Genomic DNA, 72089 nt, shown 5'->3' on the forward strand with positions numbered 1-72089 from the left:
TTCATTACTTGAAGCCACGGCTAGAGCCTCAACTAATACCTCCTTAGGATGCATCAGACACCAGCCTTGACAAATCGCCTGAAGGTTCTCCACTGAGAGATGAGGTGGAGGACCAGCAGAAGAAGCTACTGGGGCAACTGTCCCAAGGTATTGAGGAGTAAACCCTGCAGCACTCCCTCATCGTGGAAGCCATTGAGGGATAGATTGTATAGTTCTTTTATGTAGCTTGATATATCAAACCTACGTGATTTGGTCATTTCTTTTATAACCCTTGTTTTCTCCTCGTTATTTTTCTCCTTAATCTTAGGGGATCGGTCCTCAACTTCACGACCAACTTAGGCTGGGAAATTTGTTGCGGATCAATGAATCTGACCGGTAACTTTAACATTTTCACGTTGCTAAATTGCATTCTACAGAACAAGTCACTAGTCATTAGCTTCTATAGCATACAATGGTAGATATATGAACATATGGGTAGATTACAAGCACTTACAAGCACCACACGCTTATGAGATTGATGTTGAGTTTGTCGCAGTGAAACAAAGCATGCATGTCCTTAACATCCACTATGAGATAGGAGTCTCCGCTTAGAAAAATGTTAGCGGAATAGTAGCAATGATTATCGAGAACCCCGCGCGACATGCCCTCATGTACCATTCGTGTAATCTGTTCATATCCCATGGACCTTCTTGGAGTTGAAACAATGGTAGAAATGGCTTGCCATTCTCATATTTCTCAGGAACATCCGATGTAGACAAGAAATCGAACTGAGGGGTACTTAATTTTTGCCGGTCTCTTTCACAAGATCGCCCTTTGCTAGAGATTTCTAAGCGGATGATGCCTTTACTTTGGAGGATAGAAGCCACCACTTCACCGGAGATGTTAGAGTCTTTTCGTATGGGGGTAACCATGATAGGGACTCTCCAATGCTCAGGTGAAGGTGCCGGAGGCGCAGACGCTAGAGGCAGAGAGGCCGGAGTCATAGACACTAGAGGCAGAGGTGCCAGAGTTGCAGACGGTGAAGCACGATGTGAAGATGCCTAAGGCGGAGATACTGGGTGCGGAGGCAGAGAGGCTTGGTACGGGGGTGAAGGTGCATGAGACAGAGATGCTAGACGCGGGGATGGACGTGATGCTGGCGATTGTGACTGCTGATGGTTGAAGATGATATCTCGTCTAGACCATAGAATGAAGTTGCAAACATCCTCATCAAGAAATCTCAATACCCTCAAGTGTGCTGATGTCTAGCTTGTACTTCATAAAAAATTGTTGTACTTAGTCCACTTGTACCTTGACGTAACCGGCCTTGAATGTCTTGATTATGAAACACACGGCCTAGAATGGCATGGCTTGTGGCAGCCTCGACAGCGAAGTCTCCCTTGCCTACCGGAACATTTAGCATGCAAGGGGTAGCCTCTGTGATATCATCCACAGGATATCTCTGGTTATCGGCATGCATGGACCCGACGCTGCTCTGAAAGCTTGGCCTGGTTGGTTGCTCTATCATCGTTAATGTCGCCCTTTCCTTCTCCTTTTCATTCCACATCTTCATGAACTGGACCTTAACATGTTCTTATATATCTTCCACCAGGGTCTTCTTATATCTATGATGGGTCTTGTATTGGCCCACGACGTCTGAGAACCCATGCTTCTAGCCCACTTTTGATTCGATGCCTCGAGTGCCACCCGGGTGCTCCTTGTTCCTCGGGGCCTTGGTAAGCAGGTCATTCTCCCTGTAGGGCTCTAGAGACCCTTCGTTAGCAATCTCTTGAATGGTCTAGGTCACTTTCATAGTCTCGGGGCTTTTGAATGCTTAGTCCCCAGACTCGGTTCCCAATTTCTGCTTCGCTCACACTACTAAAGAACTAGCTATAAGTGTCAACTCATCAGTATCGGTTCAGCCAAAATTGACACTGATAGGGTAACAGTGCCAATTCGTACCAAAACTAGACTTCCACGTGTCCATTCAGATAAAAACTGGCACTGATAAGTAGCATTAGTACCAGTTAGTATTAAGAATCAGCGCTGATACTATTAATCGGATTTTGGCTCATCGCATCCGCCGTCTGCGGCTCTCTCCATCCTTATCTCTTCACGTCACGTCGTTTCTCTCCCCATTCTCTATCTCGCTCCTCCCCTCCCCATCTCCTTCTCCCTCCCACCGTTGGCCTCCCCCCTCCCCATCTCCTTCTCCATCACACCGCTGACCTCCTCCTCTCGCCCCTCCCCATCGGCCTCCTCCCCTCGTGACTCCTCCCTCTCTCTCTTGTCTCCTCTCTCTCTCTCTCTCTCTCTCTCTCTCTCTCTCTCTCTCTCTCTTGTTGGATCCAGGGCAAGTGGCAATCGAGCAGGATCGGCGGTTGAGCGGTGTCCGAGCTCGAGCGGCGGCCGAGCATGAGCAGCGACCGAGCGGTGGTAGAGTGGCCGCTGTAGAGGAGGAGCAGAGCAAGTGTGTTGTGATTCTTGTTCTTTATTGGGTTTTGTAATCTATACTCGTGTGATGGTGTGTGTTAGGCTCGGCGATGCAATGGAATGGATGTTGAGGATGATGGTCCGAAGAGATTTTTTTGTCATCGAATTGGGACTCGAATTGGTTGTCGTGGGCTTTTTTTTGTGGCGGCGGCCTTTGAGCCATCGCATTTGCAGGTGTGCCCGGTAGTGCCGGTGACAGTGATGAAGGGAGCGGCATCCGAGCCAGCTTGATTTCGATCCGGCTTGGATGCCGCTCCCGTTGCCACCAATTTCCTCTTATTTTATTGTCTGAAAATATTAATAGTGCTGGGTGGGTAACCCGCACTGATAATTGCCAACTATCAGTGCCGAGTATTTTGTGCCGTTGAAAAACCAGTAGTGAAACCGATTTTCAACCGACACTGTTAGGCCTTTTTATAGTAGTGTCATCATAATTTTCCAATGTGTTGGGTTTCCCAGCCCAAACAGCCTCTTCTTCTTGCCTCCTCCATTCAGAAATTTAAGGGGCATACCTAGACGAGCCCAAGTGAAGGTGGTACTTGTTCTTCTTCATAAGGTGCTTGAACGATTCACCTAATTTGATGGCCTTAGGTGTGGTCTTCTACTGAACAAACTCCGCCCATTGGTCTAGCATAATCTTTTCGTATATCTTAAAGGGCACCAAGTTCTTCTTCACGAAGTCCTTGTTCAGCTCACTCTTCCAGCCCTGGAAGCTATTTGTCATAGTTTTCAATGCATTCTATTTGGCGGCTTCCTCTATTCCCGAGGGACTCCTTCGTCTCATCCGGTAGGAACCGCCAATCAGTTATTGTGATTGGGATGTACTCCTTGACAAAAAATCCACAACTATTGTAGAATTTGGCGTTGGCCTCACGAGGTGCAACAGGCTCCCCTTCAACACCGACTTGCGTTATTGTATAAGTGCCGGATGACAACTTGTTTCTTCTTCGCTCACCCCATCTTCGTTTCAGTGTACCCCAAAGGGACCCGAAGTTTCGGGCACAGAGGGAGCAGAAGGTTGTGGCGCAGATGATCGATGCGAAGATCTTTGCACCCTCACCCTCTAAAGAGAGAAAAAGGAGAGTTGACATAAACAAAAAATATTCCTCCATTTAAGAAGTATAAAATGCATTGACTCATCTCAATACCTCTTCGGTGGGATCATAGTCGTTGTCATTTTCCCGACATCGGCTCTCCCGGTCGCACGGAATAGGGCTCGGGCTGTGATACTCACCCGAGCTTTCACTGTTGTCGAAGTAGGACGACAGATGTGGGCTTGGGCTCCTATCCGACCTCCTGCTTGCATCTGCCCCATCTTGTGCTGGGGCGCCCTCTATTGCGAGCATCCTCTATGCTGGGGTGCCCTCTATTGCAAGCATCCTCTGTGCATCTGGTTTCTTAGGGGGGTTTGGGCTACTATCTGACCTCCTACTTGCATCTGCCACATCTAATTTCTTAGGGGTTACTGTCCTTTTCTGCCCCATGGTACTAGAGGAAAGAAAAGAAATCAAGGTCTGTTCAGTCTCTAATGATGTGGCTCTCTCATGAGAGTTGTTTTGTATTCAGCTTTAATTGAGATTAAAGATTTGAACGATCCTATAAAGTATCTCCCAATAACCGGTGGATACCAAGGATTCCACCCTGAACTTTAAAAGTAATTCTTCAAACTTTCAAGAAAATGCAAAAAGATTGCAGCAATTGCTTGGAATAGATAGCACATGTATGGGCCTATGCCTGCTCATACTTCATACCACAAGTAAGAATGTTCCTCTTTATGTTTCAGATCGAAACAAAATTATATGTATGCTCCGGAGCAGCCATGCAAACTTTGAACTAAAAAAATATTCATTCTCAACACACAACTTGGTTAGTTTTCCACTCTATTTATCAGAAGCAAGTGAATATTAGTATTCTTGGAATTAATACATAACACAACAACGTCAATTGATTTGCTCAGCCAGAGGTTCAAGTGACATCAACAAAAAAGAGTTCAAGTTTCAAAAGGAATCAAATGACCGTTAAGCTCGCATTGCCATGGCATAACCTCCTGCAGCCTATTGCAATTCACCACTTTTAAACAAACCTATTCCATCAGACCTAAACAACACCCATAAAACAAAATAAAAACAAGATGAAAGAAAATCCGACCAGCATGTACTCATGTCCCATATGATATGATGTAACATGCAAGTGCCTCCAACAGCGGGCACTACAAGCCACACAAAAACAAGAACTATATGTATTCAGATTTTACAATTTAGAAATAAAGTGGATCCTTGCTACTCTATCTATCAAAGATTTTACAATTCAGAAATAAAGTGGATGGTGAAACCGTGAAAGAAAGGATTATAAAAAAAAAACTCCCTTGTGATACAAATGGAAATAAATTTGGAACGAGGCTAATAATAATAACTGGACATGCATGCACCAACAGTGGATGGAAAACAATGGACGTTCAAAGACACTAATGCACATGCATGTCAACTGGGAAAAGAAGTTTAATTTACAGTAGATCAAATAACAATATCTTACATAAACTTCATTTGTTACATGTTTCCCACACGTAAGATAATCATAAAGCAGAGACATGCTATGCTATGGTTCAACACAAAAATGTGAACCGATTGAGGCAGTTTTGGCATACTGTTTTTTTCTCCCAATACATTATGACTTTTCAAAGTGTTGATGTCTGGATAATTTACTAGAAGCTTGAAAGATGAACAACATTCTTTCAAACAGATAAAACTGTTAACACTACATTCTTTCTAAAAATGTCAAATGTACACATGTATAGATCAAAATAAAGTATTAGGAGCTGCGGGACATCCTAATGGAAAAATCCCTCAGCGGCACGATGGCCAGGCAACACACAAAGAATGGTGGCACGATGGCCGGGCAACACACAGAGAATGGTGGTACAATGGCCTAGCATCACACAGAGAAATAAAGGTCCACGGGCTCAGCTAGAGCACCAGCTAAATTCGGCTCGTCCGGGAGGGGATGGCTACTCACCACGGCGAACGAAGGAGGGCACCAGGAGGAGGGCCTCAGGCGTCGGTGGCACGTGGAGGAGGGAGATGGGAGGGGGGCACCGAGCACCGGGTCCTTGATGAAGAAGTTGAAGATGACGCTTGGGGACGAGGAGGAGGCCAGGCTCATGGATGAGGAGGAGGCCGAGCTCATGGTGGCGTCGAAGAGGTGGCGTGTCGGCTTGGAGGTGACACATCGGAGAGGTAGCCTAACAGTACAGAGGGGAGGCAGTCAATGGGGTCTAGGGTTCCGAGGGGCTCGTGTGTGACTATATATAAAACTTCATTTTCACAGGTCAGTTGATGTAACAAATCACCTGCCAAAATGCATTTTCACAGGTGGTTCACTTAACAAACCGCCTGTGAAAATGCATTTTCACAGGTGGTTCACTTAACAAACCGCCTGTGAAAATGCAATTTTCATAGACAGTTTACTTTATAAACTACATATGCAAATGCATTTACTTTTTATTTTGTATTTTTATTATTTCGCTGGAAATATTCTTCTATTACAAATTCTATATGCATATATTTAAAGCAATCTCATATATTATATCATATTGTTGTATTACATATTTTTGTTACATAAGGCAATGCATATACAATTGTTTTAAATATGTTTTTGACAAGTCTATTGTACATTATCATTTTTTTGTCACTTTTGGGAATCAATAATCATATTGGAAATTAAGTTATATGGCATGAATGTCACATTAGAAAATAAGTTGTATAACATGAAAATCACATTGTAAACTAAGTTACATAACATGACACTATTTGCCTTGAACTATTTTTCCTACACCATCAAGGCGTATGTAGGGCATGATATGTCTATCGAGGGTTGCTTCTATAAGTTTGATCTTTTCTGGATCTTCGAAATGCGGCACATTATATAATTGATTGTATTCTTCCTCATCCTCCACATTCTCAACTCAGATAATTCTTTATTTTCTAGCAACAACTATGTACTTCTTTTCATTCTTGAGTTCGTTTATATAGAAAACCTATACGATATGACCAACGGGTACCCACGTGTCATCTTTATGGCCTATAATGCTGAGGTCGACGGTTGTGAACCTGTAGTTTTCCACCGCCATGCCATTTGGGTGTTTGACCCATTTGCACCAAAAGACGTGGATTTGTAGATTCACTCCATAGTAGAGTTCCCAGATTTCATCTATGAACCTATAGTAGGTGATCTTTTCCCCTGTTGTGTCATAGGCTTCTATCCGAACTCCATTATTTTGGGTTGTGCTCTTCTTATCCTTTGCTTTAGTATAAAACGTGTACCCATTAATGTCATACACTTTCCATGACGTAACTAAACTTGATGGGTCATAAGCTAACATTTTCACATTTTTTTATCTACAGATTCACCATCTGTAAGGTTTTGGTTCTTGAACCATGTGGTGAAGTGACGCTTGCGCTCTTTTAAGATCCAAACATTTGAGCGGCCTTGATTTTCTGTGTAAAGCTCATTCAGGTGTTGCTGGACGTACGACTCCACTATCTTGAGCTGCTGCAAGATGGTAAAATATGCTTCTTCCACTGCTTTGTAATCATGATTGATGAATCTTTTCTTTCCTTTGGTCCCTCTCCCAGACAACCTCCTCTCATGTCAAGATACAAGTACACCAATCAGTTTTGCATCTTTTATGTAATCTATGCAACACTCAATGACTTCCTCGGTACTGTAGCCCTTGATCATGGAACCCTCTGGGTGAGCATGATTCCATACATAACCCTTGAGAATGCACATGTACTGCTCAAACGTATACATCTGATGTAACAATACAGGACACAGTGCAATTATCTCATTTACGATATGAACCAAGAGGTATACCATGACATCAAAAAAGGAGGGAGAGAGGCACATCTCAAGTTGGCACAGAGTCTCTACCAAGTAACTATGTAGAGCATTCAGTTTTTTAGCATCGAGCACCTTCTGTGCAATTGCGTTGAAGAAGTGACCCAACCGTGTGATGACCACCTTTATGCATCCTAGCTTGATACCCCTGATTGCAGTATCGAGCATTTGCGTCATTATCACATGACAATCGTGAGAATTCATGCCGATTAGCTTCGGATCTTTCATCGAGACTAGTTTCTTAATGTTGTATAAGTAACTCGTCGGGACTCTCACCCCACGTAAGCACTTGCACAGTGCCTTTTTCTCATCATGTGTTAGAGAGTAGCTAGCCGGGGGAAGGTAATGTTTCCTATTTGGTCTGTCTTTAGGGTGTAGCTCTGGCCTAATTTTAAAATGTACCAAGTCCTTACGTGACTTGATTCCATCCTTTGTCTTGCTTGATATGTCCAGTAAGAGGTCAATGATGCTATCACACACATTCTTCTCAACGTGCATGATATCGATGCCGTGAAGAACGTCCAAGTCCTTCCAGTAGGGCAAATACTTAAAGAAAATTGACATCTTCTTCCACAGCATGACGGTCGGTGTCTCACTTTTCTTCCCCTTTTTACCCTTCGGCGGCTTCCCCAAAACAACCTTGATGCTCTTGACCATTTCAAACACTAGTGCCCCGCTGCGGTTTTGGGCCATTACCTTGCTCAATCGTATTGTCAAAATATTTCTCCATCTTGCAATATTTGTGAGTTTTGAGTAAGAATCGTCGTTGTCACGTGTACACTACCTTCTATGAGTACGAAAGGTACATAGACACGGTTTCATCCAAGTATAGTACGCATCCTTGCTTCCCTTTAACCTGTCCCGATAGGGGAAAAATGGCAGAATAATCATTGATGGTAACGAAAATCATGGCCTTCAGTGTGAAGTAATGTAGTCAGAACTCATCCCACACTTGGACCCCATCATTCCATAGTTTTCCATATCTTCCATCTATGGTTGTAGAAACACATCTATATCGTTGTCAGATTGTTTCGTTTCTTGGATAAGAATGACCAGCATAAGGTACTTCCGTTTCATACATAGCCATGGAGGAAGGTTGTAGATGGCTAGGACCACTGGCCAAGTGCTATATGAGGCGCTCATGTCACCAAAAGGATTCATTCCATCGGTACTCATCGCGAACCTTACATTCCTTGGTTCTTTAGCGAAATCGGGATATATGGCATCGAACTTTCTCCATTGGCTAGCATCAGTGGGGTGTCGAAGCTTAGTTCCATCCTTCTTACTCTTATCGAAATGCCAATGCATCAGTTCAGAGTCCCTAAGATTCGAGTACAAACACTGCAAGCGGGAGATCACTTGCAGGTACCACATCACCTTGGTAGGACTTCTTCTCTTCTCCATATTGGAAGAAGTGTCTTCTTCATCACGATCAACGTTACTCTTCTTCTTCTTCATGTTGGCAGAAGCATTTTCGTCCTCACAATCATAATTTCTCTTTTACCGACTCGTATTGCACACTGGGAATCTATCCAAGGGTTCGTACTCTTTATGATAGAAGATACAGTGGTTTAGACACACGTGTAATTTTTTCACATCCAATGACAACAGGAGGATAAGCTTCTTCGCCTGATAAGTGGTGGTGGGCAAGGAGTTAGGCTTCGGAAGCATGTTTACCAAGAGACTCAACAGATCCGAGAAACTCTTATCGGACCATCTATTGTTGGCCTTCAACCTTAGAAGTTCAAGCACCGAGTGAAACACCGTAAATTCCTTATCACACCCCTTCGATTCCTCATACAAAAGTTCTTTCGATGCTTCTGTAATGCCTCAAAATTATCTAAACCCCTCATGTCCCTTAAAACATGTGGTTCTGCGTGGCGCAACATTTCCTCCAGATTGAAATCAATATCATCATCCATCATAACATCAGTGTCACCTTCGACTCCCTCATTATCACCATCCACTTGATCAGCAGCGACGTCATCGTTTGGTTCACATGTACTTTGTTCGTCGTGTTTGAACCAACATGTGTAATCCTCGACAAAACCTCTCAAGATCAAGTGTGATTTGATTATGGTTCATTTGTCTCACAATTTCTTGTTCTTACAGTCAGAACATAGATAATGTACTTCCTTTGTCTTCTTAATCAAAGCCTCCTTCTCGGTGGCTTCAATAAAAGTAGAAAGTCCTTCGATGTATATTTGTCTATGTCTTGGCGCATCGTACATCCATGCTCTGTCCATCATTAACTTCAACCACAAAATTAGATACATAAATTAATTAATAAGGAAATCATAATAAAAAAGAGTTTTTTTAAAAAAAAAAGGGAGGGGGGGGGGGGAAATTGAGCTTGTTATGATTATAACATGTCTATGCAATTGAATCTACAATGGGAAAAATTGGCTCAAAACAATATGGAGTCATCACTCTCTCTCCCTCTACATCTAGATCTAGATCTAATCTAGATATATGCAAAATTCCCCATTCATAATAAAACCTCCTAGAGACTAAAAACATCAAATTCCAGCTACATTTTTGAAATATAATGTTAGAATCATGTGAATCTACACAATTGAATCAATATTGGTCACAAATTTTAGCTAATTTGAGGATCTAAATGGCTAAAACCATGATGATCTCTAGATCACATCTAAACCCTAATTAAGCCTTAAATCTAAATCTAAACTTGAAAAGATACTACCTAGGGGTGAGATACCCTTACCTTAGATGGCTCCTCCAAGAAATTCAAAAATAAAATATTCCCCCTTTGTTTTCAAAATCTGTGGCCGCCTTTGAGCTCTACTGTTCATACACAGTGAGCTTTATCTGAATGGAGCTTCCCATTGGGAGGGACTGTTTATAGAGATATTATTACAGGCAGTTCACATAAGGGCTGTTTCGGGCTGCCTGTGGAAATTAATTTCCACATGTGGTTCCTTATGTTAACCGCATGTGAAAATAGCTTCATTTCTACGAGCGAATCACACAAGGATCTGTCTGTTGAAATTAATCATTTCTACATGTGGGTTTTTATGTGAACCGCCTGTGGAAATAGACTCTATTATCACAGGTGGTTTACATAAAAAACCGCATGTAGAAATGAAATTATTTCTACAGGCAGTTAACATAAGGAACCGTCTATAGAAACTAATTTCCACAGGCAGCCCGAAACTGCACAGGGGCCCAACCTACTACTCAGGCGGTTTGTCACATGAATTGCATGTATAAATGAACCCTGGGTGTCTCGAAAAATAGCTTTTGTAGTATCTATACACTGGATGGTCTGGTGATGGAGGATGTAAATGTCGGATGCCTCACCGGAGTATTTGTTCCAGAAAGGTTGCAAAATGACTTGTCTAGCGGGTTGCACTCACCAGATGGTCTGGCGATGGAGGAGTGTACACTGGATACTTCACCGGAGGATTTTCCAGGAAGTTTTTAGTGGAGTCAGAATTACAAGCGTCGGATGGTCCAGTGATCAAAGAGGACAATACAGGCCGGATCATCTGGTGTTCACGATTTTTGTAGGATGAGTTCTTCAATAGAGAATTTTGATTTTGTCTAATTAGAGATGGAATTGGAGATACATTTGTGGTTTTCTTATGATGTACATGTGATAGATGTAACTTGGCTGTCGACGGCGAGATGACCAGGGCTAAGTGTGGTGCTTGGTACCAGACAATCAAGGTGGTTGGACAGAGTCAAGGGTGATCCTAGCTGTACACGTGATGTGCAAGCAAATCATGAGAAGGTGGATGAAGACTGCATGTTGACAAAGTCAAACAAAAGGGATTCCTGCGCAAGTGACAAGGAAACCTGAGGGATCAGGAGCGGGACAGACTTGCTGAAGGTAGAGATCGCAAGATAGAGTACAAACGTTGACATTGGGTAGCTTGCTTAAGGTGTAAGCAAGTGGTGGTGAGTCATGCTTTAAGAAGCGTAGAGGCGGTTTCTCGGTGTGGCCTCAAAACTGTGGGAAAGTGTGATGTGCATGTGGTATCATCGTGAAGCTTGCGTTGAGATGAAGCTAAGTCATGAAGGCTCCACGGCCGTTCGATGGATGAGAAAAAAGACAAACAAAAATGCCCTTGGTGGCAGGTATGAGTGTATTGGAAGAGAGGGGTATTTTGGGAATAATCTAGGAAACTTAGGGGTCAAGGTACCTAGGCTATAAATAGAGGGAGAGGGCTGGTTGAGCTCTTTGAGCTATCCATTTGAGAGTTATGTGCTAGGGTTTTAGGAGAGCGAGAGAGGAATGCTTAACCTTTGTATTAGGTGAGAGCTTTTGTATACAAAAATACTTTGTAATCTGTCAAAAATAGGGCATTCCTCTGCAACAAATTAAGTTTATATCTCCTCTTGTGTTTGTGTTCATCTCCTTCTAGTTTTGCTCTATTGGCTCCCTTGCTTGGTTGCAATTTCCGTTTTTGTTTGAAAGATGAAATTTTACACATTGTTGACGTTATTCTTCTTCTTGCTAGGGGGATAAGAACCACATATGAGTTGGTCTTGATCCATCCTCATCCTCTAGATCCATCAACTTAGAGAATTTCTTCATCCAGTTCTTATTTCTTTCGATCTAAGTGTTTTTCATTAAAGTTGCGAGAGTTTGTGAGTGATGAAACTTGGATTGGTTTCTTATGAAACCTAGTGTTCAGATTCATCCAGTGAAGCCATGGTCTTTTCATGGTGATTGAGATTTTCTCTTGTTTCTCTAGGTTTCTTGCTTCTGCTCTTTGTTTTAGGGTGTGTTGGGTGAGAAAATAGGAAAAGGCCATCCAATAATTTGGATAGATGCCTATTCACCCCCCCCCCCTCTAGTTTTGAGGTGTGTTGGGTGAGAAAATAGGAAAAGGCCATCCAATAACTTGGTGAATCCCTAAGAAGATTAATTTACTTACCCCAACACTTAGTACTCGGGCTCTTCTTACTTGATGTAGGTGGCAAGTGGAGGCTTGGAGAACAAGTGACTCAATGACTCTGGTTGTTCATGCCATATAACCGGAGATGCATCATAGTTCTGTAGCCTCATTCTGATGAAGCAACATGAGTACATCACTATAGAGGATGACATAAAAGGTAGAGTGAAGGCTAAAGGTATGGTAAAAGTAAGTGAGAGTTTTACTCTCAAATATGTGGCTTTGGTGGAGCATCTGGGATACAATTTTTTTATGTATCTCAGTTGTTGGATGAGGACATGGAAGTGTGTTTCAAACGCGATGCTTCTCGAGTTCTTGATTCCTCAGGGGCTTTGGTTTGTTGGATTTCTCGAGTTGGGAGAGCCTTTGGAGCCGATTTTTCTAAGATTTATGGTTCTTCTCAGTGTTTAATTGCATAACCTTCTTCTGAGCTTTGAATATCACATAGAAGGCTAGGGAATATGAGTTTTGATTTCCTCTCATGGTTGAATGCCCTAAGCTTGATTCGAGGATTTCCCAAACTCAAGTTTGAGAAAAACCTTATATGTGCTCCTTGTTGGCATGGCAAGATAGTTGCTGCCTCTCATCCACTAGTTAATCTAGTGATGACTGAATGGCCAAGAGAACATCTCCATCTCGGGTTCGTTCGGCAGGTGAAAAGTGTTATGTACTTGTCATTGTTGATGACTACTCTCGCTATTCTTGGGTGTTCTTTCTTATGAGCAAGGATGATGTATTTTCACACTTTCGGAGCTTAGCTTTGAGATTGTTCAAGGAACTCCCTGGTGCATTAAAAGCCGTTTGTAGTGATAATGGTACTGAGTTCATGTTACACCTGATTTTAACGGACAAAACCAAGTGTGGCTTATGTATGCCTAGGAAGTTCATCATGCATAAGGACATCATAGGTGAAATAACAAATGCAATATTTAACTTACAATCGTTCAACTCTTACATTAAAGACTTCACCTAAATAACCCTATTGTCTAAACAATGGCAAACTAAATGCTGGCAGCGAGATGAAACCATCGGCGACCAAGCACTCCACATGCACCGATTGGAAGACACGCTCCTAGAACACTATGTTGTCATCTTGGAAAGCTTCAAAGTCTTCCACTGAACAGCATATGTATTGTGGGAGATAGCAAAGGTGAGCACATGGAGTACTCAACAAGTATGGTAAAGTAATGACGTGCAAACTTTCAACAAGAATAGGCTAAGACATGGTATATTTGTGTAAATGCGAGTAAAGAAACAGTAATATAATTGGAAAACATTAAAGAATTGTTAAGTGATGTAACGTAATGGTATATTGATATGGACCATTGAATCTAGATCTAAAGGATTCAAATCATGGTTAAAGGATTCAAATCATGGACCGGGTGCATGGACGTGGTGACTGAGGAGGGGTGGACTTGGCTCACGTTGCTCACCATGGACCAAGAGGCAGCGATGGCTCAAGTGCAGCGGCGGGTGATTGGATTCTTGCCGGAATCGGGATCCGACAGGCGTTGAGCTCCAACGTGCGGCAGAACAGAGGCACATGGGCTCGGGCATCTCGGCAAGGGTATCGGAAGGGGCGAAGGATCATCGGAGCGGCTCGGCGACGTGTGGCAGCAACTTTGGATGGCGGAGCTTCACGGAGAGGGTGCTACGGCTTTGGAAACTCGTCGGAAAGTTGGGGAGAAGTTGCATGTTTCTTCGGGGAGGGCAAAGGGCCTATATATATAGGCGGAGAGGCACGGGAAGGCCGAGGCAAGCTCAGTTAGGGTTTTGGGTGGCTACGGACACGAATCCGAGTAGAACACTTTGTTTAAACGTGATTCTCTTAGGGATAAGGCGGCAAGAGATAGAGGGGATCATGGGGATTCGATTGGGCAAGCTTCTAGATGATCTTCAGCTCAGGTTAGGCGCAAACTTGAGCAGGATTTGACAGCCAGCGCAGCTCGGGGTGAAGTCGGAACCCAACTTGAGGTAGCAGATGGGCTTGACAAGAAGGGTCCACATGTCGGTGGCTCGGGTGAAGGCGGGTTAGGTTGAGCAGTGGGTTGGGCGGAGCCGGTGAGCGATGGCCTAAGCAGGAAGAGAAAGGGAGAGAGGAGAGGAGCAGGCCGGGTAGAGAGAGAGAGCGGTCCGGAGGAAGGGAAAATGGTTGGGCCCGCTAGGGTTTTAGGCCTTTTCCTTATCTAATTTATTCCTTTCCCTTTTCTATTTATATTTCTATTCTATTTCTAAACTCTTTTGAATTCAAACCAAAGCAATCAAATTCAAACAAAACTAAAGAAACCCTAGATGCCTAATAACAGCATGAATGCATCACAAGAAAATATATCCTATGTCACTTTGGATTTTGTTTTAGAAAATTTGTTTTAACATATTGTTTTTGTTTAAACCCAATTTAATTCTAGGAAATGTTTAGAAATTTGCAAAATTTGAAAAATCGGGGTGTTACAAACCTACCCCCATTGGAATGAATCTCGCCCTCAAGATTTGGATAGATCGGAGAAGAGATCGGGAAAGACCGTCTTTAGATCTTCTTCTCTTTCCCATGTTGCTTATTCCTCTGAGTGATGACTCCATTGTACTTTGCACATTGGTATTACCTTTGTTCTGATCACTCTTTCTGATCTTTCAATGATATTCATCGGGTACTCTATATAGGAAAGATCTTCTTGAACATCTAATTCTTCTATTGGTAACTGTTCTTCAAGCACTCGTAGACACTTCTTCAACTGAGAAGCATGGAGCACATCATGCACATCTGACAGTTGAGGTGGTAACTCCAACTGATAAGCTACTTCTCCTCTTTTGTCTAGTATCTTAAAAGGTCAAATGAATCTTGGTGAAAACTTCCCCTTGACCTTGAATCTTCGAAGAGCTCTGATGGATGAAACCTTGAGATAGTCATAATCTCCAACTTCGGAAGTCAATTCTCTATCCGCATAACTTTTCTATCTCGATTGAGCAATCCTTAAATTCTCTCAAATTATCTGAACTTGCTTTTCAGCGTCTCATAGAACTTCTGGACGAAAAACTTGACTTTCTCTAGTTTCATTCCAAAATAACAGTGTTCTGCACTTCCTTCCATACAAACCTTCAAACGGAGACATTTGAAGACTTACCTGATAACTGTTGTTATACGAGAACTCTGCATATGGTAAACTCTTATCCCAACTTATGCCATATTTTAGAGCACAAGCTCTTAACATATCCTCAAGTATCTGATTTGCTCTTTTAGTCTGACCATCTGTTTGGGGATGATATACAGAACTGAAATTCAGCTTCATATCCATAGACTCATGTAGCTCTTGCCAAAACTTGGAAGTAAACTGAGTTCCTCTATCTAAGATAATCTTCTTTGGCACACCGTGCAAACACACTATTCTCGACATATACAACTCTACTAGTCTAGCACCACTATATGTAGTCTTTAACGAGATAAATTGAGCGACTTTAGTCAAACGATCAACTATAACCCATATTGAATCATACCCTCCTTGTGTACAGGGTAATCCGATAATGAAATCCATACCAATTTTCTCCTAGTTCCATTTAGGTACCTTTAAGGGTTGTAGCAATCTTACTGGTCTCTGATGTTCTGCTTTGACCTTCTGGTAACTATCACACAGAGCTACATATTCTGTGACATCTCTTTTCATTCCATACCACCAATAACGATTCTTGAGATCTTGATACATCTTAGTGCTTTTGGGTGAATGGAATGCACTGAATCATGAGCTTCTCTCAGAATTAACTCTTTAATGTCCTTCTTGTTAGGCACCCAGATTCTCTTTTTGAACCACAGGGTACCCTAATCGTCTTCTGTGAAGCCTAGTGCCTTATCCTCCTTGATAAGCTGCTTAATTTCCTTGAGTTTCTCATCCTCAAGTTGACCCTTACGAATATCTTGCTCTAACGTGCAATCAACTTTCATGATAGTAGCTTCTATATCAGCCAAAAATCCAAGATTAAGCTTCTCGAACTCTTTCCATAACTCAGGTTGACATTCTTAAACCATCACCAAGTTACAATAACTCTTCTGACTCAAAGCATCGGCTACTACGTTAGCCCTTCCTGGGTGATAATGGATTCTCACATCATAATCCTTGATTAACTCTAGCCATCCATGTTGTCAAAAATTTAAATCCGGTTGGGTGAATATATACTTCAAGCTCTTGTGATCTGTATATATCTCACATTATTTTCTAATGAGATAGTATCTCCAAATCTTCAATGCATGAATCACTGCTGCTAACTCTAAGTCATACATAGGATAGGATAATGTTCCTCATACTTCCTAAACCGCCTTGACGCATAGCCTGTGACTTGACCTTCTTGCATGAGAACACATCCAAGTCCTTGTCGTGAAGCATCACAGTAGATATCAAAGTTCTTGATGATGTTTGGCAGAACTAGCATTGGGGCTGTGATCAGTCTCTTCTTCAATTCTTTGAAACTTGCTTGACAAGCTAGGCTCCATTTAAAAATCATGTTTTTCTGTAACAAAGAGGTAAGAGATTGAGCTATCTTAGAGAATCCTTCTATGAAGCGGCGATAATATCCTGCTAAATCAAGGAAACTCTAGATTTCTGGCACATTGGTAGGTGGTAACCAATTCAACACATCCTTCACTTTGCTTAGATCTACTGCTACACCTCCAGCTAATATGATATGACCAAGGAAAGAGACTTTATCCAACCAAAAATCACACTTGCTAAGCTTGGCGTACAGCTGATGCTCTCTGAGAATCTGTAACACTATTCTCAAATGCTATTCATGTTCTTCCTCACTCTTAGAGAAAACCAAAATATCATCAATGAACACTACCACAAACTTATCGAAGTAGTCCATAAACACCTTGTTCATAAGATTCATGAAGTAGGTTATGCATTGGTCAATCTAAAAGACATGATCGTATGCTCATATAATCTATATCGAACATTATCTTGGAGAACACTCGTGCTCCTCTCATCTGATCAAACATATCCTCAATCTGGGGTAACGGGTCTTGTTCTTAATGGCCACATCATTGAGTGCTCTATAATCTACACACATTCTTCGAGTACCATCCTTCTTATCCAAAAAAGAACTGAGGATCCCCAAGGTGATGAACTAGGTCTAATAAAACCTTTACCTAACTGCTCTTGAATTTGCTTGTTTAACTCATCTAGGTCATTAGCGAACATCCTATATGGCCTTTTAGCTATGGGGGTCATACTGGGTACCAATTTAATAACAAACTCAATATCTCGATCTGGTGGCATACCTGGCAATTCATCAGGGAAGACATCGGGAAACTCACGAACCGCTCTGATATGTTCAATATGTGCACCTTCCAATAGGTTGAGAGAACAATCCTCTGTTGTCGGGGTAGTTGCTATGAACTCGACTTTGGTTCCATCTCCATTGGTTAGGTAAACTACCCTTCTGGCACACTTTATAACTCCATCGAACTTGGCTAACCAATCCATTCTGAGAATAACATCTATGCCCTTAGATTCCCAGACTATTAGATTTGCTGGAAAGTCTACCCCTTATTTTAAGTTTCATCCTATGACACATATAATCTGCCCTCAATTCTCCTCCAGGAGAGCAAATAAGCATACTACTCTTCATCATAACCATAGGCAATAAACTGAGTAGTTATGAAGGAATGTGAAGCTCCAAAATCAAATAAAACCAATGCATACTGAGAGTTGACGAGGAACATACCGTACACCACATCCTGAGTATCTTGAGCTTCCTCTACTGTGACATGGTTGATCTTCTCATGGACAAAGTTCTGTTGTCCACGACGGTTCTGAACAAGGGTTTGACTTCCACTACGTGACTGAGCTTGGACTGGAGTTGATCTTGGTGTGTTATTGGAGTTGGCCTCAGATTGCATCCTCTTAGGGCATTTGTTCACATAGTGACCTTCATCTTCATAGTAGAAACATCCTTTGCTTGGGCTAGGGGTAGCAGGGCTATTGTTAACTTGAGGAGTAGCTGGTGGAGTTGAGTGGGGTGTCTGATGCTTGGGGCATTGAAATGGGGTTTGAGATTGAGGCCTGTACTGGTTGTTGGAGCAGAACATAGGTCCTTGATGGGGAGCTTGTGTTGCCACACGAGGACGTATGTTGCTTCCTTGTCCTTGAAAAGATATCTTTCTCTTCTTCTCATCCAACTGACGGTGCTTGTGTTCTACCACTAAAGCTTTGTTCACCATAGCTTGGAAATTGGTGAACTCTTGAGGAAGTAGGGCATACTCAATAGCATCTTTCAAACCTTCCAGAAAACATTTCTGCTTCTTCTCATTTGTATCCACTTCATTTGGGGCATACCTAGACGACTGGGTAAACTTGGTCACATACTTCCTTATAGTCATTGGTCTTTGCTTCAAGCTCATGGATTCTTTCATCTTCAGAAGGACATCCCATGATGACACATGGTGAGTACGAAAACTGGTTTTGAACTCCATACATGTGATAGTTGGTGGGTTATCATGCTCAACACAGTAGGCTTCCCACCAATCCAAAGCTTGGCCGGCGAATTGGTGCGAAGCATAAAGAACAATCTCTCTGTCAGTGCACTGTGCAACTTGTAGCTTCCTTTCTATGTCCTCCAGCCAATCATTTGCATCCATAGGCTCCACTGCATGACTGAAGACTGGGGGTTAAGTTCTCTAGAATTCTCCAAGTCTTGATGGTTGGTGGGGTTGAGGAACATGATTTGGTTGTTGTTGCTACATCTGCACCATGGTTTGAGCCAAAGCTTGCAAGATCTGAGTCTGCATAATCATCTGCTGTTCCAGGGTCATTGTAGGAGGTGGGGGTGGATTATGGTTGTTCTCCTCACTGGTACCTGTCGGTGAAATGGGATCGGGGGGTCCCCGAGTCTCGGGGCCAGGACAGCGCAGGTGCCACATGGCGTCTTCCCTAGGGGGCCCCGAGGGCCCTAGAAAAGCAAGACCCGGGAGGGGGTGCTTGGGGCCAAGAACATTGGCCCCCGAGTACCCAGAGTGCCCCAAGGTCCCGAGAAAATCAAGACTCGGGAGGGGGTGCTCGGGGCCAAGAACATTGGCCCCCGAGTACCCAGAGTTCCCCGAGGACCCGAGAAGAAGCCAAGATCCGGGAGGGGGTGCTCAGGGCCAAGAGCAGTTGGTCCCCCGAGTACCCAGAGTTCCCTGAGGACCCGAGAAGAACCAGGCCCGAGAGGGGGTGCTCGGGGCCTAGAATAGTTGGTCCCTAAGTACCCAGAGTTCCCCGAGGACCTAAGAAGCCCCTTGCCGGTGGACCCCATGATGAAGTGTCAATAGGTGGGGGACCCGATGCTGCATTTAAGGGGGAGCATGGCCAGTCACATCCGACCACTCTCCCATGCCTGCCGTACTGACCACGTCTGTCCCTGCCACCGCCTGGCAGGAAGGCGTGGGCACAATTAATACGACAGGTCCCATCGCATATCCCTTCAAAGGGCCCACAAAGGAAGACGGCTTGAAGATATCTTCGATGGGCTCGAGGCTTATCACCTATCGCCCCATTGCATTAGACCGTGTCAGATCTGCTTTCACCAGACGGGCATGAGAGAGTACTCAGAGGCTGGCCGATGGGCCCCCTCTTGCACCTGCTAAAGTTGGGACATGAAGACCGACGGGACCGACCAAAGGAGCATTGTCAACCCTCTGTAACTTCAACTGTAGACCCATGATGGTTGTTTTCCATTTATAGTTTACGAGAACTTGTGCCCTCGCTTTGGGCACGCTCTGAAGAGCCTCCCCCCGGTAGTATAAAAGGGGGGAGCACTGAGATGAAAAGAAGAAAAGAAAGCGAAGTGAAAGAGAAGAAGCTAAGGAAAAGTCACAGGTCCAACAGGTCGAGGCTGAGGCCAAGTTCAGACAACCGAAGCTCAGGACTTGATAGATAGACCAAAAAACCTGGCTGGAGATAGCCAGAGCTTGTAACACTAGAGATCCGGAGAAAGACATTCCAAGAGCCTTGATAATACACTAGCCACACAGGAGTAGGGTATTACGCCTTCGTGCGGCCCGAACCTGTCTAAAATCCCTGGTGCATTTCTTACTACCACCAGCCAACGATCATTCGTCCCGCCTAAGTCTCATACATTCGCATTAATCCCATGTACGAAGTAGATCCAAAATCAGCCCCCCCCCCCCCCCCGCCGAATCTCAAAAGGGGGTCCCTCAAGATCCCCGCTTGTGGTGTTCATCCACCAACAGTACCGGTGCTCCTTCTTGTGTTAACCATCTAATTGGGGTTGAAAAAAAAGACATAAGTAGATAAACAAGACCGGAAATGATTTAACTAAAAAAACTCAACTATTATATTATATAGATATTAAAGATGTGATTGTGGACAAGGTACCAAAGTATTCTATAGCCCACACCAACACTCAAACAAAAGATTTAAATCACACACTTAGCACCATAACGGTTCTCACACTATCATTCTTATCTCTTTAACGTTTACATCGACGCTTGACTCTAGTGAAACTAAGACGACGCTACTAAAAGACTCTACTACTAGGACTCCTCGCTAGTGCGGGATCCTAAGAAAGACTTGGGTGGTCCTTCTTCATCTATGGCGGGTGCATTGAGGCAGATTCTCTTGTGCGGGGGTGACTGGATAGATAGGTCTTCTTCTTCATCTTCTGCGGGTTCTTCTTGGTTTTGCGTGTTGTTCATCCTTGAGAAGTGAAGTGAACAGCACGCCGTCCGAGCGCCAAATGTCGTGCGACTTCAGCACCCGCGCACGCGAGTGGCTCGCGCAATCCAACCATGCCGTGGAAATAAAGGTGGGTGCCACCTCACCACCACTCAACTCAGCGATGATCGCATGACGCAAGAACCACACCGCCTCACTATGCCCTCTCCCTCTATAAATAGAGAGGCATGGTCTCTCTCTCTGTGTGTTTCCCCACATTGCCACCACCACCGCACTGCCACCATCACCATTCTCGCCACTGTAGCTCCGCGGTCGCCGATTCTTCCCCGCAAGCTACCAAGAAGCACAACAAGCTCGTTGTCATCCCTGTGCCGCTCTCTATCGACCGGAATCCTGACGGGAACTCACCCGCGCTGGAAGCCAAGCCATTCTGCCACCACCCCACCATAGCTTCATCGGCCGCCATACAGCTTCTCACCGTTTTCAAGCTCGGTGAGCATCCCGGTCCCCTCGCGCACCCTCCTAGCTAGCGGAATGTTGTTAGCATGCTCTCTCTCTTCGTGTAGTCGTGTTTAGCCATGCGTTTGGCCCTTCACTGTCGTGCCATGGTCATCACCAGCGTGCATATACCCTTGTGTGTGGTCCAGCCTTCGTGCTGAGTAGCCTAGGGAGCTCTAGGCCCCTTTTCCCTGTAGGTTGACCACGCGTAGTTGAGGGGTGGAATTGTCCAGTTTCTCCGCACCGCCGCCGTCTTCCCCGACCGCCGTCCGGCACTGCCTCGAGCACTGCCTGCCGTCGATGAGCTTCTAGACAAATTCCCCGTAGTTCATAGATGCCCATCACGTCTTCATCGTCGTCAGTCCTCGCCAGGAGCGTGATTCCGGTGAGCTCTCCAGTGTGGCTCTATCGCGATTGCTCACTGCCGGTTGATCCCCTTCGCCGTTACGCTAGCGAGCAAGCCCACGCGCGTGGCTGGGCCTGCTCTCACCCCTATGCAGCCCGGCCGATTGGACCGTGGCTCAGCCCACACACCGTAGGCCTGCCAGCCCATCCACCAAAGGCCTCACCCTAATGGGCCAACCCAACATTGCAACCCACAAACCGGCCAGCCTTACCTGAGCGGGCCAGTACTATACAGCCTAGTACTGTGCAGTCTGGCCCGATCCATCCTAACCCAGACTAGGCCCAATCTGAGCCCATTCTAGCCCAACCAAGTATTGTTCATGTGGGCCTCACCGGATTACTATTTAATTGGGTCCCACCTATAAATAGTGCAATTTTGTATTTTTCAAATTTTAGATTAGATCTTACATGAGTCATAACTTTTCCATTTTGACTCCAATTTCGGTGATTCTTTTTACCGAAATTCATCTAAATTTGAGATCTACCTATCTATCATAGTGTGATATCCATTAGGACTCATTTGGCTTTTCTTTTGGTGTTATTTGATTCTTTTCTAGTATAACCCGTTAAAGATCGTAGTCACGATTGCAGATCCGCCAGAATTCTGCGAGTGCTGCGCGGGAAGCATCGGGAGTGAGGAAGATCCTGACTACAACCAAAACATTGAAGAGAACCTCAGAGAAGGCAAGCCCTATCTCCTTGATCATATTAAACATATGTTTTCAATTAATCTACATGATCAACTAAAACTGGACTTATATCGCATATGCTATGTACTACTCTTTTACAAACTGTTTGTAATAGTTAATCGTATCAACACTTGTTGTGCCTTAAATATATATATGTATATATGTATATATGTATGTATATATATATATATGTATATATGTATATATGTATAGGACACCTATTCTATACTCCTAGGAGTATGTACTCCCACATGCAATATACCACCTAAACAAACACTTTATACTCTTTTATCATTTTTAGTATACTCTAATACTAATTCTAAGATACTTCAATATGAATTGTATGAAAAAAAATTCAATGTTAGCCTTTCATTTTTGCTATATACTCTTTTTTATACATAAAAGAAGTATATACGCAAATTATGATAAAAATCATGAAATTTCATAAAAAATTTCGTGGGATTTGTATTGTAGTATCTTATAATTACTAATGAAGTATATTTAAAGTGATAAAGAAGTATAACACACGTGTAAAAGTGGTATATGAGAGGTGGGAGTACATACACCCAGGAGTACATACTAGTTTTCCTATATGTATATATATATATATATATATATATATATATATATATATATATATATATATTAATGACAGATGGCGCCTTGATATCTAGCATGCTTAGGATTGAATACGTTTTCTCGAAGACATCGCTTTTAAAACGCCTCTCCTCAGAGATAAGATTTACTGTTATTAATGATAACTCATATACCATGAATCCTTAATGGTTGTGAAATCCTTGATGTCATGTGGGATGTGGACGGTGGTGTGTAAAAATGAAATGAGTGAAATCTATTTTTGCGGCAGCAGGTGGAGTAGAACTCTGGATGAGGATGCTCCTAGGAGCTTGAGTTATCTCTGTGGTATTCACTGCCAGAAGATACTTGCCCTGGCCAATTAAGGAACGAGTCATTTCTTCACCATGTTTAAGCAACTCCCGTGCAACCATGCATCATGAATGGGCAGGACTTGACTGTTCTTCACCGGACCAGGTTGGGCATCATACTAGGAGGCTGGGAAGCGGCGAGAGGCCAAGTGTCCATCTACCCTTTTGTCTAAATATTTCAAGAAACGGTATAGCCAATCTAGCCAATCTGGTATTCAGTCCAAGGACTCTGAGACTTGGGATGTCTCGAAGAAAAGTCCGACAGGAAAGGTGATTGAAGTGTCTTGGTATGATTCACTCCTGCGCTTGCAATGATTGGAGGCTGAGCATATCGCGTGGGTATAGTGTAAAACCTCTGCAGAGTGTAAAACTATTTGAATAGCCATATCCACAGTCATGGACATGCGAAGGCAGAAGCTTTTTGACTAGACTCCGGGTGTGTCTTTATGAGTGAGTGTGTGGACTAGATGTCCGTGTGATGATTTTACTAGCTCAATCTGCCAGAAGCTGTGTGGTACTAGAGGTACACCAGAGGTGATGATAGTGACTGCGGAGTGAAATGTAGCCCCTCCCAGGATCGAAAACCCCCAAATATAGCTTGTTACATGGTTTTGAACTATTTAAAGTGTTTTAAAGTCAATCATAAATGATATAGTTGAATACCTGTATAAACTGCTTTACGCTTAAAACTAAATCGTAAAGTCTTATCCTTGAATTACCCCTTTATACATCTATCAATACCATAAAGTACCTTTTGTACTCACTCTTGCTATCATTCAGATGAGGAAGCCGATGCCGACTTCGCCGAAGGTGAAGGCAAGAATGAAGATTAGTCTTAGAGGTCGCGTTCGCACCCCAGCTACTTGTGGCTTTGGGTCTTTGCTTTCCGCTGAGTTTTACTAGCCGCTAGGCCAGGTTTGTAATATACGGTTTGGTTTGTAACCTTTTGTACTTTGAATCGTAATATTTATGTATGAAGTTTGACTTTTATACTACAATTGTTATACTGTGCGTATCAACTACTTGATCCAGGGATTGATACGGGAGGTACAGAATGGAGATGTCTTAAGGAAAACCGCTGGAATCTTGAATGCATAGCCTACATGCCAATGAGGTATGGACCCTCTAGCATCTTTAAGGCCTAGCCTATGTGCTAGAGAGGTATGGACCCACCGACATCTTGAAGGCGTAGCCTCCATGCCGGCAAGGCCTGGACCCTCTGGCATCTTTAAGGCCTAGTCCACGTGCCGGAGAGGTATAGACCCACCAGCATCATGAATGCATAGCCTTTGTGTCGGCGAAGCATGGAACTTCTGGCATCATTAAGGTATAGCCTACATGTCGGAGAGGTATGGACGAGCCAGCATTTTGAAGGCATAGCCTCTATGCTGGCGAGGCATGGACCCTCTAGCATCTTTAAGATCTAGTCTATGTGCCAAAGAAGTATGGAATCGCCAGCATCTTGAAGGCATAGCCTCCGTGCTGGCGAGGTATGGACCCTCTGGCACCTTTAAGGCCTAGCCTACGTGCCAGAGAGGTATGGACCCACTAGCATCTTGAAGGCAAAATCCTCCGTGGCGGAGAGGTCTAACACCTTCTGCTCCAAAAAATATGCAGGTGACGGAAAACCACTAGCCAACAAAATTCTCTCCTAACCAACTCAACTAAGCACCCCTAAAAAATCGTACCCTCCAGCAGCTAGCAGCTACAGAGTGTGAGGGGTCGGGAAAGGGGAGACAAACGAAGCGTTGGTACGACCAAAATTAAAAGGTGAAAGGTGAAGCCAACGCAGTATAATTCCATTCATACATACTCATACATACATGCATACCCATACATTTACATATACATTCATACATACATACATACATACATACTAGCATCCATATACATATACATATGTGTGGTACAACCACATTATAAGCCTCCATGTCTCGGCTAAATCCATGGCAATAGAGATAATATAACCTGACCTCTGCTTCGTCGCAGCCACAGAATTCGAGATGTGAGAGGGCCGAGGAGTCAGGGAGCCAAAAGGCTTGGTCGATCCTGCACAAGTTGTGGAATTTCTCTATCCCTGTTAGAACACGTCATTTTCAAAACCCTCTGACATTTTGAAGGCAGAAACCTCCATACCGGAGAGGTAATTATTTCTAAAACAATTACAGGAACAATGCAAGAGTTGACATTCCAATAAACTCGGGTGGGACTCGGAGCAGACTACCTCCCTCGTCCACACCGTCGACTCCGCCTCTAGCTTCCACCGCTATGGGCTCCGGACGGCTCCACCTCCATCACCCCCCTCAGCCTCGCCGACGACCCCACCTATGACATCCACCATTGAGGGGGTAGCAGGCTGCATCAGCCTCACTATTGACTCCGTCTCCAGCTCACATCACGGGGCTCCGAATGACTCCGCCTTAGTCACCACCCTCAGCCTCGCTGATGACTCCATCTCTGGCATCCACCGCTAAGGGGTAGCGGGCTACCTCAGCCTCACCGATGAATCCGCCTCTGGCTTCTGCTGCCGAGGGCTCCGGACAGCTCCGCCTCTGTCACCCTCGTCAGCCCCACCGATGATTCCACCTCCAGCATCCACCGCTGAGGGGTAGTGGGCTACCTCAACCTCGCCAACGACTCTGCCTCTGGCTTCCGCCGCCAAGGGCTCCGAACAGCTCTGCCTTTGTCGCCCCACTTAGCCTCGCCAACGACTCCACCTCCGACATCCACCACTGAGTGGGTAGCAAGCTGTCTCAGCCTCACCAACAAATGCCTCAGTCTTCCACCGCTGGGGGCTCTGGATGTCTTCAACTCCATCACCCCCCTCAGCCTTGCCGATAACTCCACCTCTGGCATCCACCACTGAGGGAGTAGCAGGCTGCCTTTGCCTTGCCAATGACTCCGCCTCTGGCTTCTTCCACCGGGGGCTCCGGATGGCTCTGTCTCCATCACCCCCCTCAGCCTCACTGACGACTCTACTTCCGGCATCCACCACTAAGGGGGTAGCGAGCTGCCTCAACTTTGCCGATGACTCTACCTCTGACTTCCACCATCAGGGGCTCCAGACGGCTCCGCCTCCATCACCCCTCTTAGTCTCACCAACGACTAAACCTTCAACATCCACCACTGAGGGGTAGCGGGCTGCCTCAGCCTTACTGATGACTCCACCTCCACCGTTGAGGGGTAGCGGGCTGCCTCAGCCTTACTGACGACTCCACCTCGGCTTCCACCGCCGGTGGCTCCGAACGGCTCTGCCTCCACCCCCCCCCCCCCCCCCAGCCTCACCGACGACTCCACCTCCGGTATCCACCACTAAGAGGGTAGTGGGTTGTCTCAGCCTCACAATCAACTCCATCTCCAGCTCACGCCATGAGACTTCATACAGTCTTGCCTTCCGCCGCACCTATCGTTGAGGGGGTCATGGACTGACACCCTCAGCCTTCGTCATTGACTTCACCCCCAGCCTCTGTCATGAGACTCTGGATGGTCCTGCGTCCACCGGGCCTCGCCACATCTACCACTGAAGCGGTCATGGACCGACACTCGTAGCCTTCACCTCCAGCCTTCGCCTAAGTCAAATATTTTTAACTTCGACCATCAATAATTAAAAAATCATATAGATTGACAAATAAAGTTGATGTTACTAGATTCATCATGAAAAATACTTTCATAATATATAACTCTTTTCTATCTGGAATAATATATTTTTATAGATATTATTAGTCAAAGTGTCATATTGGAGACCGTGTGAATAGCCTAATGGATTTATATTTAGGATCACAAGGAGTAATAAATAGTTAAAGGTATGCGGAAGCTGATGAATAATGAATTTACATGGTGCAAGGGTTTGCAAGCCTGCCTAAAACTACATATCAAGGTAGGATGATAGTAGGTGTTCTCTAAAACATTTATTTCGGCAAGTTTTCCCCCTTGTGACTTATTTTCTACATTATCATGTATTACTGAATGTGCCAGTAAGGCTGCAAAACTAAAAGGTTATAGTATTAATAGCCCAACAAATAACAAATTACAACTTACATGAGCATAGTTTAATCTTGGGGGACTAAGCTTCGAACAATGGGTCGAAGTGTCTGAATTAACTTTTGGAGTGTTTCTAGTTTGATCCAATATGGTTCAGATCATGAATTCAGTATGGATGTGTAGCCCTCTGAATAAACTTTCCATAGAGTCTGAGATCATCGAAATTGGATATCAAGATCAAAAGTTATGCTGACTTCAGATGTTCCGATGTGACTTTGGATGTTCCAATGTATCGGAGCCTCTGATTTTAAGAAATATGGGGCTCTCGGGTTCGAGTTGTTTTTTGGATCGGATGTTCGGATCCATACATTAGATGTTTCGATGTGTTATTTTTACCATATCTGACTGTTGGGATTCGAAGGATCGGATGTTCCGATCTGGGAATCGGATATTTCGATCAGGGCAGAGTCTATCCAGTGGCTAGTTTTTTAGAGTGGGGGTATAAATACCCCTTAGCCTCCTTGCGTGAGGGCAAGTCTTTGAAGGGGTTTGAATGTGTTTTTCTGGTGCTTGCAAAGGCTTGAGAGGTGTTGGAAATTGGTGTTTCACCTTCGAGTTCTCCCTTTCTTTCTCTAGGATTGCTTTGTGATATCCAAGGTCTTTGTGGCTTAATGAGTAGAGAGAGGTGTGAGAGGTGCGGTGTTTTGGTAGCCCATGGTTGGTGCATTAGTTGCATGTATTTGAGCACTCGGTGTTGATCATGTGCAAGTTCGAGAGTTTGTTACTCTTGGAGACCATCGTCTCCTTGACGACTTGGTAGTGGAGTGCCGGCGATCTCCTCAAGTGAAGATTGTGAGGAGGCCCAAATGTAGTGGCGGAACTCACCATCTCCTGAGTGGAGGAAGAGTTGGCCATAGTGGAGACGAGGAGTGCATGTGTGCAACCTTATGAGGAAAAGGGTTGAAAGAGACCTGACTCAAGTGTGACCAAGCTTTCTCAATGGAGGCGTAAGATATCGGTGGATATCCAAAATTTGATAACAAATCATTTGTCTCCGTATTTTTTTACTCTTGTATATTACATTGATTTTATTGTTTGTATGCTTATTTGCATGAGCATTGAGTTAATTTCGTGAGATTCAATCTAGCTATTTTTAAATATATCGGAACATCCAATGAACAGTTCAGAACATCTGATGAACAATACCCACATCTGATGAATAGTATCAGAGCATACGATAAATAGTATCAGAACATCCGATCAGTATGTTCGGACCTTCCAATTAGAATTTCTTGCATATCTTGCTAGATTTCAATAATCATTTTCACCCTAGTGTTGTAATCTTCACATTTGTTTAGGTTGATTATGTACTAGTTGAGTCTAGCATATTTAGGTTTTTTCCTTGTGAAAATTTTGTTAGTTTATTTCTGCTGCAAGTTTAGGCCAACTATTGAATAAGGGGATGAAGTTTTAAAAAACGTCTATTCACCCCCTCTAGGTGACATCATTATCATTTCATCCTTCTAGTTATAAGTGGAGGGGAGCTGTTTGACATCCCCATTGGGGGGTTTTGGTTCTGAGTTGTCGATCTTGTTGTCAGCTGGTGTTGATAATGTTACCGGGCCTCCTAAATCGGTCGTTCCGAGGAAGGAGGTTATTGTTTTGAGATTCTTGTGCTGCAGATGGTGAGGCATTTGTCGATGTTCCACCATGGAGTTAGATGTGCTTCGGAGTTGGTTTCACGGTGTCAGATCTTGTGGCGAATTCAGTATTTGGGGTTGCTCATTAGTTCTAGTACGAGGATTATTATGTGTCTGGCATTCTGCCATATCCACCCAAGGCGACGTGAAAAGCGACATAGGTCACCGGAGATGAGAACAAAGCGGGAAGGGCATTTAAGCCTTTTCTATATAATTTCCTTATTTTCCAAGGCTATTCATGTAATCTGGGGTTTGTGCTTCATCTTTAATATAATCCCCTTCCCTTCAGAGAAAAGAAGCCTAGGAATAAACCAAGCATGCCCTGATAGAGTCTCAAAAGTACTATCATGATCACTAGTTTCAGCTCGGAAAGTGTTTCTTCAAACAACGCACATAGTTTTCACATATGTAATCTAACTTTCTAAAGAAATAAGGCGAAATTTGGCACATCACACTGAACTTTGCTGACGTTTGCCATTTCACACTGAACTTGTTATTTAGGTGATGGGCACTGCAACATCGTGGTCATTTGCCATAGGACACTACCGGCATTAATGTTTAATATCCAGCAAGGAGAGGAGAGAGAAATGATGTGAAAAATCTATTTTGCCCACTCCGATTTTTTTGCTTATCTATACTTCTAACCACCGGGACCCACTTGAAAGTATGTTCCTCTTTCTTCTTTGTCCTCCCCTCTCTCGCCCACGCATAGGCACAACAGTTCATCGCCTCCATTTCTTGAGAGTAGAGGCAATCGAGGGTTTTTAAATTATCTCTCTCCAGATTTCTCAAAAAACATATGTTAATGGCGGTAGCGTCCTGTGGCATACGGCAACGAGTTTGCAGCATCCATTAGCTAAATACAATGAGTTTGGTGTGAAATGACAAATGCCTACAAATATCAATATCCTTTGGCAAAATTCGCCTAGAAATAGTGGTGCCTAAAATCTCCGATTGATTTTAGGTGTCTTGAATGCCATTTACTATTTTAACGGTTGTAGTGATTGTTACCGTTGAAGTGTTTCATGCTGTGTGCGAGACGAATACATGAAGGCAAAACGGGGTGCTTGCATTGCATGGACGTCATATACTTGACCCGTCCCAGCTCCCGACTTCCTCGGCAACTCCAGATCCAACCAAACGAGCCCGTCTGGACGAATAACCACGTTGGAGATGTAAAGAGCATTTGACGAATTGACGCAACCTCAGGTAGTGGTAGCATCGATGGGGCGAGGTGGGGCGAGCGCGGTGGCGGCGGTGACGCTGTGGTGGCTTGCGTGGGGCGCCGGGGCGGTGTGGCTGGAGCTGGCGACGACGGCGACCAAGTGCTTGTCCGAGGAGATCCAGTCGAACGCCGTTGTCATCGGCGACTACCCCATCCTCTTCGAGGAGCACCCCGTCCGCCCCATGGTCTCCGCCAAGGTACAAACACGTAACCGAGAATTCGAGATGGATTAAAAAGATAATACTGATGCAAGCACGAATGGGACGCACACCGCTGCGTTGCAGTTCCTCTTCAAACACACACAAACATCACAAGAGCAAATGGATCATAGAGTCCGTTTGCTGATTCGTGTCGTTGAGGCAAATATGCAGTGATCGTGCATTACCACTGCAGTTTCTTCCTGGATTGTTCTTGCAGGTGACGGGGACGTCCTACACCACGCCGACAAAGTTACCCATGGCCAGTTTGCGTTTACCACGGCACAATCTGGGATCTACCTCGCCTGCTTCTGGGCGGAGAGTGTGGAAAAGGGCATGGTGATCAACCTCAATCTTGACTGGAGAGTTGGGATCGCAGCGAAAGATTGGGACTCTATTGCTAACAAAGAAAAGCTTGAGGTGAGCACAGTGGGATCAAGGAATCTAACATGCCAATGTAAACATTTTCCCAATCTGAATTTCATACTCTAGAGCTTGTCAAACTAGAAATGGCTGTTCAAGCAATCCATGGAAACTTAGACCACCTTAGATCAAAGTAAGTAAGCTTAAGTCACATTTTATACATTTACGACGGTCTAGATGACAAGTTGGTTCTCGATGCAGAGAAGCGGACATGAGAGATGTGAGCGAGTGCACGCATGTTAAGATCACATGGCTGAGCCTTATGTCCTTTGCTGTCTGTATCACAGTCTCAGTTTTGCAATTGTGTCATCTTAAACGGTTCTTCCGAAGGAAGAAACTCATCTAGACAACGCTTGTAAAGTAGTTGGGGAAAAACATACTACAAGTACTGGCTTGAGATGAGATCTGGAATTTTTTCTGGTGTATAAAGCAATTCTGTGATTAGAGTTGGTAACATTTTTGGCCTAGCATGTGGATTTAAAGAGGTACACATAAAATGAGTTACATGTTCATTTTGCTCTTGTTGACGGAAGAGAATATGTCTTCCACGAACGAAGTGCGGCGAGAGTCTCATCTAGAGAGGAGACTCAAGTTTGAAAAAGAAGAAGTAGAGAGGAAAAAGAACCAAAAACGTATTGATGGTCAAAAAGATTGGACCCCTAGCCTGATAGTCATGGGTTTGTATTTATAGTGTCGTTTAGGGTGTAAATGTGCAAGCATACCCTTACAGAGATAGCGATACAAACTATTACTATACCACAGGGACCTAAGGCCGATCGAATCGTATAGCATAGGCTTAGGTACGATGCATTTACCCTTAATCAGAAGATATTATCTACTATAGCAATACAATTGTGCAATTGGCTCTAACGCAGTGGTACTCAACCGGTCGCCTATTGCGGCACCGCTATCCAAGGTGTCAGTCCGGCTCCCACTTACGCTGGAATGTCAGGGTGGCTACTACTTGCACCGGCATTAACTGTCAATCACTTCATGTCAGGCCAGTTGCCTTTGGTGATCTCCTTTTGTTGATATCCCTTCCGAAGACTAGATTCTTCCCCTGTCTCGAGAGGCGATGGCTGAAGGAGCTCACGGCCTTCGAAAGCCTTAGCTTCTGAAGGGAATCTGGAGTCCAAGAGCTTCGGAAAAGCTCTTGACAGCATCCCCTTAGTATTATCTATGGGCTGAGATATTTCCCTCAATAGTACCCCTCATCTGCTCACCCCGAGGTGTGGAGGGGCGAGCAGATGTAGAAAGAACTATCTTTAGCCTAGCCTCATAGCCAGGATATTCTAATATAACTTCTAATCGTTGAAGATCCTCTCGGTGATGATTGTAAGCGATGGTGACGAAGCCAAATGGAGAGGGCGTAACCCGGAGAAAACTATGTGATCCAAAGTACAATGACGAGAGTTGGAGATGTGGTAGACATTGGAGCCAAAGGCTGTCGAGGTTCGAACAGAGGCGATGCGCTCCAGAGCCCTTGCTAAGGCCAAAGGCATAGAGGTGTTGGAGCCACATGCCGTTGAGGTTTGAGCAGAGGCAATGCGCTTTGGAGGCCATGCCGAGGACGGAGGTGTTGGAGTTGAAGGCTATCGAGGTTTGAGAGGAGGCAATGAGCTCTAGAGCTCGTGCTGAGGTCAGAGGCATAAAGGTGTTAGAGTCGAAGGTGTCGAAGTTTGAACGAAAATGTGCTCTCGAGCCCATGCTGAGGCCGAAAGCGTAGAGGTGTTGGAGCTGAAGGCCATCGAGGTTCGAGCGGAGGCAATGTGCTCCGAAGCCCATGCTGAGATCGGAAGCGTAGAGGTGTTGGAGTCAAAGGCCATCGAGGTTCGAACGGAGATAATGCGCTTCGGAGCCCATGCCGATGTTGGAGGCGTAGAGGTGTTGGAGCCAAAGACCGTCGAGGTTCAAACAGACATAATGTGCTCTGAAGCCCATGCTGAGGTTGGGGGCGTCGAGGTGTTGGAGCCAAAGGCCATCGAGGTTTGAATGGAGGCAATGTGCTCTGAAGCCCATGCTGAGGCCGGAGGCATAGAGGCGTTTGAGCCGAAGGCCGTTTGAAGCCCTGCGGTGGTCAGAGCAAGCTCTTCAGCTTCTCTGATGGCGAGCCTTTTGCCATTTGAACCGTCATAATGGAGATCGTGTGCAGAGGCAAGATATTCTCCCCGTTTTTTGGCACAAGTGCTTAATGGCGTGTGGTAATGTTAGTGCGTCTGACGGGGTAATGCACCGGTTCTCCTAGGTCTTGTGCTAGTTGCCTTTGCATGCACCAAAAGGGATTCAACTAATAAATGTGACGGGATGTGTATACAAAAAACTAAGGTGCTGCTGCAGGGAGTTGCTGCGTGTGCATGGAATTGACCGGGATGTGGCCACGGCCCCTTAGGATAATAATTGGAAGGCCACGGCACGATACCCGTGGTGGTTATGTTTCCTTCCTTAGGCGTGCGCAAACAATTGGTTTGGCTATAAAGGTTGGGGTCGACCCAGTTGATCCTTCATTGCTGTGTAAGGGAGCAATTCTTCTTCAATTTGATCATGGCGTCCTCCTCATCATCATTTGAGATGTCAATGATTTTGACTGGCTCGACTGGGGTGAGGTCACTGCTAGCACCAGTGCCAGATCCGTATGTAGTGGTGCCTCTGGGGGTGAGCGGTCCCGCTGGCGTATTTGCAAGGTTAGAGTCAGCCAATATCATGCTTCCATCCTTGCAGAGAAAACCACCCCCCTCCACTCCATCTCGATCTCTAATCCGATTGGTCGCTCTAGTTGAGATTATCAATATCATGACAATGAAGAGGATGTCAATTGGGATCTTTTAGAGAAGGAGATCAACGAGGAAGAGAAGGCAGAAGCGAAGAAGAAGGCAGCCCAGGTGGAGAAGAAGAAGGCCAAGGGGAAAGGAGGGAAGGCCGTGGAAGAGTCCTCTTCGTCCTCGTCCTCTGACAACGTGGGGCTGGATACTGCATTAGCCTCCGCAGTGGTAGGCCTTAGATGAAGCACATACACCGCTTCATGCGCCGCTGTTAGGGCTTGTACCTTTCTTCCCAGTCAATCCTTTTAGTCCTGAGTAGTCCAGATACTAGGAACTCGGGAAGGCAAAGTATCTTTTGGATGTAAAATTTATTAATATAACTAAGTCCTTGGGTCCACTTTGTGTTTCTTCTTCTTTGTCCCTTTGATCGAAGTGTATGGTGATCCTTCGGATATACAGCCAGACATTTTTGTTTGTATGTACCTAAGCTCCAGTGCATTACCTTCCTTGGCCCCCTCGCATGCAGCGGTTGTTAGCGGTCGGAGAGTACAATTGTATGTATTTTTGTGTTTTAGGGGCGACTAGAGTGATGTCTTACACAGGTTTAAACCTCAATGCAACCAAGGTAGGTGTCATCGATGTACAGAGGGTTTGGATCCCAACGTCTTTGGCGGGGGATAGTGACCTCATCGTTCCTGGCGGAGGAGGTCTAGCCGATAGTGGGGCCATGAGAAGGGCTCTTTGATGGAGGCGAGGTAGTTTTAGAGCCTAGTGGCGGTGGATGGAGGTGAAGCGAACGATTAAGGCTAAGGGAGGCAGTTTGCGACCCCCTCAGTCCTTGCTGCCACAAGGTTCCAGCATGACACAAATATTCTTCTATATGATGCCAGCACAAACTTCTCTCCAAATTTATTCCAAATTTTTGACTCAAAGCAATCTATTCGGAGCCCGTTGGCAATTGCTGGAGGTGAAACCGATGGCTAGGCCGAGGGAGGCGGTCTGCAACCCTCTCAGCCCTTAGCCATGGCAAGGCTCTGGTGGCAGGGCCATCCGGCGCCCTACAGTGGTTACCAGAGGTGAAACTGATGGCTAGACCGAGGGAGGCAGTTTGCGACCCCCTCGACCCTTAGCCTTAGCGAGGCTCTAAAGCTAGGGCTATCTGGAAACCAACATAAGTTGCCGAAGGTGAAACCGATGGCTAGGCCTTTATAACATTGATGTTATGCCTTCAACTTTGCTGGAGGGTTTTCCGTACCACTACAACATCGGGGCTTACACCTTCAACCTGTCTAACGGTTTCTTTATACCTCTAAGACATCAGGGCTTACGCCTATGACCTGTCGGAGGGTTTTCAATACCTCTATGGCATCGAGGCTTTCACCTATGACCTGACGGAGGGTTTCTTTGTACCTCTATGGCATCGGGGCTTTCACCTACAACCTGTCGGAGGGTTTCTTTGTATCTCTATGACATCGAGGCTTACGCCTATGACCTGTTGGAGGGTTTTCAGTACCTTTAAGGCATCGAGGCTTTCGCCTACGACCAGCCGAAGAGTTTCTTTGTACCTCTACGGCATCAGGGCTTTCACCTACGACCTGTCGGAGGGTTTCTTTGTACCTCTACGACATCGAGGCTTATGTCTACGACCTGTCGGAGGGTTTTTCTTACCTCTACGATATCGGTGTTTACGCCTGACCTATTGGAGGGTTTTTAGTACCTCTATGGCATTGGGGTTTTCATCTACAACTTGTTAAAGGGTTTCTTTGTACCTCTACGACATCGGAGCTTATGCCTACGACCTATCGGAGGGTTTTTAGTACCTCTACGGCATTGGAGCTTTCGCCTACGACCTTGCGGAGGGTTTCTTTATACCTCTATGACATCGGGGATTACCCCTATGATCTGTCAAAGGATTTTCAAGGTATCTCTGCTACCGAGCACATGCCATCGATGGGGGAGGTTTTTTATGATGTCCCCGCCACCGAGTCTAAGCCATCGGTGAGTAGGTTTTCTTTAAGATGTCTTCACCACCGAGGCTAAGCCATCGGTGGGGAGGTTTTTAAGATATCTCCACCATCGAGGCTAGGCCATTGGTGGAGAGGTTTTTTTTAAGATGTCTCCGCCATCGAGGATAGGCAATTGGTGGGGAGGTTTTTTTTTAAGATGTCTCCACCAGCAACACTAAACCATCGGTGGGAGATTTTTAATCTTTATGCCTTATTTTAGCTAAGATATAACTTAAGTCTTGACTATAGATATAACTTAGGCTTTACTGTTTATTGTTTGAACAGAGATATAACTTAACTCTTATGGTATCTTGTTGCTACCTAGCAGCTATCTGTCGTGGAGACTTTCAATCAGATAAGGTAGCTACTTTCAAAGTACGGTGACTTTGTCGTATAAATACTAACTAGCTAGGTAAGCTATTGCTAGGTGGTCATAACTGAATGTATCTTTGCCAAAAAGAGGCCTCCATAGTAAGGTTAAAGGCCAGGAAGAACTACGCAGCCTGAAGACGATAGAATGGTTGGCTTCTCCGGCCTAGGTTACCTACCGAAGGGTGTGGGCTGCATGGGCATCCGGAGGACCCAAAGCCCTATTGCCAGAGCCCTGCACCTCTTCACTACGGCCAATCTCACATGTGTCGAACCGATGGGGAAGGCATGTTGTGGGCCCCAACTGCTCCGAAGGCTCAGGTGGGGCCCCCTACATTGGAGGCTTGCCAAACTCTATTTATGGCTAGGGTCTTTTCACGACTCAGTCCTCATAACAGGCTGAAGGGGGCTTGGTAAGGCCCGGCCGCCCACCTGGCAGCCCGCTACACGACCCCTGGGTCGCCTATCGCCAGCTTTTTTCCCTTGCTCCCATCTATCTCTTAAGGTAATCCTCCCGAAAAGCTATGAGGTTTCGACAGTTGTCTATATTATGGCCACGTTTTGGTCCGTGCAGGATGCACCAGTACCATTCTGGTGGTTCCAGAGCTTGTGGTCGATGCCAAGGGTGTCGGCGAGATCTACACCCCTTGGGGCCGGTGGTCTCCCTAGAGCCTGCTTCCCCGCAGGGAGGCCGTTGGGGCCGCCAGGCAACCAAGCTCTCAAAGAACACTGGCTCGATGAAGGTTCCCTAGGCATCATCACAGGAGGCGTCTAAGGGTCGGGCCCACGCATGAGTGCCCCTAGGCACGAGCACCCAGAACCATTGGAGGACAGACTGTCTGGCTGCAGCCTCGGCTGTAACCCTCTGGGATGCGACAGGGTCCTTGTTGCGCCACTGTTGGAACATCCCTGCGTCGGCTTGGGCCTTCATGCCAACCCAAGTTTTTGGGTCGATGGTGGTCGGATGGTTGCTGTTCCGCATAGCTGTGGGACTGGTGGGTGCACATGGTGTGCCCGATCGCGGTTGCCATGCATACGTTTACATGGGTGCAACGATGGAAACGACTGCTTGGGGAAGCACCTTAGTGGTCTTTGATGGTGTCCTACCTCCCCTAGAACTTCAATGTTCACCTACCCACAGACGGTGCGATGTTGACGGAAGCGAAGATGTCTTCAAACGAACAAAATGCGGTGAGAGTCTCTTCTAGAGAGGAGACTCAAGCTTGAATAAGTAGAGGGGAGGAAGAACCAAAAACGTGTTGATAGTCAAAAAGATTGGTCCCCTGGTCTGATAACCATAGGTCTGTATTTATATTGTCGTTCAGAGATAGCGATTAAAAAATCATTATATCACAGGGGCCTAGGGCCAGTCAAATCGCACAACATGGGCTTAGGTAGGATGCATTTATCTCAGAAAATATTATCTACTATGACAATACAATGGTACAATTGGCCCTAAGGGCGTGGTACTCAACTGGTCGTCTATTGCGACGCTGCACTGTCCAAGGTGTCAGCTGGCTCCCACTTGCGCTATGATATCAGGAAGGCCACAACTTGCACCAGCATTAACTGCATGTCACTTCATGTCAGACCAGTTACCTTTGGTGTTCTCCTTTTGCTGATATTGTTTTCGGAGGCTAGCTTATTCCCCTGTCCCGAGAGATGGTGGCCGGAGGGGTTCACGGCCTTTGGAAATCTTAGCTTCTGCACTCTTGACAGCATTACCTTAGTATTATACGTGGGCTGATATATTTCACCAACAACTCTTATATTGTTTGCGTCCATACCCTCACTGTTTGATAAGTAGTCCTTTTCCATTGATGTGTCAAATACTTACGGTTTGGGTTCTAAATTTCCAAAACATGATCTTTGGTGCCAGCACATACTATTAGGGAATAAGTCATTCCAAGGGTCCCTTCATTTAGTAGGATTGTAGGGATGTCAAGATGCAGATCAATAAGTTATCTTGTCTGGGTATGTTCGTTAGTTGTCTTCCTGCAAGTGGATGGTGCTAATTTGGATTGTGGGATATTCCCCAACAATGGTAAATTGGTTCTCCATTGAATATCTAGAATTTTTCATTGATGTGCCACATTATTGACAAGCAATTTCTACTGCAAGATTGAAGTCACTGTCACTAGATTGCAATTCTGTCGATAATGCCAATCAGCTATTGAATACAACAAAAGTAGTAGTGTGCGCCGAAGGGATCATCGCAGGGGCAGCGCTGGTGAAAGTTTGAATCCACATCGGCGGTGGAACCCATCGGCCAATCGGTAGTGTAGCAAAAGATTGCTAAGTCCATGATTAATCCTTTTGTTTTGGAAATTCTGATAGCTAACATAGTACCAATGTTTACAAATCCGTTCGGACCTCGAAAACCGCCCACTGGTGGTAAACTAGGGTTACCGCGGTAACCATACAGTAATTCGGTGGAATTCAGTAGAAACCGATCAAATTTCTTTAAATTTTCAAAAAAAAATAAAGTTTGAGTGAGTTTGATCGGTAATCGCTTGATTTATGAATACGGTGTTGACCAAATCGTCCGGTAACCACAAACTAAACGGTTACCAACAATAAATTAAACCCTACATAGTACAGAGTATAACATTAATTCAACCCAATAACCACTGAAATCAACCATATATTTTTAGATCTGGACCCTCTACAGTACTGCAGTAATACAGAGGATCTCTATCCCTCCCTCCTATATTTTTGCATCGGTCTAGGCTCTATTCAATGATCTAAATGTTTAAATCAAGCATAGTTAGAGGTACAGCAACAAACCAAAGGAGTTTATTACATTTCAGGAAACAAAGAACAGTGCAGTTTCCAAGCACATAGCTTAGGCTAGTGAAAAATAGAGCCAAATTGACTTCTAGGCGTAAGCACAAAGCTTAGACTAGTGAAAAATAGAACCAAATTGACTTCTAGGCGTGCTGAAGTGCTGATAGATTCCAGGTACAACAAACAGCACAATCAAACCTCCAATAAAATTGTCCTAAACAAACACCATTGAGTAAAAATTGCATGTGTTCAGCCGCAACTCACTTGAAGAATGGCACTATGCAGCACCTCTTCTATTCTATGCACACTCTCCCGCTATTCATGTACGTGAACTTGCAAATCTCTTCAAAGAAATCATCAGCGGCCGCATGGCAATTCTTCATCTGCGAGATCCTAATGACCATCCTCCGCAGCCTCGCACTGTACCTGACAAGGGACTCAAGGGTGCTCAGCTTCTTCTCAGCATTCAGAGGTGAGCGCACGGTGACCAGGACCTCTTCCAAGCAAGGTATCGCGAACCGTGAATCCAACTGCATTGGCAGAGCAAAATTAGATATGGCATCCACCAACCTAGAGTAAAACATTACGATTTACAAGCAGGATGACATGACCCACATTTTTCAAGCTGTTCTTCTGGCAAAGAGCGGCGAACATGGCACCATGGATCTCAAACTTGCGAAGCTTCAGGTGGCTGTTGAAGAACTCTACGAGGTCGACCTCCGGGAATGGCTGGAGCGTATCGAAATCACCGCAGAACTCAATCTTCATCAGCAGGTGCCTCACCTCGCTCGCGCACAGCAGCACCGAGCTGATGGCTCCCCAGCTCCACTGGACGCCGCGCAGCGAGAGCTGCTCCAACTCCGGAAGATTTCCCGTCTCCACATGGTACACCCTACCTAAACCATTCCACGAATAGATCAGGCAATGTGAAACGGACCAGATCGGTTTTGCAGAGGAACGCATAAGGGCTTCCGGCCGAATCGTACCAGTGTTCTTGGAGATAGTGAAGTGTTTGAGACGGTCGCCGCCTCGCAGCGAGATCCAGCTGAAGCCCTGAACCTCAAGGGACTCGACGCGGGGCGCGGCGAGCTTGAGGGAGCAGTTGCCAGGGCCGACGAAGTCGAGCCGGCACCGCTCGAGCAGGGCGAGCGAGATGGCCGCCTCACCGGCGCACTCGCACCCGAGCAGGGAGAGGTCAGTGAGGTTGGGGCACGCGGCGACGGCGCCGTTGACCGCGGTGTCCCCAAGCACGGCGCCGACGATCTCCAGCACGCGGAGCCACTCCATCCGCCCCCACGCGGGCGGGCGCGACATCGTCAGCCCCCACAGTCTGAGCTCCTCGAGGCCCGCGTTCACCCCGATGCAGTCCAGGTGGCCCCACTTGTCGGCGTCGGCGGAGTCCACCCGCAGCTCGAGCACACGCAGCGTGGCGCTCCGCGCCGCGAGCCACGTCGGCAGCAGCGCGGTGGAGAATGGGCAGTAGACGACGAGCTCCTCGAGCCGCGCGGCGGCGTCGACCATCCGGCCGATGGCGTCGTCGGCCGCGGCCACCACGCCTCCAGGAGCCGCGCCGTCGAAGGCGCCTCGCGGGAAGTAGAGCGCCGGGAGGAAGGGCACGCTGTCGCGCCAGCAGCGGGAGACGCCGGCGCAGGCCGCGATGTCGCAGGCGTTGCTCAGCTGCGAGAGGATGCGCTGCACGACGCCGTCGGGGAGCGCGTCCATGCCACCGTACTCCATGCTCTCGGCGGAACGCCGGACGGCGGCAGCCGAGAAGGGGGGATCGGCGCGGATCAGGTGCGGTGCGGCGAGGGGAGCGTGTGCAAATCGTGTGGAGAGGGGAGGGCTCGAAATTTAAGAGGGGCTGGGAAATGGAGGTGGGGCCGTGGGGGAGGAGCCGCGCGGCGTGGGATGGGAAGGAGGGAGGTGGGGCAGCGATTTGGATTTCGAAATTCTGGCCACCGTTCGGAAGGATTTTGCGGGCGTTCGAAACCTTGGATTGGTGGGGAGGTTTTCGGTTTCGTTTAGTGTGTTGCGTGGGGTATTTGTTTTTAGCCGCTCACACATCCGCTGAACGGACGAAATCTTTATCCTCTAGTTATTTAATTTACCGACCGTCAGACTTATAAAAAATCACATATTTAACTGTTCAACGAACGAGAATTTATTGTTTCTCGTTAAACGGGCGATCGTAGATTAGACTTGCAATTTTTTAAATAGTCATATATTCTTGATAATATTAAAAAATAAAATTTATAAAAAAAATTGTAGCTATTCCATCAACACAGAAACGATCACACCTACCAAGATCTGTGCTAGGTGCATGTGGGCTTTATCTTTACTCGGCTATTCTCATTTAGAGATAAAAACGGACAGCAACGGTCGGAAAAACCCTTAACCGTTTTTACTTTCATATTTTCTCAACTGAACGGAAACGGAAACGGGATATGCAAAAATAGGAACAATCGGGACATAATCGGAGGGTCGAAAATGAACCATTTAGATCGGGAAAATATCGGTATCGTTCAGGATTCAAAAACGCAAAATGAAAACACCGACCCACATAACCATCAAAACAGATCAACATGTATAAGTTTAACATGATATTTGAACAACACAAAACTAATTAATTTAACGAACTGATCCAATCAGTAAGTCACGTGGAAATCAAAAATGTCATATAATTTTTCGATTCACATGACATATCATTTTTATCAATACTTGACAAAGAAAAGTGAATAACTGTTGAGAAAAAGCTTAACAAAAAGAATAGAAAAAGAAAAGAAACTACAGTGGAGCGTTTTCTCCTACCTGCCACCTTTTTGCCAAGAGCCCAATAGGCTATCCTCACATCGGCAACAACAGAGTAGCCCAGCCTGCTGGGAGCAATGGGCCGCTCAACCAAACTAGTACGGATGAGGCGCTGGGTAGATGCGTTAGGATGGGCTGCTCAGAAAAACGGGATAAAAACGGGAATGAAAAACAGGACATCTCGGATTTTCTCGAGAAAAACAAAAACGGACGAAAAATGTTCCAATCATTTCTGTTCCGTTTCCGTGAAGCTTGTCATGTTTCCATATTATTTCCATTTTTGTCCGCAAATATGGAAACGATCCGAAAAAAACAGAAAACAATCCAGACAGGATAGATTTATCCGTACCGTTTGCATCCCTATTCTCATTTCGAACAGGGAAAATTTTGCTCCGATTAGCATGCAGCAGAGAGAAATGGGGCTAGGTGAAATCTTGGCTGCATCTAGAGGGCTGCACCTAGAGAAATTCTGGCATGAAAGCAGTTGTTCCAAAAGATTGAGCCGTAGAATTTTTTTTGCAAAAGTACATGATTTGACCAAATTCACTGGAAATTATGGACTTAGGGGACTATTGAAGAGAACCATACATGTTTGCGATTATTTTGCAAAAACTACATGTTTAACGAATTTCATTCCCTATCCCATACATGTTTGAGATGGAGACCAGTGAGGGAGAGCGTGGACTCCATCTCCCGTTCCATCTGCAACCCAGTCGCTCGATCTCAGCACCTATTGCTCGCGCGCGCACCCTCTCTTCTTTTTCGTCTATAGTTTGTGTCTCTCTTGCTCGCTGCTATTGGGCCCACGTGTAAGATGACGAGACGGAGAACAAACATAACAAAATATATTGTTTTGCACGCTTCACGCGACGGTGGCCGCTGAGTAAGGCTTGGCCAGCGAGGTTTAGAGTTTGGCTGGAGATTTTTAGAATTATCGGTATGCTTTTCAGTTCAGAGGAATGTTTGGGAAAATAGGCTAGACCTAAGGTTGGGGTGCGCGAGGTGGCGGGAGAGTGGCGGTAGAGGATGGTTGGTAGGCTTGTGTCTAGGCAAGAGGTATAAGGATGTTAAGTTAGCGTGGCAAAAGATGACATCAATGAATCCAGTGATAAGAGCACCATCAGAGATAGATATGGACGGGTATCAGAGGAGCTGAACATTAGAGAAGGAGGTTGAAAAAAAAGTTCCATCATTGGATCCGCATCTAACAGTCATGGGTGCCAATTGGGAAAAAAACAAAAACAGACACATGATCATTAGCATCCGCCATTATTTTGTGCAAAAGTCGTCACAAAATATACAGTTCCTCTGCTACCACCCCTTAAATCTGTATTTTTACGGGAAGCCAATCAGAACATATGCAGGTTCGTGAAATGTAGTATCTTGTTGTATATATAAGAGCCCATGCGAGGTTTCACAAGAATTTCAAAAAAAAAAAAAGATTCAATTGGCTTGAGTTTTGTAAACTGCCGCGCCCGGCAGACATCTTTGGCTCTTGACTCCTGAGTTTCTCCGTGCACAAATCGTCTGAAATAAACTGCATGCTTTCGTCTCCTAAGAACATAGTTGTGTGGCTATCGGAATACCCCGAAACTGGTTTCATCGTACCGTGATCGACCAACGATGATTGCTTCTGCGACTTGTGCAGGCGCACAGGCATAGCACGGTTCAGCCTTTTTTTTTTAATAAAGGAATAATATTTATTCCGGTCTTTACACAGAGTTATGCATGCAGCCGTTCATTATTACAAGGTTTAACAAAATATCCAGTATTCCGGATGGATTAAGCAAAGACAGGAGTGAATAAAAAAGCTCGAACCAAGTCAAGCAGAAAGTCTATTACTAAACAACCAACCATATCAGACGTAAATTTCCATCGTTATCGATTCCATTTTTCGACATGCGTCCTTTATAAGAGACCGATCCTCCGTCTTTTTAAGCAAAGACCAAAAACGAATCCAATAAATGCCCTGAAAAGAACCTGCATGGAAGAGTGAACTTTTGACCTGTTAAAAACCACATCATTTCGACTTAACCAAATAGCCCAACAAAGAGCACTAGCTCCAACCAAAGTGAGGTTTTTAAAATCTTGACTTATCCCATTAAGCCAACTATCAAACATATTGGAGACACTAGTTGATGGATTTAAGCCAAACGTAACCTTAACCACACGTCAAATAAATTTAGCAGAGTGACATTCGAAAAAAAGATGTTGTATTATTTCCTCATGATGACAAAAACAACATATGGTACTTCCTTCCCAACGTTGTTTTGCTAAATTATCTTTAGTTAGAGTCTTTCCATTAAACAAAAACTATAAGAACACTTTAATCTTTAGTGATAGATTTAGCTGTCAAAGATATAAGTTGTTTGGAATGACGAACTCGCTAATCAAAGATCTATACATCGATCAGACCGAGAATCTTCCAAGTTGATGTAAAGACTATTGAAACATATCACGACTATCATTAAGCTGTATAGAAGCCAACTTATGAAGCAAGTCATTCCAAGCTGTCATATTATTTTCAATCAGTGTTCTTCTAAAGGCAATATTGAGAGGTCTTGTCCTAAAAACATCTGCAATCGTGGCATTTTTCCTGTATGCAATTTGAAATAAAGATGAATATTGTTGTTTGAGAGATGTTTGTCCTAGCCAAACGTCCTCCCAAAATCTTATCAGATTCTCATTATTTAATGTAAAGGATCCCAACCTAAGGAAATCATGTTTGACAGCCATAAGATCAGTGCAAAATTGAGAATCTCCAGGTTTATGCTCCACTTGAGCAATTGTTTTGTTTCTCAGATATTTATTTCTTAAAAGGTCTTGCCACACCCCTTCTGCATTTATCAACTTAAAAAGCCATTTACTAAGTAAGCATTTATTTTGTAGTTCTAAGTTGAGGATACCTAATCCTCCTTGATCCTTAGGTGTACAAAGAATGCTCCATTTCGCAAGTCTATATTTTTTTTTGTGCCCATCAGATTACCAAAAGAAACAAGAACGATAGTAATTCAATTTCTCTAGAATCCCTTTAGGCACTTGAAAGAAAGAAAGCATGAACATGGGTAGGCTACTTAAAACCGAATTTATAAGAACAAGATGTCTCCTTTCCAACAACTCAATTTCCTCTAGAATCTCTCTTCAATTTCTTCCCACTCCTTATTTAAAAGTCTTTTATGATACATTGAAATGCCTAAGTATTTAAAAGAGAAAGAGCCGGATTTACAACCAAAAATCTGTGAATATTCAGCCTCATAATCTTTTGCTTTACCGTAACAGAAAGAGCCGGATTTACAACCAAAAATTTGTGAATATTCGGCCTCATAATCTTTTGCTTTACCGTAACAAAACATTTCACTTTTATGGAAATTTATTTTCAAACCTGAAAGCTGCTTAACAGCACATAGCAAGAGCTTCATATTTTTGACATGATCTAAATTATGATCCATAAAGAGAATAGTATCATTCGCGATTGGAAGATAGAGAGACAATTTTCAACAAAGTTAGGGATGACACCAGCAATTTGCCCCTCCTCTTTAGCTCGCTCAATAAGAATGGCCAACATATCCACAATCACATTAAACAAGATTGAGATAGGGGGTCTCCTTATCTCAGACCCTTTTTAGTTTGAAAATAATGTCATATGTCATCATTGACTTTTATCCCTACACTCCCTCCAGAAACCACATGTTCTATCCATTTACACCATGTGGGGGAGAAACCTTTCATTAGTAGAGTTTGTTGTAAAAAAGTCCACCTAACCTTATCATATACTTTCTCAAAATCCAATTTAATAATAACCTCATCCATTTTTTTCCTATACATCTCATGGATAGTTTCATGCAAGATCACAGCACCTTCCATAATAAACCTCCCAGGTAAAAAAGCGGTTTGTGTTGGTCTAATAACTTTTTGAGCTACCAAAGTAATTCTATTCGTCAAAATTTTTGTAAAGATCTTAAAGCTGACATTTAACAAGCAAATTGGTTTGTACTGCTGAATTTGAAATGCTTCACTTCGTTTCGGCAACAAAGTTATTACCCCGAAATTTAAGCTAAAAAGAGGCAAAGAACCAGAATGAAATTCATTAAATAGAAGCATCAGGTCATCCATAATTACTTCCCAGAATTCTTGATAAAATTCTGCAGGAAAGCCATCAGGACCAGGTGCTTTATTAAGTTCCATCTGGAAAATTGCATCCTTAACTTCTTTCTCGGAGAACGAAGTAGTCAACAAATCATTCTCTATTTCAGACACTTGAGGTCTATCATAACGGAGTGACTCATCTAAGGTAAAATCATTTTCATTAGGTGGACCAAACAAACCTTTGTAGTACTGTGTAATATATTTTTTCAAGTTATCAGTTCCCTCTATAATTCCTTCATCTTATTCTAGTTTGAAGATTCTTGTTTTCCTGTACCTCCCATTTGTTACTAAATGAAAGTATTTGGTATTATCATCCCCTTGAAGCAGCTCGGTTGCTTTTGAGCGTTGGAGCCATTTAATCTCCTCCTCTCTTAACAACTGAGCTAACCTTGTTTTAAGATGATTTTTAACTTCCAATTCCTGAGGCAACAAAGGAGAAACCTCTGCCTTTTTATCCGAGGAATCTAATTTGTCTAGTAGCTCTTTCTTTTCTTTCCTAAAAGAACCCAAATGATTTTTAGCCCAACCCTGTAGGTACTGTCTTAATTTTCTAATCTTATTTTGCCACCTATCTAAGACTGTAGCACCCTTATGCTCCATTTTCCACACATCTGCTACCAACTCTCGGAAGCCCTCTACATATAACCAACCTAATTCAAACTTGAACAAAGGCTGATTGCCGCAGGAAGTGGCCTCCCCTGTGTCTAATAAAAGCGGGTTGTGATCGGAGATGTCGCGATTTAAAGCTTGGACAATTGTCAACGGATATTTCTGTTCCCATTCAGTACTAGTTAAAATTCGATCTAACTTCTCGAAGGTCGGAATTTCTCTATTATTTCCCCATGTGAACTTACGACCGGATAGTTCGAACTCCCTCGAATCCAAACTATTTATTATAGCATTGAATAAGAAAGGATCTACTATCAAATTTGTCATTATTTTTTTCGGATGGGCTTCTAATAATATTGAAATCCCTGCCGATTAATATTGGCAACTTTTCAGAGCTACAAGAATGAACAAGTTCTGACAAAAAGCTTTCTTTGTACTCTAGTTAAGCTGCACCATAAACAACTACCAAAATCCAACAAAAGCCATCAGATTTGTTACGCAGAGTAAACTTAATATAAAAGTCACCAAAAGACACTCCACCAATATCAAACACTCTAAATTTATTCCCAAGAGAATGCCACCAGATCGCCCATGTGGTTCATTCCAATGCTAAAAAAATTCTCGTCCCCCACAGAAAGCACTAAGACATTGTTCTGAAAAATGCTTTCTGTTAGTTTTAAAAATAGCAATGAAATCAAGATGTTCCTCTTTTGATGTATAAAAAAAAATTTATTTAACCAAGTCTCTAAGACCACTACTATTCCAAAAAATTTCTTTCGTTAAAACTTAATCTGTTTTTTGGGTTATAACCTATATAGAGCTTATCCAATAAGGACACGTCACTTGGCTTATAGCCAAGCCATGTCAGCACATTCCTACGTGGCGTAGAGAGAGGGTGAATCCGGCGCATGCAGAGTCGCCGAGCTGAACGGCGCCGCCATGGATGAAGGCAAGGGCGGGGCAACGGGGGGCGAGCTCAAGGCAGCGAGCAACCTCGGGGCCGGCGCGGGTGAGCTCGGGCGTCGGGGTTAAGGGCGACGGCCGCGAGGGCGAACTCGGGCGGCGGAGACCTCGGATGGGGAGAGCAAGCCTCGTCGTTCTTGCCCGTTCTGGATGGCCGCAAGGGCGACCTCGGACGGGGAGGGCGAGCTCGGGAGCAAGGGTCGCCTTTCTTTGATGGAGCTCAGCAGATCTACGAGGGAGCTTAGTGTGTGTTGCTGTTGCTATTGGCGTGAGGGCCGTGTGGTCATGTGACTCCATTATGTTGATTTGGGGGCGTCGGTGAGGTCCATGAGCAAGATTTGACGGGTATTTGTGAGTTTGTGACTCCATTATGATGTCGAAGGGTAGGTGGGTAATAGGGAAAAGCTGACGGGTGGGTCTGGCTTAATACAAAAGAATTTTTATGGTGCTTTATAATGCTTGTAGTAGAATGCAGTATAGATTTAATTCAATAGTTTATGTAATTACATATATTTAGTAATTGTTATAGTATTGTTAATATTTATCCATTATATTATTGAAGGGCACAAGACCGATGGGTGACGACAAGCTGGGAGGCGACGGTGAACATTTATTGTTTTTAAAAATGCTCATACACTCCTATATTACTCACATGTACTCTATATACTATCTCTGGATAATAAAAAGTACTGTAACCGATTTCAACCATCTAATTTAAAATATAGATGGCTTAAACTACTGTAAGACCATCATAAAATTTTCCTAATACAATACTCTCTCAATTTAGCTTCAGCTTTCGAAGTTAAATTGTGATTAAGTTTTATTATAAAATATATTATTTATAATTACAAAACTTATATAGTGTAAAATTATTTTCAATTGTGATTCTATTTATATAATTTTTATACAGTAAGTATTCTTATAATTTAATTAAATATTAATCAAAGTATATAAAATTTAATTTTTTAAAAAAATAGATCTACTATTTTTAAACGGATGAAGTAAAAAGTTTTCGATTGTATGAGGTGGCCAGTTATGCGTGGCTTGTCAGTAGGATTTGTCTCAAAAATGACATGGCTTGGCTACAAGTAAGCCGGGTAATGATTTGGACCTAAATGTTTTTGAAGGTTTGGGTTTGCCAGTTTTGGTTGGGGTGAGAATGGGCTGAGGCTATAAATGGACTGGTTCGGTTTGGGTTCCCAATAGAAACGGCCGGGGGTGGTTTGATGTGAGCTCAAACTTTTTGGTTTGAAACGGTTTTAACCTGTGGGTTAAGCTACAGGTCGTAGCGAGCAGCAGCGACGACCCGACGAGTCCCCTCTCGAGACCAAATCCTTGACCTCTCCATGCTCACCAGTCCTGATCGACGATGGGCCTTGCATTATTGCTGCGTGAGGGATCACCATCGGACACAATCCCTTTTCCTCGAATCGACGGTGCCCGAAGTGCTCATTGTCATCCTCTACTTGCTCTCCGCCTCTCAGATCTGGAGGTGGTCATCAGCCCCAAGCTCTTCACCTCATCCTCTTTTCTAGAGCTCGCCTCCTTCTCGAATTATTGAAAGGATCGGTAACGGTTGAAGAGAAATGGTGAATTAACACTTAAAATCTAACTAGTTTTAAAAGTTTCATAAGATAAATCTATATTAATTTCTATTTAAATGTGCTCTAAATTTATCTAGTATATATTCTAGTGATCAAAAGATTTGCAAACTATTCTACAAAAGTAAATACACAAATATAGATTGCAAGAATGTAAATACGGAAGCGTAAAGACGATAGAGAAAATAAACTTGGCACAAGAGATTTTTATCCTATAGGATCGATGACATGAATACCACCCGTAGTCTACGTTAGAGCTCCACTAAAAATATACTTCCGGTCATCAAGACTATTTCAATCATAGCTTTTGAGTCACCAAGTCACAAAGACAAGACCTCAACTCAGATAAACCACAATGCCACAAAGATAAGATCTCACCACTAGCCTCTCTCCCGATCACCTATCGCCGTCTTCACTTCGGAGCTTGAGCCACCGCGTCCCTATACACGTATCTTGTTGTGTCTCCACACCAAGTCAGAGGGTCAATAAGCTTGAGCAAATCCAGCTCAAGGTGACGGCAAGTCACAAAGACTTCAAGGTGCTGACGTGCCACATGTAGCGAAAATAGCTCTATTATGTCATAATTGTGATTTTAATAATTAATGACAACCTAGTCAATGACACTAACATGTTTGTCAAGAATATATGTCTGTAGGTCTCATAGATGCAATACATGTAGAAGCCACCGTAGTCAAGATAAAGTTTGACTAAATTGGAGAAGTCTCAGGAAGATGTGCCTCACCAGATGATCCGGTGCTCTAGGTGTTGAACTCACCGGAGCATATTTAGCAAAGAGGAGAGAGACCTGAAGACCTCACCAGAAGGTCTAGTGATCAAAGAAGATACACACCAGAGCATTTTGTCCAGAGAAAGCTGTAGCCATTGAAGTCGAAGATCAAAACACCGGATGGTCTGGTAATCAATGTGTTGCACACACCAGATAATAAATAGTGCAAAAAGGCAAAATGAAGTTCAACGCATCGGATGGTCAGGTGATAAAGGCTGTGCATATCGGAGTATTATTTCCAAAGAGGGTTGCAATGACTTGGTTGGCTGAAGTCAACTCACCGGATAGTCCGGTGATGAAGTGATGTGCACCAGATGCTTTCATCAGAGCAATTTACACAGGGAAGAATAAAAGACTCGGATGGCTCAGGATAACTCACTAGATACTCCGGCGATGGAGATGAAGTATACACTGGAGTGTCCGGTGTTCACAGAGGCTTAAGTGGGGTTCCAACGGCTAGTTTGTGAGAGTGTACTTATCGGATGATCTAGTGTTAGTATTATTGTTATCACCAGATAATCCGGTGTTAACAACTTTTCTGAGCCATTAGGTTAAAGGCTAGTGCACGAGTTTAAGGCTATAAATACTTACCCACTCAGCTATTTGAAGGTGCTGGAGTCCAAAGAAGTTCATGTATACTTGAGAAAACATCCAAACCACCAAAGTGCTTAATGTGATTATCTAAGGTAATTAAGCACAAGATTAGTGAGTGATTAGTGATTATAGGCCTAGAGAGAGTGTTGATAGGTGATTGCTACCTAGAGTGTGGATCAAGGAGTGATCTAACCTTACACCAAGTGGTACATTGACACCTTGGAGTCTTGGTGATTCTTTGACAAGCTTATTAACCCTCTGACTTGGTGTGGAGTGGCGGCAAGATGATTGTACGGGGACGCGGAGACTCTTGCCATGGTGGCTCAAGCTATGAAGTGATCACGGCGGTAATGAACCAGAAGAGTGGCTAGTGGTGAGACCTTATCTTGGTGGCTCATCCGGGTGGATGCCTTATCTTTGTGACTTGGTGGCTTAAGAGCCGTGATCGGGTGCTGAACAAGAGCATATAATTTGTGGAGCTCCAACATGGACTATGGGTGTCATTCATGCCATCGATGCCACGGGAAAAATCCTTATGATGAATTTACTCTTTCTACCTTATTTACGTTTTCGCATTTATATTCTTGCAATTTATCTTCTTAGATAGGTAGCAAGCGTTTTGATTGGTAGAGTAGACACACTAGATAAACCTAAACCATATCTAGATAGGATTTGATATAGGTTTATCTTGTGTTATTTTTTGAGCTGAAATAGTTCTAAGTGTCCTAATTCAACCAGTCTCTTAGGACGTCACCGATCCCTTCACCACCCGGTATAAGCTAGGATCACTCCTTGATCCACTCTCTAGGCAGCAATCACCTAACAATACTCTCTCTAAACCTATAAACACTAATTACTCACTAATTTTATGCTTAATTGTCGTGGATGATCACTTTAAGCACTTTGGTGTCTTGGATGTCTTCTCAAGTGTCTTTGTATTTCTCTGTACTCCAGCACAATCAATTGACTGAGTGAAGGGGTATTTCTAGCCTTAAGCCCTCTAACTAGCCGTTTTTCTAAGCTATTAACATCGGATGATCCAGTGAGAACAATAGTATTAACACTGGATCATCCGATGAGTACAACCTCAGAAACTAGCCGTTGGGGCCCCCACTCAAAGCCTCTATGAACACTGGACACTCTAGTGTATACTTCATCTGCATCACTGAACTATCCGGTTAGTACATTTGAGCAATCCAAGCCTTTGTAGCCTCTTTGTGTAAATTACTCCGGTGTAAGCCTTCGGTGTACACAACACCTATCATCGGACCATCCCGTGAGATATTCTTTGATCTTCAACTCTTGGAAAGACAGGCGTCGGACCTTCTGGTGTGTTGATCTTCGTTCTTCTGTGCTTGGATTCTTCTTTGCAAGAAATAGTCCGTCATGCATCCTCACTAATCGTTGGACCTTCCGGTGCCTTGAATTTCCTCTACCCAGAAGCAAAATGCTCCGGTGTAAACTTCCTCATCTCTTGTCAGAATTGCTCTGGCGTGTACATTCTTAAGGACCTTTTGTTGCTCGTTGATCAAATCAAGAAGTTCTTGTTGAGAGGGAGAATCCTTATCAGATTCATCATCATTTACATCGCTTTCCATACCTTTGGTCATAAGGCACTTGTGCATTTACAACTTCCGTGATGACGATCTTAAGGAAGAGCTTCTTTTGGAGGAGTTGGTGGTGAAGCTCTCATCACTTGAGCTTGAATCTTTATCTTCACTCACCTATCTTCCCATGCTTGTAAATGTTTTGGCTCTTCCCCTTGTCTCCTTCTTGCTCTTGGTCTTTTTCTCTTTCTTGATGTGATCAATTATTTTGACCAAGTCTTTCATGGAGATTTGATGATTAATCTTGTTATTGATCGTCTTGATGTTCTTCTTCACTTTAGAAAAGAGCTTGACAACTTCGAGATCCATCTCTTTATCATTTGATGTGCTTTGCTCATCATCTTTATTGCTCTCTTCATCTTCATCTTCATCTCCATCTCCATCATCTTCGCTTGAGCTTGAATCTTCCTCTTGCCTTCTCATCTTTGCCTTCATGTATTGGTATGATACTTACTTACTTGTGAGAGCAAGGTTCTTAGCATCGGATGAAGAACAAGCTTCTACCCCCATGTTTAGGGTCATCTTATGGACGATGATGTTACCGAGTACTTGACTTAGAGTCATCTTCTTGATGTCATGTTGTCTTAGATAACAGAAACTATCAACTTGTACTTTAGAAGAAGAGCTCGAAGTATTCTTCTCACCACTTGATTATCATCAATTTGCGTCAAATCTAACTTATTGATCTCATTGACAAGAATATTCAAACGTGAGTACATGTCATTAGCATTTTCATGAGGTAGTTGCTTGATGCCATTAAGCTTAGTCACAAGAAAATTATATTTCTCATTACGCACATTCTTTGTGCCTTCATATATTTCAACGAGACTAGTTCAAATATCATGTGTATTGGTGAGAGAATAAACATGATTAAAGATGATAAAATGATACTCTTCGCCAATACATCTAATTGCATTTCCTTGTTGGTAATGCATTGTCTCATCTATTCCTCGGTGACCCTCTAAATATCTAAATCTTGGGCTTGCAAATAACAAGATATTAAAAATTTTCAACGGGGGAAGTTTGTGCCATCGAAAAGTGGAGTAATATGGGTATCCATCCCAACTCCGAACGTCACAATTCTAGGCGGTTAAACCTAATAAAGAACACGAGGCTCTAATATCAATTGTGAGGATTGGTGACGTCCTAAGAGGGGGGTGAATTAGGACACTTAGAAACCTAACCAGCTCCAAAAACTTCAAAAGATAAATCTATCTCAATTTCTATCTACATGTGTTCTAGGTTTATCTAGTGTGTCTATTCTACCGCTCAAAAGGTTTGCAACATATAGTCAATCCTAGCAAACTACTCTAGGAAAGTAAATGCACAAATTTAGATTGCAAGAATGTAAATGTGGAAGCGTAAAAATGGTAGAGAAAGCAAACTCGATACAAGGGATTTTTATCATGTGGTATCGATTGTATAAATATCACCCCTAGTCCACGTTGAAGCTCCACCAAGGATGTTCTTCTGGAAGGCACCCGATCATGACTCTTGAGCCACTAAACCACCAAGGTAAGGTCTCACCACTAGCCTCTCTTCCGATCAATTGCTGCTATGATCACTTCGGAGCTTGAGCCACCAAGGCAAGGGTCTCCGCGTCCCTGCACACGTGTCTTGCCGCCGCTCCGTACCAAGTCGGAGGGTCAACAAGCTTGAGCAACTCCGGCTCAAATTACGAGCAGTCACCAAAACTCTAAGGTGTCGGTGTACCACTTGATACAAGCTAGGATCACTCCTTGATCCCTTCTTCATGTTGCAGGACCTAGCTACAACCCACTCTAGGCCTAAATACTCTCTAATCTTATGCTTAATCACCTTGGATGATCACTTTAACCACTTTGATGACTTGAATGTCTTCTCAAGTGTATATGGGTTTCTTTGGACAGCCACACTTTCAAATGACTGAGTGGAGGGGTATTTAGAGCCTCAAACTCATGCACTAGTCGTTAACCTAACGGCTCAGAAAAGTTGTTAACATCGGATTATTCAGTGACAACAATAGTAAAATCACCGAACAATCCGGTGAATACATCATCAGAAACTAGTCGTTGGATTCCATTCAAAGTCATCCCTAAACATCAAACACTTTAGTGTATACATCATCTCCATTACTATGCGGTAAATATTTTGAGCTATCCGAGCCTCTGTAGCCTCTCTGTGTAAATTGCTCCAATGTAAGCCTCCGTTATACACAATGCTTATTACCAGACTATCCGGTGAGGTATTCTTCGATCTTCAACTCTTGAAAATATTTCTGCAGGAAATACTCCGGTGTGAAGTATCCGGTTTGTACGACACATGCATCTGACCTTCTGGTGAGTTGATCTGTTTTTCTGTGCTTGGAATCTTTTCTACAAGAATTAGTCCGGTGTGATTCTCCGTTGATCACCGAACTATCCGGTGAAGCCATCTGCATTCTCTCTTTTGTCAACAATGCTTCGCTGATTTTGTCCATTTGACACCAGACCATCCGATGAGGTATAACTGCCTCTAAACACAAAGCTCTGGTGCGTATAATTCTTCCAGCACCGGATCATCCGGTGACTACATTTTTCCTAGGACTTCTCTAATTAAGTCAAACTTTATTCTGGCTGCAGTGAATTCTTTATGTATTGCATCCATAAGACCTACTAAAATATTTACTTGACAAACATGTTAGTATCACTTACTATATTATCATTAATCACCAAAATCACAATAATATCCTAATAGTGCAATTTTATCTACACATGCCCCGCCCTACCCCTGTGCCGCCTCGTCGCCATGCCGCCCCACCTCGTCATGCCTGCCGGGCTGCCGGGCCAGCCGTGCCGCAACAGTGCCCGGGCCGACCCGACCCAGTATGATGGCTGGCGGGTCGTGCCGTGGACCGCGCCTCTAACACACTGGCCAGCACGACATAGCCCGTTAACCTTACCAGGCCTGTTGGGCCGGTGCCGGGCCGGTCCGACATGCCCATTTGGCCATCTCGTTTGAGGTTGTGGTGTGCGGCTCAATAGGATGACAAAACAGGATAAAATTGATGTTGTTTTCTACCAATTGGGTTGAAGTTGGGGCATTTCGTTGTAACATTCTTCAATTTCGGCATTTTTAAATTTCATTCTCTTAAAAAAAAAAAACTAGAGTTGTGATGTCTCCTGCCCCATCATGTTTTGTTCCCTAGAGACTATTTCACAATACAATGCATTATGATATGTAGGAAGTATTCTGAAGAACTACCATGGCTTATGTATCCTTGAAGGCTTGAACCCTATCTTAATCTTATCCCATTGAGTATCAAGAGAATCAGTGAAAAATGATGTCTTCTGCTTTTTTGCAGTGTCTGTGCCGGGAGTGTGCTCAACTATTAAGATTTCAGACCAACAAATGCCCCATATGCAGGCAACCTGTTGAGCATCTTCTTGAGGTTGAGGTTGATATGAAATCCTTGAGCATTCATCGAGTTATGCTAAATTCATATGAAAACATTTCAGGCAGTTGAGAACAAGTGACATTTGATAGATTGTGAGATATGTTCTCAACAAACTGATATGTGCGATAATTCTATTTACCTGTTCTGGTTGTCGGCTGTAATTTTATTTCCTTTTCTATATTTTTGGTTTTTAGTTAAAAAGTTATCTGATTTCTTCATCTTTTCTGATTTGAGATTGTCTCATTTTCTCATATACGTGTGACCGGGAGTAGATCCTCCTCTGTCCTCGTTAGTTTAGCACTATACTAACCTCGTCAGACACCATTGAGAGACACGCCAATGCTCTGGTCTAGACTATTTTAAAATTGGGTTGAAGAATCGGGTTAGAACCGCAGATCTGAATTGGTTTGGTTTGGTTTGGGTGGGGAAAACCAAGTGGGCTGGATCGGTTTTGGGGGGGAGGGGGGCAGCTAAGCAGGTGGGTTGGGTTGGTTTCTGAAGTAGGCTGACGTTTGAATGGTTTGGGCTATGTTCGGCTCGGTTTTCACACCATTATCAAGTTTAGCTATAAGCCTAGCTTATTTGGACTTGCTCGTATGGAGTCTGCTCCTCGGAGACGCTAAAACCCTCATATGCCATGGCCCTGCATAATCTATTGTCTTGACAATCATGACGCTAGAGGCAACCGTGAGAGAGAAGATGACACAGCGCATGGAAGGAAAGGGCCTCCCTATATTGGAAGGAAAATTCCTAAACGGGGTGTGTGCACACCGGTTATATGTACCGTTGGTACATTTTACGTATCAATTTTGAAGCAAATTAAAAAATGCTGAAAATAGTAGATTTGTATATGTACTTGTTGATGCAGCTATATTCCGGTGGAATATGATAGCATTACGATTTTATCAGCCATATTTTTCGCTTTTTTGTCTGATATGTAAGTGTTCAATGTTTCTTATGCATTTGTTTCGATTGGATGTTCACACTTTCTGGTTTTTAATATTTTGGTTTTTTTGCGTTTGTTTTAGTGGACTAGCCATTTTTTCAGTTTTTTAATGTTCCTATTTTTTATGTGTTTGTTTTGGTAGGATAACCACACTTTTTGACTTTTTTTTATGGTGTGTAAATATTTCGATTTTTTATACATTTGATTTGATGGGATGATATTTTTTATTGTTGTACTGTTTTTACGAATCTCAAATCACACGAACGGCGCAAATAACTGATACGTTGTCGACTTGCATTTTCCCTTGTATTTAGCAGCAGTGATGTGTATAGAAGGTTTCTCTGTTTTTTCTCTGTTCCGTCTTCTTGTCGCTGTGGGCAGAACGAGTAGCAGCAAAGATTCGAGCCTAAATGCTATTCCATTGCCTTGTGTACCATTCGGTTGGTTGCTTGTACTTGCCCTGTGATAGTCTAAATCCATAATTATTTTAACATATATTTTAAAAACTATAAATTTTAGTATTTATTTTAAAAATTTATAATTATTTTAACATATGTTAAAAAATTATAAATTTATTATTGTAGATCCACCTGTTATCTTATATGACATGTAATAGAAGAATTAAGCATATGTCCACAAGTTATCAGAGAAAAATAGGTGAATTCACGTTGAAAAAGTTATAATTTTTTACAATATATGTGAAAATAGTTATAGTTTTTAAAATAAATATTAAAATCTGTAATTTTTTATAATATGTGTTAAAATAGTGATAGTTTTTTAAAATTTACTGTTCTCTCTCCGATCGTGCTACGCTGGGAACGGATCAGCGAACTACTCTGCTTTTGCAACTCTTCAAAATAGGGACCGACGAAGGTCAGGGCGGTCTCCAAAAAAAAAAAAAAAGAGAGAGACGAAGGTCAGGGCAGTTACGTGCTTGCGAACACGAGCCACACCTAAAATCTTGACCAGGAACTTGGTCGAGCCAGCCATCTGTTGTCTGTGCCGGGCGAAGCGTGGAACCGTGCACGCAAGCAGCCTTCCAGCACCGGGCACGGGCAAGTCGTTTGCCCCCCTACACGGCCCGACCCAACGCTGTCTCTGGACGGTAGCATAAAAACGAATACGGTAAATCCTGTTTTACCAAAGCTCGTTTTCCTAGTAAAATGATATTTTGAGGAAATGAAAATGAAAATAATAAAAATTTATAAAGATAATAACGGAAATGATTTTAGGCTCTTTCTGTTGTTTTCAATTTTTTTTCCATTTTGGAACAGAAATTATAGTCGGTAATTACTGTTTCTTTTTAGCCCACGTATAACAATTGTGAAGTGTCAATACACAAGAGCCAAGCTCAAGCTATCAAGCCCAACTGCTAGCCTTTGTTCCATACTTGTTCAAATCCTTCCGATTGACAGTCATGGTCAATGCTTCATTCTGTTGATGCTTTTTAGACTCACGACGGAGGCAAAGCTTTTATCTTTTAGTAATTTAAAGGACATGTTATTTAATCTATGTATAACTCATGAAGCAGTGACTGTTGATAGTTTTATTAGTATCGTGATGATGTATTTGTTATCTTATTAAGCTGTTAGTATTTTTTAACCGTTCTAAGTATTATATTGGTTATAAAAAGTTTATCTGATACTATATATTTTGTAAAAGATTATGCTACTACAATAATGTTCTGGTTGATATGCTATTTTTTAACAGAATTTGTAGCCATCTTGCAACTTGTTTGGGTGGGTCAGTGGTGCGTTAGAAATCAGCATTTATCTTTTATGTTCAACACTTAATTTGAACATTATATTTCTATTCATGGTTCTAGCCCGCAGAGCTATGATTAGGTGCTTTTTTACAAAATACTGTTTTCGTCTTCACAATACTATTTCTAATTTTCTTGTATTATCGATATTATATTCGTTTTCAGTATTATTATTAACTTTGTTTCTGAGAAAATTTTGAAATTAAAAATAATTTAGGTCTTTTCCTATAGTTTTCGTCCTATAGGACGGCACCCGTGCGCGGGTCCCCGTCGGAGACATCCTCGCGACGTGCGCATTGCTGCGATCCAGCAGACGAGACGAGGCACGGTTGGCCAATACCGCCCTTCCTACCGGGATCCGGGCCCACAAGCCCACCGCCCTACAGCCACTCCGAGCCCACAAGCCTGGCGCCCCAGTCGGCCCCACACGTAAGTGAGAGTGGTTCGCCCCTATCGGGTCGGGAGGGGGCGCGGGGATCCGGTCACTCGCCGCGGCGGTTCGCGTTGCCTGCGAGGAGAGGAGATTGAGTTGAGCCCGCGAGGGAAGCTGCTCACCGCCGCCCGGTGGTTATAAGAGGCGCCTCTCCGTCCCCTTCCCCTCCTCTTCCTCTTCCCTCGCTTCTCAACCACTCCCTCTGCATCGATCTCAATCTGAGGAGGCAGCAGAAGCAGCCTGACGAGAAACGAGAGAGGGCGGATTGACGGAAGCAGGAGGGAAGCTGACGCGGCGGGGGCGAGACGGCGAGGAGGAATGGACGGGCACGGCGGCGGCGGGGCGGGTAATCTGACGCGGACGCCGTCGTCGCTGCTCCGGTCGCCGACCGTGCGGACCGCGTCCTTCCACGAGCTCAACGACCCGGAGCCCGACGACAAGAAGGAGCAGGCGCCGCTGGGCAAGACCCGGGCCCTGCTCCGCCAGGCCCACAACCGGTTCCGGCCCGGTCCGGTCCAGTCCGTGCTGCTCCTCGTCGTCCTCCTCCTCCCGCTCCTCGCGCTCGCCGTGCTCCTCCTGCGCCGGGGCGGCCACAACCTTGCCCTCCTGGCGGCCGCGGCAGGGGCCGCCCTCGCAACCGCGACCGCAGTCGCCCGGCTCCGCCGAGTCCGGCGCTCGCCCGCGTTCTCGGCCTCAGTGCAGTGGTTCATCGGCGAGGGAGAGGGAGAGGAGCAGCGGAAGAAGGGGAAGGCCGAGGCGGACGGACACGCGGTGCGGGAGGGCGTGGAGTTCTACAGCAACGGGGACTACTACGAGGGGGAGTTCTACGGGGGCCGCTGTAGCGGCAGCGGCGTGTACAACTTCTTCGGGAAGGGCAAATACGAGGGCGACTGGGTGGACGGCAAGTACGACGGCTACGGCGTCGAGAGCTGGGCGCGCGGCAGCCGCTATCGCGGCCAGTACTGGCAGGGCCTCCGCCACGGTCACGGCGTCTACCGCTTCTACAGCGGCGACTGCTACGCTGGCGAGTGGGCCGGCGGCCAGAGCCACGGCATCGGCTCCCAGACTTGCTCCGACGGCAGCTCGTACGCTGGCGAGTTCAACCGCGGCGTCAAGCACGGCCTCGGCTGCTACCATTTCAGGTAGACACCATTACATTGCAAAGATCCAATCTTTTGTTGCCCAGCCAACAACACGCCATTGCAATATTGATTAGTTTTTCTTTGGAAATTTCATTGTCGAATTGTGAGTACTGTTCGATTGCTAATTCTAGTTCTTAAAATCCGTTGCAGGAATGGTGATCGATACGCAGGGGAGTACTTTGCAGACAAGATCCACGGTTTCGGTGTGTACAGCTTTGCCAATGGCCATTGTTACGAGGGCTCTTGGCACGAAGGGAGGAAGCAGGGGTTTGGGATGTACTCATTTCGGAATGGTGATGTGCGATCAGGGGAGTGGGATTCCGGGACTCTGAAGAACACCTTGCCTCTGTCCGATCCGGCTGTTCAGCGCGTCCTACAGGTATACAACAATTTAGGATTACATATTGACAATTGGCATGCTTACTTGCTTCAAGAATTCTAATTGTCTCATTGTGCAATTAGGCTGCTCAAAGAGCTGCAGACAGAGCCTATTGCCTCCCGAGAGTAGATGAGCAGGTGAACAAGGCCGTCATGGCTGCAAACCGAGCGGCCACGGCTGCCCGAGTGGCTGCGATCAAGGCTGTGCAGAACAGAATAGATGGCAAGATCTGTCTCATCGATGTGTGAAGTGTGTTCAAGAATTGTGGCCTACACTTGTAAACTGTACATTAGAGTAGTGAAGAATGGCAATAACTGATTGCCAAGGTTCGCGACCGGAGCAGCACAACCGCTTGCCCCGTGTTGGAGAGGTCAGTATGGCCGGCAGCCACCAAAGGGTTGAGCTGCTGGTGTTTTCCCGAAGAGGCTCGGATTGTGCTAGACTGCAACTGGAGAGCTGGTGGTTATCTTCTTCCTCCTTGCAATCTGTAAGTTGTAGATGGTTCCATGTGTATCAATGGAGGAGGTGATCTGTCAATGGCTTTGTCTTCTGCTGCGCCTATAAGGTGCGTATGCGCAATATTACAATGTACATGTACATATGCTCTCTTTTTTGACGGAATACCTGTGCTGTCCTCTGTTCCTCGTAGCAAATGCTGCAATGGCAAATCTTGCCGGTTTGAACTTGTGGCTTCATGTGCAGTGATTCTCCATTTGTGATCGTACTTGAAGCTTGCACATGGGTGACTGTAATCTCTTCTGGCACCACTAATCCCTTGCCGCTCTATCTTACTGCCTCTGATCTATTTATCCATTCCCTGCATCTGGACTTCCTTAAAAAAAATCACTATTTTCAAGATCTCAGACTGATTTTCAGTGCAGTTTATAGTATACTTGGGTCCACTTGCTGCTCCAAGCTCTTGCACTGGGGTCATGGATAAATGAATCCTGCAGATGTTAAGGTAACAAATGCATTGCTGACGCTGTACGCTGGGTCCAGTCGCAGCCATAAATTTCGTTGCGTCAGGGAAGCAACCGCAGGAAATTTATATGGTTTCAAAAGTTCAAATCCAATCGTTCCATTGCACTACGTGAGACGCCATCTGCTTTGGCCGTGCACCGACGGCGATATGTCAGAAGTCTCAATAATTTCGTTTATTCATCTGGCCGCTTGTTCTTGTCGAGGTTCCTTTTGTAGTGACAGATGCAGATAAATGTTTGGCATGTAAAATATTCATCATCAGAACTGAGGATCATGGCTCGGAAGTTTTTTTGCAGAATTTGGCACTTGAATGTAATGCCTGAAGTACATGAAAAGTACAGCATGAGACTTCAGGACCACACCTCAAAATCTCTTATTACCCAATTGGTTTTCCAAAAAAAAAAATCTTACCCAATTCAACAGTTCAAATGTCACCTGAAGAACAGACACAATGGGGTTGAATTGAAGTAGGCACTCCAAATGGTAGCTTGTGTTCCATTGTGGATAACTCCTTGCATTTGGTTTGGATAAGCCGACCTGTAACTCTGCAAGGAATTTATAAACTGAAGCTCTTTATTTTTTTTAAAAAAACATCTCCTGTTAAAGGTACGCAGCTCTTAAGACAGGCGACAATTTGTCTGTTTGTATTGAATTGAATGCTTAGAGATCTGGTATTGTAGAATTGATTTCCTTCTGCTGTGTGCTCTGACCTTATCACAGTACCCATCATGTCATACATACACTTCTCTTTGACTTCAGTTTGGAATGGATAATTCTGTATTTTCTCAGGTTCAACCTGCCCTGCCGTTGTTGCTTGTGAGCATGGCTAGCTTCAACATAGATCCAAAAGAATTATGTTTGTTTTCCTTTGATTTCAGGTTTGGAATGGATGTTTCTGCATTTCCCCCGTCTCAATGCCTGCCCATGTTAAACTTCTCTCTCTGAAACGAAGTTAAGCTTCTCTTCTGCAGTCTACGAAACGACATGCGCACCGAGATGCTGCCGACTGTCGGATTCCATCGCCATACATGCTGCATGAAAAGAACCACTCGAGGCGTCCAAGTTTCACCAAAGTGGCCTTCACCCTACACAGTAGCCACAATGATTGTTTGCAGCACATGAGCCACTCCATACCAAATTGAGCATGACGTGCATCACTTCGGCCGGCTAATCTATTTGGAAAAGTTTCTTCTACATGCAACGAAATTGCCACAGCCGTTCAGGGAAGAAAATCTATTTGGAAAAGTTTTGTACTTTGACGTATCCAGCCAGCATGATGATATTCCAATCCACGATGCTCAAGGTCCCATCACGGTGACATGGCGGAACGAGATAAAGCAAGCTCTGGGAGGGCGACATGTCAATGGGGATAAGAACAGGGAGAACGCTGGTCCATCTGGTATGCGGCTTTCGTTGGTACGTCGCTTCCCTGCACCCTACGCGGTGCATTTCATATTGCTTGTTACGTTCTCTTGGACGAGAAGCTACTGCTGCTGTAGGCTTGCTCTTTCTTTCGGCATGCATTATTCAAAGCTGTCGCTGTTGGCCGAGGCTGGGCTGTGGACATGGTGTAAGGAGCCATGCATCTGCTTAATGTAGAGCAGGCACGTTAGGATAGCAACCGGTAGTTGTTAGTAAAATTAAGGAGTCATGTACCTATTATGTTTTTTAAAAACCATCAGTATAATTTGCAGATGTATGTATACACTTACATTACTACACACGTATTTATATAGTATCTATTAAAGACTGAAGATACGAAGTTTGAAGATTGATAAGGTTACCATAAATATCTCACTGTTCATGGATATGCCTCGTTGGAAGAAGCAATCTAGCGTTGTTTTAGGGTCTGTTTGGTTAGCGCCTAAGTTTGCCATATCTAATGTTAGTCACACCTTATATTTTTAAGCAATTATTTAATTAACTGTCACAACTATGATAAATCATATTTTGTTAGCTCTTAGCTAATACATCATAAACTCAGTTTTTTCACTAACTTTATCATATTTTATGGCTAATAATTTTTTGGTCATACTTTTTTTATAACAAACTACACTTAACTACACAATCAAATAAACCCTTAGTTGGTGGGAGATTGCGAGGTGCTAAACCGACCATACACATCTATGGCACCATGGCCGGTTCAAGCACCGGGCCTAGATTTATGCCACATGGCAAGTGCTGTATTGTGGGTGGGTTAATGGTCAACATCCCTCCCTTGGTGCGGTGCCATAGATTTTTTTCGGTGTTGGGTGTCTTTTCTCTTTTTAATTGAAAAAATAGTTTGTATTAAAAATTTCTGAAGAAGATTGTTGAAAAAATATGTTGATGTTGAGGGATTGGTCCCTAAAATCTATTATATTAGTATAATAAAGTTAAAAGAAGAATCTACATTCGCTCTCAAGATTTAGAAATTGCCACGTTATTCGGTAAAAGATAAAAATCTAAACTGTTGATTGTTATTATCTTTTAACAATCTAGATTAAACAAGAGTCAATGACAACTACAATTCGTAAATATCTAAAATTCGGAATAAAAAATTAAATAAAATTACCTACTTGATTTCTTTACAAACTAGGAAGTATAAAATACCTATTTAAAGAGTCAATGTAAAATAAATAGCTGAAATTTGGGGAAAATAAAGAAATTTACCAACTTGATTTATTTAAGAATTAGGAAGTGAAATACCTATTTAAAGAGTCCAGGTAAAATACAATTTCATAATAATAAAATTCGTATTAAAATAGAAAAAATATTCCACAACAAATAAACCTAGGAAAAAGAGTGAAATTCGGATAAAATTAAATAAATTAGCAAATTAAATAAAATTGCACTTTGATTTCTTTACAAATTGAGATGAAAAATGCCTATAGTATCGTCTTAGCGTGGTGCTTGGCCGAGACCTTTACCGATAGGAACGACGAGCACAAGAGGATCGAGGTAGCGTCTGCGAGGCCGGCAACGAGCTCCACAAGATGGCACTAATGTATGTACAACGCAAAGACGTTCTTAAAGAGAGAATCATCAAGCAGCCGTACAATATCCTCAAACTTCAACGGAAACAACTATTGTATAGGCGTATAGCTGCTTAAATGTCTGAATGAAATTAGGATCCCGTTTAAACGTCCATCTATCCAGTGCACACACGACACACTCCAGCTATTTTCAAGCGCCCGCCTCCACAGGCCAGGTCGAAGTGTCGAACGCCTGGTGGAGCGGCGACTCTGCCCGTGAGCGCCCGCACTCGCCCGTGCTGGCCTCCACGGTGGCAAGTAAAACGTATGACTGCCGATAAACGTCTTGCCATCTAAGTGTACATGGCTTAAGTCTGACAGGGCGGCTGCCAAGCGCTCGAGGACAGCGTCATCCTAGCCTGGTGCCTGGACGAGACCTTCGTCGATGGGAATGGCAAACACATAAGGATGAAGATAGCGTTTGTGATGCGATGAGCTCCACCTAACGATGCCCGATCTCAAGTAAGGCGGTTGTGCAAGCGCTCGAGTGATGGAGAAAGGACAGAGAAAAAAGGGTTAGCTGCGCTATTTGCGTGAGCTATGCTGCTAGTTTTATGAAATTTAAGGATTTTGATACAAATACACTGTATCTAAATATACCATAATACTAGCTCTTTCTAATGGCTGATCGCTGAAAAGCGAAAATGCAACAACTTTGCAGAAACACTCTGTCCTTACCCTCCAAGAAGAAAACAAAGCACGGGATCAAGCCTTTGCAAAATTTCTAATATTGCAAAATTTCTAGTCGGAATGAACAATCTGTCATCTCATGGTTTAGGTGGAACAGAATAATATTGCAAAATTTCTAGTCATGTTGTGTTTGGTTCGCTTTATAAAGGTTCATGTATCTGACTCGGCGAAGTATATCCGTCCATTCCGAGCCCATGAGGGTTTGATTGGCCTAGCAAATCACAATCCCTGTCCCTTCCAAGTTTCTCGTTGTGGGTTCCGTCTGGATAGATGGATGATGAAAGCACAAGCAACGTTTATCTAGTGTGTTTTTCTGGTGTTTTAATTTGACCGGCAAATCATTTGGACCAGTTGAAGACTTGCAGTTTATTTTATTTTTTTGCGGGCAAGAAGACTTGCTGTTTATGAACGCCCCTTTGAAAATGGATCGCTTGGATACCTATCGGTGAGTCAGTCTCGAAGGAAAACGTGATATGCCATGGTACTGAAGTGGAACGAATTATCAGGAAGTTCTGTTTCAAAAGAAGAGCAGCTAAATTCAGTCATACAATACAAGAAAAGGAACACCCAATTACAAAAATGATCTAAGAGTTCCCTGATATATGAATTTTATTGATAATACGTACTCTATCTAATTATAAATACTTGTCGCTTTGATCAAGGTCCAGAAACTTGGACCGTCAATAACTTCCAGAATATTTAGTTTGGAAATATAAAAATCATATGTATAATATTATATTTTTATTAGATATTATAATTAAAAAATAATGGTCAAAGTTATGCATTAAAGACTATAAAAAGTAAAAAATCGATAAATATTTATGATCGGAGGGAGTACTATGATTATGTGTCAATCACGCTGAAAACCCCTACATGACCTCAATTGGCTCCACACCGTTATGGTACATGACCGCAATACAATGTTTGATGTCCCAAGCAGCGAACCGATGGCACCGTGTCCTATCTCGCTACATCGGCGCCTTCTCATGATCAAGATTTGATCGATCCTTCTTCACATGCTATTGCCATGAGTTCTCCCAGGTGGAAAGAAGCTATGAATACTGAGTTCTCTGCATTGTAGTGAAACAACACGTGGCACTTAGTTCCTCCTCGGGTAGGACTCAATGTCATTGACTGTGAATGGGTTTTCAAGTTGAAGCGACATGGTGATGACAAAGTAGAGTGTCACAAAACAAGATTAGTAGCCAAAGGCTTCAAGCAATGCTACATCACTTACTATGAGGATACATTTTCTCCGGTAGTGAAACCAACTATTATTCAGGATCTCTTGTCTTTGGCAATGTCTCGTGGATGGAACTTGCAACAAATTGATATACAAAATGCTTTCCTTCATGGTGTTTTGCACAAGGATGCCTACATGCGAAAACCACAAGGTTATGAATATCTACGCCATCTGTTTCTTTTGCAAACTTGATAGATCACTTTATGGGTTAAAACAAGCACCGCGAGAATGGTTTGCTCGGTTAAATTCCAAGCTGCAGGAACTTGGTTTTACACCATCCAAAGCTGACGTGTCTCTTGTTCAGATTATCATTTACATGCGCACATATGTCAATGACATTATTATCATCAACTTATATCCTCAAACCACATATCAGCTTCTTCTCCAACTCTGTTCAGATTTTGCAGTAAAATATCTTAGCATGCTTAGTTATTTTCTTGGTATTGAAGTCACTCACACTTCGCATGGTCTTGTATTGTCACAACACAAATATGACCTGGATCTTCTTCCGAAGGCGTTATGTTTCAAGCCAAACTTGTTCTCACACAAATGAGTAGCACAGAAAAATTGTCCAAGCTCAGCAACACAATCTTGTTTGAAGTTGATGCTACAAAATATCAAAGTACAGTGTATGCCCTCCAATATCTTACCCTAACATGACTAGATATTTCTTTCAGTGTCAACAAAGTTTGCCAATTTCTGAGCTCACGGATTAAAGATCATTGGATTGCTGTCAATGATATTTGTGTGCCAGTCCAAGTCTTGGGCTATCTCTGCAGAAGTCATCGTCTTACCTACTTATTGTGTTATTTGATGCTGATTGGGCTAGATGCCCTGATGACAGAAGAAGCATATGTGGGTATGCAGTCTTTCTTGGACCCAACTTGATTTCATGGAGCTCCAAGAAGTATCAGATGGTATCTTGATCGAGTATTGAAGCTGAGTACAAGTGTATTGCCAATGCAACTACTGAAATTGAATGGATACAAGACTTACTCGGTGAACTTGGTGCCCTACACTCACGGGTGCCTTATTTGTGGTGTGGTAATATTGGTCTGGTTTACTTAACTTCAAATCCAATCTTCCATGCCATAACCAAATACATTGAGGTGGATTATCATTTTGTTTGTGAACGAGTTGCACATAAAGCTTTGGATATTCGATTCATCTCTACAAGTGATCAAGTTGCTAATATTGACGATGAGTAGTATAGAATAAACATATTCGGACACCCTAGGGTTTTTCGTCATTCTTGAGGTATCTCTATCCCTGGGGAGGGAATCCCTGGATGTATTGAAACTGTCTGCAGATGCTCAGGATATCTCGTATCAGGGAAGTTTATCTCCAAAACTAGGAAGTAAAGTCTCTAGAGGCCTTATGACAACCCCCTATATATGAAGTCAGGGGACCCTGCGCAAGAAGGAGCAATACAAGTCATTATGCCATTACAAGTAGATCAAGTCTCTCTACAAGCTACAAGCAGAGCAAGGAAGTTGCCGACTAGGTTAGATTCATTTAGGCTAGCTACACACAGGACATATGATTCTTATCCTAAGGGAGGTACGAACTTATCTAAAAACCCATACATGTGTTCCTTTGATTCGTCTACTCAAAGCATTCACCATCTATTCTACAAGCTTGTAAGATCAACGGTTCACCAATCATCGACAGTTGGTGTCATCTGTGGGGATAATAACAATATGTGTTGAAACATCTACACACAACATGTTGTTGACTTCGCCCAAGCCTGCACCAAGGATTGGTTTCTCAGATAAGAGGTTCTATAGCAACTTTACCCTCCAACAACGAGCCGATGATCGATTCGGTGGACCTCGACGAAGAGTTATCTTGCGACGACTCCGATGATGAGGTAAGTCGCTTCATGGATCAGTGCGCCAAGGACTATGGTATCGAGTTTGACTGCTTAGCTGCCAAGACAACCACGAAAGTGAAGTTCACCACAAGCCGAGATCCTTCCCCATAGCTTCCGACAACATGGATTGTCAAGATACCTACTTGGAGCAATCCGATAAGAAATCTTGATGGATCTAGACTCCTCCTCCAGTGGAGGTTGCCCTTGAGAAATCTTCGCTATTGGAGATGAGGACGCCGGTTTAGTCAGTCATGATGATAACAACCCTGCAACCACGCAGGTCCACTCCGCTTTGACTGTGGACGACAACAACTAGCTTCCACTGATGACAACTCCCTAGATCCCAAATCCTAATAGAGTCTAGGATCTAACATCTCCTGACCATTAATAGGGACCTTAGCATTTTAGATCTGCAATGGTGTAAATGATCCTCCTTTTGTAGGAGGCCCTCCATTGGCCTCCCATTGCAGATCTAACAACCCTCATCGGCAAGGGCTGGATGAATAGCGCAGCTCCCAGAGGCTTTAAGTTCCTTTTTGTCTCCTTCTATATCTCTACCAAGAAAGCACTCAAGTGTTGATACGGTCAGCTGAATAACAAATCCCTTCGGAGCTACTATGACCAAGACATCCGACAATGAACCCTCCAAATCGGAAACATGGTTCTACGACCTATTCAGAGTCAATGTAACAACAAGCTATCTCCAAAGTGGGAGGGTCTCTACACGATAGTTGAGTCTTCTCGCCCTGGGTCTCTTAGCTATGGGGGATGGATGGGTCTTCAACAATTCTTGAAACGTTGACTAACTCTAAAAGTTTTATGTGTAAGTATTACGAGTAAGTTTACACTAGTAAATATTCATATTTCTCGTAAGGTCGTTTGAATCTCTTTGTGTTCTATTTTTGTCTTTCCTAAACCAAACGTCTAGCACCCGTAAAACAGGTACTCCAGTGGTAAGCCGCAATTCAGGTACCTTTGCATATCACGCGCACCCAGATAAGTCCTGACAAGGCCACACAGGAATAGACTTCAGGAAACAACAGTCTCTACGACCAGAGGCGAAGTATGAGCATTCAATTATTCTCTTATCCCGTCTGGTTAATTCATAATGGTCGGCTGGCAGTTTATATCTTATTATCTTCTATTGCCTATTTGAGTTTTCTTTCCAGATAACCAGTCAGGACTGAATATTTTATACCAAAAGCTAACAACAACATATTGTATGTGTGCCAAAGTGACTACCTTTGCGTGGAGAAGATGGTCTAAGTTACGAACTCGCTGCATGTGCCAAAGGTTTTCTATCGTGTCCTTGAGTGTCCGGGGGCTACGACGTCTCCCACTCAGGTCAAATCTAGGGCTAACCCAGTTAAGCTCCACGATCAGTAAAAAGTCATCATATCCTAGCCGAAGGGGGAATCGAGTAGCAATACGCATGTTAGGTTGTCAGTATTGAGTTACCAAGAACTCCAACGTGAGCATCGATGGAGTCATCAAATGCCGCTAAACTGTTTGCTACGCGTAGCCTTTGTCACAACTGGGGATCAGCAGTGGAGTGTCAAGTTGGGTGATCGAACACAGTTTTAGGGCTGTTTGGTTAGAGGCCAAAGGGAGCCAAGTCAAATTTTGGCCGTGCCCTGAAAATATGGTCTCCATTTGGTTTGAGCTAAATTTTGGTCATGCCCCGAAAAATTTGACCGGTTAAAATTTTTCTATAGCATTTTTGGGTAAATCTCGGGTGGCCAAATCGTCCGCCAAAATTTTTCACGTATCAAATTTTGGCTTGACCTCAAAGCAAATACCATTTTAGCGGCTAAAATTTGATACTGCCCTGATTTGACCTCAAACCAAATTTTAGCTTGGCCTGTTGGAGCCAAAAATCAAACAGCCACTTAATCCACTGACATTCCAAGGCAAGATATATATGATGAATCTACCCTTATGACGGTGAAGAATACATCTTCCAGGCCGACCCACCCTAGTAGGACGAGATTGGCTCAGGCTTGTCTCAGTGACGGACTCAGGATTTTTTTATAGAGTAGGCATCTAAATTTTTAAGATCATAAATTTGGTAAAAGAGTATAAAATTGGACAAAAGATAATACAAATTTGGTAATTCAGTATAATATCATAAATTCAACAATAAATCCCAAATTTATAAAACCGTAATATAAATAGTCTCAATATGACATAAGGTCTTATATAAATGGAAGATTACATCATATTACGATACTATTCTAGATTCTTCACTTTGCGCTTTCGCATGCTCATGAAAGACTTGATTATATCATTCTCACTTACTAGGCAGCAGCCGGCAGGCGCAGCCGCGCAGAGCCACAGGGCACAGGCCAGACCGACTGACCGCTGACGGCATGAGGGTGAGGCGCCCCGCGGGCAGCGTGCCAGCGTCTGGGCGTCCGGCCGTCCGCAGTGGCGTTGGCGCTGACGCGCTGTGGCGTGAGCCATCCGCAGAGGCCGTGAGGCGTCCCGTCCGGCGTCCGCACTCCGCAAAGGCGCAGAGTCGCAGATGCCAATCGTAGTCGCCAGATGGGTTCGTTCCGGAGAGCCGTGTGACCGCGTCAGGCGAGGACTACGAGGAGTCGAGGAGGCGTCGATTTGGGCTGTTTCAATTTTTTGAACCGGACTAATTTTTTTAGAACGGGCTAAATTTTGAACTGGATCAGGATAGTCTTGGCCTACCAAAACCACCCTGTGGGTCCGCCCCTGGCTTGTCTTGGCTGCCACAACCGAAGTTGATCGCCACATTTTCAATTGCTGCAAATTGCTATCTAGTGGAATGCGACTCATAGATCCTTGTGGTCGCCTCTAATCGTAAACTTCCTTTGCAATTTTCAGTTTACAGACTAGCTAACCTTATCATGGAAAGGATCGTCCCAGTGACATCCGTCGGAGGCAATACCATCTTCTTGCGAGATTCCAGGATTCTGTGTGTCTGCTCGAAGGCTATCCCAAGCATTGTGGGAGACATTGTTGTCTTTTTTTATACGAAGGAATTGTATCTTGCGCAATACCACCTCAATAGTGTCACATGGTCACAAGCAGCAGATGGATGGCCGAAGAATAACTTTGTACCGAGTCCTTGTACCATCATCTACCATATCTTCACCTGTTGCTTCATGCACATTGGTTGATGTCTATTTTGTTTTTCCTTTATTGTGATTCATGGCAGTAATCGTTTTCTAGTTTGAGCCTTTTGCCTGACTAGGTGAGTAATTGTTTCCCTCTTGTGCCTGTAGGAACAAAGGGCAAATAACTGTTCAGGGCAAGAGAGAGACTCGATGGTGGGTCAAGGTGTATGATCATTACACGCAAAATATACGACCAAAGGGGAGGGTTAATGATGGCGGAAGCCAAATTTAAATTTTAATTTACCTTAGCAAAGTATTCAATTTAATCGTAAATTCAGTTTGAGGCAGACTACTGTAACGTCACTAAAAACGATGTACATAAAAATCCGACCGTCTGATTGTCATCAATGTTTTACTTACAAACTAGATAATTATGCGAAACTATTCTAATAAGAATCAAGTCAATCGGATATCTGGATCTAGAGTTATAAAATTTGCAAGCAGACTAAGACGGACAAAACAGATTAAACTTCGTTAAGGTACATTTGGGATATCTCCAGATATGGTAGTTTATGATTGATTGTAATCTCAGGATACCTGTCTTATCTCTAAGAGAGGTTTTGCTGTGAGGACCTGATCAAACAGTATTCGAACTAATCATCAGGAGGATCATTAACATAATCACAATCTCGACGATTAATCAAAATACCGCTCCGGCAGTCCCGGCACGCGTTTTGTGCCCAAGGATCGAAACATATGCCTTCCAACATATGCATCACAACACAGTTTAATAAAGCACAGGTAATTAAATATTTATATTATAAGTCTTTAAACATGCAGTTGTTTACATAATTTATATCAAAAGGAAACAACAACTACGCAGCTGAAGAAAACCATACAACAAAAGGGTATGGAGCCACATGCCCTTAGGCTCCACACCAAAAGCACCGAGTTCGGAGTAGAATGTGCTACTCCTGCCCGCCACCCTGATCGGCAGGCACCCAATAGCCGAACACCGCCTCTTCCTCTCCAACCTGAGTAGTACTTGCATCAACTTAAGGGCAGCACCCTAAG

At 43.9% G+C, this 72089-nt stretch overlaps 3 protein-coding genes across 6 annotated transcripts; 2 read left to right on the plus strand and 1 right to left on the minus strand.

Annotated features, from left to right (window-relative positions):
• Positions 1-30394: 30394 nt before the first annotated feature.
• Positions 30395-31361, plus strand: LOC133898356 (transmembrane emp24 domain-containing protein p24delta3-like). Its single transcript, XM_062339024.1, has 4 exons — positions 30395-30602; positions 30813-31026; positions 31080-31148; positions 31217-31361. Exons 1-4 carry the CDS (start codon positions 30395-30397, stop codon positions 31359-31361), a joined length of 636 nt encoding a protein of 211 aa, XP_062195008.1.
• Positions 31362-38842: 7481 nt separating this feature from the next.
• LOC133899167 (F-box protein At1g10780-like) lies at positions 38843-40821 on the minus strand. The gene is made up of 3 exons (XM_062340129.1): positions 39923-40821; positions 39552-39832; positions 38843-39466 (listed from the first exon to the last, which is right to left on the minus strand). Exons 1-3 carry the CDS (start codon positions 40671-40673, stop codon positions 39230-39232), a joined length of 1269 nt encoding a protein of 422 aa, XP_062196113.1. The 5' UTR covers positions 40674-40821; the 3' UTR covers positions 38843-39229.
• Positions 40822-58667: 17846 nt separating this feature from the next.
• LOC133899028 (phosphatidylinositol 4-phosphate 5-kinase 7-like) lies at positions 58668-62773 on the plus strand. Of its 4 annotated transcripts, none has more exons than XR_009906303.1 (4): positions 58668-59749; positions 59900-60128; positions 60212-60693; positions 61988-62773. XR_009906303.1 is itself a non-coding variant. In XM_062339920.1 (3 exons), the coding sequence occupies exons 1-3, from the start codon at positions 58926-58928 to the stop codon at positions 60374-60376; spliced, it is 1218 nt and encodes a 405-aa protein (XP_062195904.1). In that variant the 5' UTR covers positions 58668-58925; the 3' UTR covers positions 60377-61389. The 4 variants fall into 4 exon arrangements, 1 of the variants encoding a protein (XP_062195904.1); XR_009906301.1 differs by lacking the exon at positions 61988-62773 and adding an exon at positions 60778-61389; XR_009906302.1 differs by lacking the exon at positions 61988-62773 and adding an exon at positions 60831-61389.
• The last annotated feature ends 9316 nt before the right edge of the window (positions 62774-72089 follow it).

Source organism: Phragmites australis, chromosome 18 (assembly GCF_958298935.1).
Source record: "Phragmites australis chromosome 18, lpPhrAust1.1, whole genome shotgun sequence".
Taxonomy (NCBI): Eukaryota; Viridiplantae; Streptophyta; class Magnoliopsida; order Poales; family Poaceae; genus Phragmites; species Phragmites australis.

Bases quoted from the DNA above. Each gene is read 5' to 3' on its own strand.
- LOC133898356 (XM_062339024.1), top strand. From the start codon at position 30,395: ATGGGGCGAGGTGGGGCGAGCGCGGTGGCGGCGGTGACGCTGTGGTGG. The intron at 30,603-30,812 runs GTAACCGAGAAT...TTGTTCTTGCAG, and splicing joins CTCCGCCAAGGTACAAACAC to GTGACGGGGACGTCCTACAC. The intron at 31,149-31,216 runs GTAAGTAAGCTT...TTCTCGATGCAG, and splicing joins TTAGACCACCTTAGATCAAA to AGAAGCGGACATGAGAGATG.
- LOC133899167 (XM_062340129.1), bottom strand. From the start codon at position 40,673: ATGGAGTACGGTGGCATGGACGCGCTCCCCGACGGCGTCGTGCAGCGC. The intron at 39,833-39,922 runs GTACGATTCGGC...GGAATGGTTTAG, and splicing joins CACTATCTCCAAGAACACTG to GTAGGGTGTACCATGTGGAG. The intron at 39,467-39,551 runs GTGGGTCATGTC...CTGCCAATGCAG, and splicing joins AGAAGAACAGCTTGAAAAAT to TTGGATTCACGGTTCGCGAT.
- LOC133899028 (XM_062339920.1), top strand. From the start codon at position 58,926: ATGGACGGGCACGGCGGCGGCGGGGCGGGTAATCTGACGCGGACGCCG. The intron at 59,750-59,899 runs GTAGACACCATT...AATCCGTTGCAG, and splicing joins CTCGGCTGCTACCATTTCAG to GAATGGTGATCGATACGCAG. The intron at 60,129-60,211 runs GTATACAACAAT...TTGTGCAATTAG, and splicing joins CTGTTCAGCGCGTCCTACAG to GCTGCTCAAAGAGCTGCAGA.